The 72,089-nt window shown below is 42.8% G+C and overlaps 2 protein-coding genes across 2 annotated transcripts; both read right to left on the minus strand.

Annotated features, from left to right (window-relative positions):
• Nucleotides 1-13,976: 13,976 nt before the first annotated feature.
• Nucleotides 13,977-59,817, minus strand: CDC5L (cell division cycle 5 like). Its single transcript, XM_019537142.1, has 16 exons — nucleotides 59,713-59,817; nucleotides 57,484-57,587; nucleotides 56,512-56,673; nucleotides 55,524-55,651; nucleotides 54,138-54,237; nucleotides 52,407-52,625; nucleotides 50,633-50,777; nucleotides 49,975-50,163; nucleotides 46,198-46,346; nucleotides 43,199-43,361; nucleotides 41,622-41,786; nucleotides 38,591-38,671; nucleotides 37,999-38,244; nucleotides 34,585-34,782; nucleotides 18,308-18,520; nucleotides 13,977-14,688 (listed from the first exon to the last, which is right to left on the minus strand). Exons 1-16 carry the CDS (start codon nucleotides 59,755-59,757, stop codon nucleotides 14,584-14,586), a joined length of 2,412 nt encoding a protein of 803 aa, XP_019392687.1. The 5' UTR covers nucleotides 59,758-59,817; the 3' UTR covers nucleotides 13,977-14,583.
• Nucleotides 59,818-61,516: 1,699 nt separating this feature from the next.
• Nucleotides 61,517-70,136, minus strand: LOC109312054 (zinc finger protein 420-like; the record flags this gene model as incomplete). Its single annotated transcript, XM_019538103.1, has 2 exons — nucleotides 61,517-66,192; nucleotides 69,305-70,136. Coding segments are annotated over 2 exons (3,456 nt in total), but the record flags the coding sequence as incomplete, so codon positions are not given.
• Between the last annotated feature and the right edge of the window lie 1,953 nt (nucleotides 70,137-72,089).

Genomic DNA, 72,089 nt, shown 5'->3' on the forward strand with positions numbered 1-72,089 from the left:
AGCTAATTTTGGGATCCTATGAACCCAGCTGACTTCCTGCCCTTTGGGCAGGGGGCTGGACTCGATGATCTCCCGAGGTCCCTTCCAGCCCTAATGTCTATGAAAAAAAAAAAATTGTGGGTCATCACCTTTGAATGACTCTCCTCTTCCGGATGGATGGGTGTTTTGCCAATAAGAATCTTGACCCTAAATGGATTTTCTCTACAGAAACTTGTATGGAGGTAGGGGACTGGAACCTCTCTTTGCCCCTCTACAATTTCTGGCCTAGTCACATGGCAGGGTTAGCGGCGGTTTCTCCATCTGACCAAAATGGGGTAGAGAGGGTTTGCCAAGCAAAAGAAGTTATTGTATTGCCCACAATGTAAGACCTGGGCAGCTGAAAGTAGAGACAAGAATGATTTAGTCTTCCTTGAGGACACGGATCAACGCCAAGGACTTTGAAGGAGTTGGCATTTGGGAAGTTATTTTCCATAGAAGTGTAACGCTTGGGGGTGTGTGTGTGTGTGTGTGTGTGCGCGCGTGTGTGTGCGCGTGCGTGTGCATGGTTTTTTGTTAGAATCCTAGAAAATGAGGCTTGGAAGGACCTCAGGAGCTCATCTTGTCCAACCCCTTCTCAAAGCAAGACCAGCCCCAACTAAATCATCTCAGCCAAGGCTTTGTCTACCCGGGTCTTAATAATCTCTGAAGATGGAGACTCTACCACCTCTCTGGGTAGCCTGTTCCGGGCCTTTACCACTTCTGGTGAGAATGTTTTTCCTAATATCTAACCTAAACCTCCCTTGCTGCAACATGAGACCATTGCTCCCTGTTCTGTTATCTGCCACCACTGAGAACAGTCTAGACCCATCCGAGACCAGTCTTGCTTGTATTTCCTTACTTTAGTGCTAGTTGTCCATTCAGGATGCAGGAAGCCAAAGCTTTCACAGCTGGAGGGACTGCGGAGATTAGCTGAGGGTTCAGGAGGGCTGAGACACCAATTTAGGATCTGCAAGACCAAACTGTATGAGACTATCACCAGTCAGAGATGGTGTCAGCATGTGACAGCATGCTTGAGAGGGACCAGGACCAGTCACATAACCAAACTAGGGGACTATGCAGTATGTGATATGTTTGACCACTTCATTCCTGCACTCTGTTTGTGAGTGGTGGGTTGTTTTTCTGGGGGGAGGGTTTTTGGGGTTTTTTGTGTGTAATTGGGCTTAGGTGCCTCATGCCAAGTTCCAAGCTGGGGCACCTTAGTGAACATCGGTATCTCCCTTTGGTCAGGTTAGGTACTCAAGCCCTTCCCCTGGTCTTTGCATTTCATTCATGGTGAGTTAGGATGGCACTGACTCAGCTGCCTTGTGAGGATCTCTTTTTAAGAGCCCAGGTCTTCCCATGCACTGTAGGCAGAGTCTGGGCATTTAACTTGAGGCCAAGGTTTCCACCAAGTGGCCGGATATCAGGTGGTTTGATATTGCAGAGCTCAGAATTGCAGTTCTTAAGTACTTCTGAAGATCTAGACCTTCAGTTTCTTAGTAAAATCAAATGAGACAACCCTCTACCGTCTATAAAGTGCTTTGAGATTTAGTGATGAAAAAGGCTATGAAAGAGTTGGGGAGTAATGATATTATTGTTGTTGTGGTGGTAGTGGTTGTTGCTGTGTGCCACTCTTGGAGGGTGTTGAGAAGGTACATAAGAGAGCATCACACATAACACAGCTATCAGGTAGCTCTTTTTCCTTTTCCTTTTGCTTGCCTTCCCATATGCTACCTACACTGATACAGAAAGATAAGTACCAAGGACGGGCATTCACGCAACTCGACTTCCTACGAGCACATGACAACACTGGGTTCTCAAAACCCCCCAGTATTGCACGGACAAGGGAACCCCCCAGAAGCCAGAGTGAATTAGCTCAGTCAGTTCCAGCTCCTGGAGCATTTTATGAACAAGGATTTGGGGGAGTAATCAATCAAAGTCGTCGTTAGAGAGTGTGCTGAGCAAATATGCTGATAACACTGGCAGCAAAACTAACATTTTAAAATGCAAACTAGAAATGTTTGAAACCATTTCAAACCTTTAAACCATGTTACAAAAATAAACCTCTGTAGTGCTTTGGTTCAACAGTCCTAGCTATCTTGAGGCAGTAAAAGGCCATCTTTTATGAGCGGAGATGAGTTTATCATGAATTAATCATGATATCCCACATCATAGCAGGACATTGTGGGCACACTGCCTTCCTTGGTAATCTGGTTATATCTTGCAAAGCCCAGGTGGGCCAATATTTTGATGGGAGACCTTGAAGGAAAAAATGAGAGGCACCACAATGTGTGATTTCATAGGGGATGCTCTTTTCTCTGTACCAGTGCTCTGAGCTACTACAGCTTTTCAAATAAGACACACCATATAACACACACGTCCCTCCTTTTTCCCCCAGTCAGCCCTTCAAAATAGGGGTGTGTGTCTTAAGTGGGGAAGTTCATTTTTCTCTTCTGGAATAGAAGCAGGCAGACACTGTGCTCTAATGGCTGCAGCTTCTTTAGCTCCCACAAGCAAAAGGGCCACAGTCCTGTGTTAACCCCTGTTCAGCCATTAAGCTGTGTACTAGCTGCTGGCTTAGCACTGTAACTTGAGCCTGAAGCCTGGGTTAGGACAAGAGAGCTGCCGCATTCAGCGAATAGTATCTCGACAAGGCTTGTGGTGTGGAAACAACATAGTTTTATAGGAACTTATATAACGCGCTGTTTGCAGTAAAGAAGTAACAGTATTGCTGCTGCACTTGCAAGGGTCTGGGGCCTAGCCTTGTTGCTGTCTTGCCGGATCAGGAAGTTCCTGCTGCCTGCTAGCGTTACTCAGCTTGTCTCCTGTGATGCCACACTTATTTCCAGGAAGACTTATTCTGTGTCACACAGCTGGCTGTGACTCTGGAAAAGGCCTTTTTTCTTACAGTCTGCTTTCCAAAAACAAAGTGTGTGTCTAATTTGGGGGGAAATAGTATGCAAGACAATATGGTAAACTGTATACAAGGAGGGGGGGAATTTCTTCTGTGATGTAGCCAAATTTTGACTCGGCTGATTATGGTCTACTCCAGATCAAGCTGTAAAGCTCCAGAGCAATCTGAAGTTTTACTCAGCTACAGAGAGCCAGATTCTCTGCTTGTATAAGCTCCCGTGGCTCTGTTGGAGGTAATGTGACTGAAGTGACTATGGCCTGTTGTAGGTCTGGCCTCAAACTATTCTAATGTGAACAAGATGCCTGAACACTGTGGAGGATCCAGTTCTTTAGTGCTTTAATAAACTGAGAGTTGTGCCACCAGTGCTTCAGCTGAAGAAGACTTACTTGCTTTCCTTGTCATTGGAGATTTGATCTCCTGGGCTAGGGAAAGAAGTTGCACGTAAATCAGTATAAGTGACTGGAAACCGGTTCAGATCTGTAACACAACAGAAGTTCAACGTACACAAACCGCTTGCAAAATGGCCGAAACGGGTTTAAGATAAATCTGGATGGATGTAGTATGAGACTTAATTGATATAGGTTAAATCAGTTTATTGAACCTCTAGATCCCCTCCAGATTCAACTTAACTCAGTCCCCCAGCATCCCAGGATGCTTTGCACCTCCTCCACAAACTATACTCCCTCCACAGGGTGGGCAGGCTAGCCTTGGCCCAAGCTGACTGCTCCAGCTGAGCAAGGAGGTGTGCTCTAGCGCCCCCCAGCTTCTGGCCTGAGCCACTGCAGGTCTGTGGCTGCATTTTCAGAATCAAAATGAATGTCTGTTCACCTGCTTGTCAGTTCAATCTACGCAGCTCACACTAACCTGCAACGGTCAAATTGATTCAGTCTCGGGCTTCATGACTGTCTGTACTTAGCCTCAGTGTCTACGAGATTTTTTTGCCATTTTGCACTGCCACAAATTTTGATTGCCTACTTACAATGTCAGACAGAAGATTCTTATTTGAGGCCTCTGGTGCATGCATGAGGTAGAAGAGCATTGCCAGCCCTAAATCACCTCATCCTTCCTTTTGCTGGCTTATGTCCTTCCCGTCAGTTTATTCTTTCACACGTTCATGTGTGTGTTTCATTATGGAGCCCGCTTAGCTCTGCCTCCCTTGAACATCCTCTTCAGACACTTGGGCTCGGAAGCAGCACTCAAGAATATATGAGCAAACTGCTTCCAGCTGTGAGCATTGACAGGCTCTGAGCCTCTGTACAGATGTTGTCAGGCTTTTGCTCCCAAAGCCGTACAAAATCTAAGATACAGGAAGGGATGGGGGTCAGCCATATTGCTGGTTGCCTCAGTAAGCAGTTACTTGAACATTGCTATAGGTTGCCCTAGGAAACTGCAACATGGTATGTAGAGTCATCCTAGCAGAGGATGTCACTGTGCAGTACTGAAAAAGCTGGCAATGTATGCATGACCAACAGTGCCATAATAGTCTGGTGTCCTTCACATCATTGCAGCATAAGGCATAGTGTCCAGGACTGAGCCTGCAGGACAAACGAATCAGTCCATAGCATCTCTTTGCATCTCTTGCCCCAGATCCAACAGAAACATCTCTCTCATTCTCTGCCAAATTCCAGCGCATGCAGGTGTTTATGTCCCATTTAGTTAGTTTTCAGGCCTGCTCCTGACTAGGTTTGACAGGACATCAACTACTTGTGGACTTCTCTGAGGATTCAATTCAAAACTGCCCTGTGGACTTCATGTCTCTGTGCTCTTTTTCCTTTACCACTGGCCACTTCTCTATGATTGCATGCTAGCCGACTATAAAGCTTTCCTACCTGATAACACTTTGCAAATGACTCCAGGACAAATTTTCTAAAGCAGTTGAGTCACTTAGAGATGCAGTTAAAAGACTGCTGAATCACTTGGAGCACACACACTTTTTATTGAGAACTTTGTACTTGCATGGATCTCAGGCATACCAGTCTCTTGAAATACATGGTTAGCAAACACTTCAAAAGCATTGGTTGGAAATTAGAAAGTCAAGTGATTTGGTTATATAGCAGTTTTAAGCATGGCTTCTCTATTGGGTCTTTTCCCAAAGAAAGCCACTCTTCCATACTAAGCATAGATCACCAATACCACTCATACCAGCGAAATCTTTGAAAACACCTAATGCCCTTAATTTCAGTGGGCACTGGGCACCTCATTTGTGATCTCATTACCAAGTACCTACTGCCTTTCACTGCCAAAATACCTTTGAAAACCAGGCCTTTGCAATGGTACAATGGGAAGGGCCTCATGAGCAGAGTGATACATCCCCACCATCTGGATTGACTTTCCTGCATCTCGTCTTGGTTACTGCCCAATCTCTCCCTCCATCTGCTGTTATCATTCATTTAATATTTCAAAGTACATGTGTATCTGTCTGGACCCAAGTGCTGGTCGTGAACCATTGCGTTTCTGGCTGATTCTGCAGTTTCTTCAATTACTGTCACAACTGCCTCCTGCTTGCCCACACGGGCTTGGCTTGGATCCTATGATCGCTCATTAGTGCAATTTGGGAGGGAAGGCAGACAGACTTTTGTGCATTTTCTAGTGATGCACAATCGGCATCCTGTGGTCAGTGGGTAACTGTAAAATTAAAACAGATCCATGTTGTTAACCCCAAAGCATTTCCAATAAAGAGAAGGAAATGAAACTTAGCCGTGGAGGTTTTATTTATTTGTTTCTAATAATACATGATGGGATCTGCCAGGAAGTCCGATTCACACCCCCACTCCTGCACTGAGCATGAACTACAAGTGGTTCAACATTAGATAGTCCAGTCTGTACCTAGAGCAGGTTTCGTGGCTGTCATCTGTGGGATGAAATCTGTGTAGTGAGACTTTCAGCCCCACTAGATGAAAACTTGCACCTAATTACATTTTTTCACCCAGGGAGGTAAGGGATGTGGTTATTCCCATTTTACAGGCCAGAAACTGAAGACTAAGGGCTAGATCCACAAAAAGACTCAGATAGGGGCCTGCAGCTATCCACCAGGGAAGCCAGAGGACAGGTTTGTGATTGCAGTCCCACTGGGGCTTGGATGCCTCACCCAGGGTGGCAGCTCTGCTCATTTGGGGTCTACAGCCTAGAAGCCTCTCTTGAAGGTCTGGACCTACATACCATCTCTTCATGAAGCTGAGCAGAGGTCTCTTTCCTTTTAAAAAAATAGTGAGAGCTGGTGGCAATAGAGAAACCCACCTTGTAACTGCCCAGTACTTGCCCTAGATGTGGAAAAGCCAAGTTCATGTTCCTGTTTGGCCTATGTGGGTACAAATCTACATCTCTCATCAGGCAAGTGTCCTACTGCCATGACTACTCATACCCTCCCTTTCTAGCCCAGGAAGTCTAGAATGCATTTCTCCACAGACATCAATAAGTAGGCTAAGGACTAGACCAACCAAGAATAGCCTAGTGATTAGAGCACTCTTCTGGGAGATGGGACATGAACTGCATTAAGCTGAGTAAAAAATTACCCTTGTCTCCCATGTCCTGAGAAAGTGCCCTAACCCAAAGGCTAACATATGAAAGGGGGAGGTAACCACCACCGCCTTTGCGTATATTTAAAATTAAAGCTAGGGTCAGTTGTGGACTCTGCTGAGGTCAGTGTATGTTAGCTGAGACCCCTACCAGACAGATGCCCACAGGGGATTTAGGTGGAACAACACCTGCTTGTTTGCATTTAGACATGAGTTAGGTGCCAAGTTGCTTGGCCATGGAAAGACCAAGGAAGTTTTGGCTCACAGAGTGGTACAACTCTCCATCCATGAGGAATTTTAGAGAGACAATAAAATGCTTATGGAGTTTGGGCCCTTCCACGGTTAAGCAGCTGCTAAACCAGGATTTTAAGAACATTTTGGACTAAGGCCCAGATCCACACAATTATAGGCCAAGTCCTATTTAGGCAGCTAACCTAGCACGTATTACAGGGGAAGGTTTGGCATCTCACTATCTTTGCAGATCTGTCCTTTAGGCATGTTCAATCTGAGCCCTACTTTAGATATCTAGGTCCTTTGGTGAATACAAGCTTAAAACCTCTGGAAAATCATGAGATGCCTGTTGTAAGGTACTGTCAGTTCAAGGGACTCTCATGCTTATCTCAGCACACACCACAGATGCACTAGATTCACGATGGGATGTAGAGACGCAAGTCCTGTTCAGCTGCCCCTGGAGGTACCCCAGTCCAATATTTAGATGCTAAAAATGCCCACTCAGCTGCCACCTTATCCAAGAGGTGCTAACAGTTCAGAACTAAGTCTTGACAATGCTGAACAACTTAGCACCTCACTTGCACCCAAGCTCCATTAGTGTTCAGGAACAAGCCAGAGAGCATTTTAAGAGCACAAGTACAGGATCAGGCCCAGCAAAAGATGCAGCAGAGAAGTCAGCTGCCATCCCTTTTTATCTTGCAGCACCATGATTAGAGCTCTCCTCCAGGATGCAGGAGAGTTAGGTTCATTCCCCTCACCCAACCAAGGCAGGTAGGGATTTGAACCCGCATCTCTTCCTTCTCCCTGCAAGGCTATAGAGTATTCAAGAATACAGGTGAGTTTTGGTCAGTCCCTCCTGTTGAAGGAGTTCCCATTGTAAAGATAAATATATTCAACCAGCGAGACCAACCTCCCCAACACACTAATGCCAAGGGGATTAAACATTCACAGAAGTGGAAGATCACATCAATAAGTGGAAAGGATGTGATTTGAACCTGCTTGTGTTCACAAACCACAGAGCTCCAGAATGAGAAGGGGTCTCCACTACCTGTCCTGCCCTTTGTTGTTTGAAAAAGGGCTAGGATAGGTCTCTACCTCCAGGGTTGTGCATCCTTTTTTGAATTAGCCATCTCCGGCCAACTCCTGCACAGGTATCCATCCCAAAGAGACAGGGTGCAAGATGCATCCTTTTCCTGAGTGTTTCCTGAGTTTAAGTAGCTCCCTGCACAGTTTAGGGTGGGCTGCCCATTTCTGGCATGTAATACATTGTACAGGAAGCCCGGAGCGGGTGGCTTCCATCAGACAACAAGGCACCTAACAGTTAGATGCTACAATGTTCTGCCTTTTGTGGCGTAAAGCCTATGCTTCCTAGAAGTGCTGGGCAGACATGCGGATATGGCGAAACCACACTTTTTGTGCGGCTGCTTTCCAAGCCAGATGGGCTGACTCTTCCAGTACGGGCAGACAGGCAGCTCCCGTGGGCGGCGCAAATTAAACCAGCTTTCATTTTGGCTTTCACCACAAAGTGGGTCTGGACACTACAGCTGTGCAGTTCCAGGAGCAGACGTACTCTGCTATTAAGCACAGGGGGCTGGAAGGGACCCTGCTTTTCTTTGGCATAGGTTTTTTTTAAACCTGGGATCTCCCGAGGTCAAAAAACCCTCTTGTGCTGCAAAGTAGCAGCACGGGGAGTGCCTGCATGTGCGGTGTCTGGCATGGCAGACGGCCCTGCGGCACCACACGCCGCACGTCTGTGCTTGTCTGGATGCAGCTGTTGGGTTTAAGGGTCAGGGAGAGGGAAAGACAGAGATACCTTTCTAGTTTTCCCTGAAGTTGCTTTGTGTCTTGTACTACAGCATCACTCTTCATGAAAGTAAATGCAATCAACGGCCAAAATAATTTCTCCCTCATTCTTGAGATCCAGTGGGGAGGAAGGGTCTTGCCAAGATCCTGTAACAACTGTAGGAATGCTAATAATGTTATGGGCATAGTCTTTTGAAATTAGCCTCTAAGTGCCAAGTATTACTAAGACCCATGCATCAGCAGAATAGTTAACTAAATATTAATTTAGTGAAACAAACAATTCATTCGGTGCCTTTGTGTCTGATGTGCAAGCAGGAGATTTATTCTCTATAATCAGAGTTAATTCTGGAACAAGATCTTGCAGGAGATATAGTTAAAAGAATGCCTTTTAATCTGCTGAGCTGTTTGGCTTGCTCATTAACCTCTATTAAACTTACGTGACTATCTCTCAGAAAATCAATCTTCTTTTCTTCTCCTCTCAGAGACTCATCAGATAGGCTGGAGGCAGGGGGTGGGAAAAGAGGGTGAAGTCTGGTCTCCACTGACTTTGATGGCAAACCTCCCATTGACTTTAGTGGGGCCAGGATTTCACCGAGGGTATATAAAATGCTTTAAAATGTTACAGGCACAATGATTACACAAAATAGACGCCACATGTTTTGGGGGAAAAAAAAAAGAGAGCATATTTTTGTCATATCCCAAGCAGCATTTACCTGTAGCATATACTTGGCAAAGGATCTGATATATGAACTGAATAAATAAGAAATATAGTCTCCATTTCCACACATCACAATTCATAAAGGCTATCAATGGACAAAAGTGAACTTAAAAAAAAGAAAGACGGTACTAGCATTTCCTTTGAGGAGCCGTTAAGGAACTTGAATACATCAGAATCACTGTTACAACCTGTGAACGTGAAAATGATCTAATGAGGCAGGTCCCGTCTAAGCCGATATATGGAAAACCTTTGACTTTCACTTGAAAGGCAAAATTTTCAAAAAGCCCCAGCCCCGCACAGAGACAGAGCTTAACAAACACTAAGCTAGAAAACAAAGGGGCAGGGGGGAAATCTTAACCCTAAATGCAACTATAAAGTGCTGCTCCAACTCCAGGCAGCTGATTAATTTCCAACACCTGTTATGCATTCGTTAATGTGGATGGGGCCCTGGGAAGTATTATAAACCATTTCAATTCACTCATCCAGAAAATTGTTTAGAGAGAGAGAGAGAAAAGGCTACCCAGGGATTAGCAAGACAAGAATGAGGCCACTCCATGCACTGCTCCTCATCTTTTATTGACTGTTTTCAAGTCACAATTCAGCAAAACAATTAAGCACAAGCTTAATAGCATCCCCTGGGGCAGGCAGAGGAACTTCAGCATCGCTTTGGCAAGTCTCTTAGTCTGGACCTGACTGAATATTGTTTTACTCATATGCTTAAATTTTAAGCATATGCTTCAGTGCTTTCCTAAACTGGGGCCTGAGGCTACTCTCCCATTACCATTCCTTTGAGTTTTGTCACTGGCCAGTGTGAGCAGGATCAGACATGAAGTTGTTCGTTAACCGATCTGCAAGTCACGGTGTTGGAGTGATGGAAGGGACAAATCTGGAATCGGTTATGGGGACCAGAAGGCTCTTTTGCTTTTACACAGGTGAGTATCTGGTTGTTTTTCAGCCAGTGTTTTACAGTGCAGGAACATGGGTGGTGGGGTGCAGGGGACTATGCTATACATACTGCACTTTTTAAAGTCTGGTTGGAATACAGGCATTACTTTGGGTTCACGGCCTGGAGGATATGTCCAAGAAGGGATTTCAGAGAAGCGTGGGAGTCAGATATAGACCAGACCAGACCACCTTCTTTGGCAACTTTGCTATGAGTAAAGCCAGGACAGAGTTCTGACACTAGTGCATGTTACTGCTGGATGGCTAGTGTCTACAAATGTTCAAATCTGGATTTTGATGCCTAGCAGTTGGAAACTAATGTCCAGGCACTTAACTGAAAGCAGCCATGTCTTCCAAGGTGCTGAACCTCCACGGCTATTACAGGTGACGTGAGGTGTCCAAACAAGGATGGCAGTGGCTGACAACAGATATCCACACTTCAGTGTTCTGGCCTGTGAGTCCTAAGGTTTCATGGCCAGCTGCTACATTTGATCATCACTTGAGATATGTCAAAAAGACTGAAACTGTGAGATTGAATTCACCATTCAGTTCGGGGGGGGGCGGATTTTCCAACTTCCCACAACTGGGAGTTTGAGGCGCAGGCATCCAATGGAGCCTGAACACCTTGGGAAAATCTTCCTCTTTACCTTAGTTCTGGAGTATGTGGGATTTTAATATATGCAGGACATGGAGCACAGCCTCAGCTGATACCATTGTTGTCAGTACCAACTTTACCAGGTGCCTGATCCACAGCCCAAAAGGAACAGCTCCCCTGACATTGAAGCAGGCCCCAGTTGAGGGAGGATCCAGTGCATCCGACTCCAGGAAGAGGAAAGAAAACCTTTGGTGAAATTCATTAAAGGGCCTGCAGGTATGTTCTGAAGAACTAAGTGGAAGCTAAAAAAAATTCAGAGAGAGAAACTTAATACTTAAAATAATTATCTCCGCACAACTATTTGACATGGTGTGTGGCTGGTATATTATAGGAAAAAGTTAAGTTGTTCACACTTGTGCATTATTGCAGAGTCTAGCAGAGAGCAACAAAAGTGATCAGAGGCCTGAAAAGCAGGACTTAGGAGGAAAAGTTGAAAGAGCTAAGCTTGTTTAGTCTGGAGAAGAGACGAGTGGGGGTGAGGAGTTGGAGATTTGATCATAATAGTCTTCAAATACCTTAAGGGCGATTACAGAGTGGATTGGAGATGAGCTTTTCTTTGTGGTCTATAGGGGACAGGGCTAGAAGCAATGGTCTCAAACGGCAGCAAAGGAAACTGAGGCTGGAGATTAGGAAGAACTTCCGGACTACAAAGGTGGTCCAGCACTAGAACAGGCTACCTAGAGGAGTTGTGGAAATCACCCTCCCTGGAAATTTTCAGGGGCAGGTTAGACAGACACTTGGGTGAGGTGGATGATCCTGGTTTGCACAGGGGGCTGGACTAGCTGACCTTGTGAGATCCCTTCCAGCCCTACTTACCTATGATGACTGATTTTTTTGTTTCGTTTCGGGGATGAAATTTGAAAACCGGTTTCCGAGTTCAAAGTTAAAAAATATTGACGTTGAGATTTCTTATGAGTTAAACAAACAGTTTTATACTCCCAGCTAGCACGAAACAGTGTCATACAATAAATGTATAACTTCTCTCCTTAAGTGAAGTGAGGAACTCATCGCAACTCTACTTAAGTTTCATTATTGATGCCTTTTTCCACATAGAAACCCATAGAAAGCTTATTGTGATGTTGCTTTCAAAATGCAGTAACTTCTAGTATTCACTGCAACCGGTGCAAGAATTTCAGAGGAAAAAAAATTATTTTTCTGAACAACTCTGTCCCTCTAACTTTCCACTGTAGAGCGTGCTGAGCTGGAAGGTTTGAATACCTGCCTTACACTGAAACTGTTGAGCAGCAATGCAAGAAACCTCAAAGACTGTTGCAGTGCTCAACAAGAAACGGAAGAAACCCAATTGTGGTAGTGGTAAACCTATGAGGGTTTTCTGTTAAAATCTCTAGCTACTATCCAACCACAAGAACTGTCAGATACCTCCCATGATACACATTAGAAGATTTTCTTTCCCTACATACAGCAAAGCTAAAATAGCCAGGATGCAAGAAGATTGATCCTTAAAGACATTTCCTCTGATTTAGTTACAAGCCAAACAGCATAATAAAAAAAAAAAAAGTGTTATAGAAAAACTGGTGTGCATTAATATAAATACCTCACCCCTTGTTTCTGTTGGTGAAAAAGGGAAAGACTCAAATGGCTGCCAGGCAATCAGGTCCTAGCAAAGACAGCAGAGTTCAGGCCTCAGGAATCAATGAAAGTGATGGCCATAGCACATAGGGAAACAGAAAATCTGCACGTTTAATAAACTTCCTGTTTCTTTCCAGGGTCCTCTACATCATGACCCACAGTACAGCCCATGCTTTGGTATAAACTCACATGCATTAGCACACTGACTTTGCAAGGTATTGAACATCAGGACTGTTTGCTTCTTCTCCCCTCTGGTATGTATTCCACAAAACAACTGTCCAGAAATGGAGAAGAACAAGCAGCAGAAGGGGATAGAAGCTGTTTTTCTAGGGTTTTGGAGAAATGTGAAGGTACTGTTGGAAAAACAAAACATGAAAACAGTCTTCTGCAACAGATCTCTGGCAGATATGTACGAATTTAAGGAATTACTTTGGAATAAATGTCTCGCCTATCTCATAATAAAACCTGAGCCGCTAACATTTAATATTAGCCCAAACAAAACCAGAAATTGAGTTAGGGCAGGATTCTTAAAATGGTGGACGGCAGGGTAGATTTGACCTTAAGGACCAACTAAATCAGAGATACATAAGCTGTTGTAAGCAGCAGCTCACTTAATCAGCCCTCTTGAAAGCTTATGCATCTAGTCTATACCAGTGGTTCTCAACCTGTGGCCCGCATACGGCTCAATCGGCACACTGCTGCAGCCCACGTGACATCCTGTTAAATGAATACATAGGAAGTAAGTTGTGTGGGTGCAGCCCACATAACACATTGAGAGCTGCAAGTGTAGCCCATTATGGCAAATAGGTTGAGAACCACTGGTTTATATGGTGCAAATCTACTCTGCCTTCAACCTGACTTTAGACTAACACAGCTGACGCCTTAGTTCTGCAAAATGCTTCAGCGATTTAGGAAATAGGCCCACTTGAAGGTGTTGTACTTCCAATTTAGGGAAGTCTCGAGGTGAGGAGTAGTCCAAACCAGCAAGTCAGTTCTGGGTTAAGCTTCTAAAAGATAGTTACAACTTCCAGCCCGAGGGGACTAAGGTGGCTTTAAGCAAGTTTCACACTTTGTAGTTCCAGGCTGCTCAAGAGACCTAAAAAGCTCCCAGCATAATTTTGCCATGGGAGGTTACCCTGCCCAGGACCACCAGAGCTGTGGCCTGTTCTTGATGCATCTTCCTGCCACCATCACACCTTCTTGTGAGATCCTTGCAGGACAGGCTGTAGCTGCCTTCCTCAGTTCCTGGGCCAGGGGAAATTCTCTCTCAGATGGATCTACCCCTCCCTTAAGCTGCTGCAGCCTTTTTAATCCAGTGCAAAGGAGTCAAGCCCAGGTGAGGTTCTGCAAGTTTAGCGACGGGAATATCTCTGAGCATTTTCGAAATTCCCACTGTGTTGGCCTAACTGCTCCCACTCACTCAGTGGCAAAATCCCCACTGCTACCTGTGTAATAAAAGCAGCTAGGTCAATCCTGAGTGCTTCCAAAAAATCTATTTTCCACCTTAGTGGAAGAGGTGAAGTTAATCTGCAGTAAGATTAACCTCCTTAGTCTATTCACATTCCAAAATGATCACACTGGACAGTCAGCTGCTAAAAGAGGAGTCTGCAGTGATAAAAGAACTGAAATGCTTTAGCTGTATTTATGTCCTGATTATATCTCATTCCCCTTACAGATAATAGCTTCTGAATTTTTTAATAGTCAAAAAAGAGAGACCAAGGGCATAAGAGAGACTTTTTTTTTTAAAAAGATTCCCTTCCCGATAAGCAACACGAGACGTTTCTTTTTATAGACATCTTTACATTCCAGGTTTATTCAAGAAACATTACTTACAGGCACACACACTGCAGGTTTATGTTCCGTAGATCTTAAAAATGGTAAAACACTGGGAGAATGAATCAGTAATAACCCTAGCAAACAATGACAGTGAGGCTAAAAAAAAAAAAAAAAAAAGAGCGATTTCTTCTTGTAATATCAAAGTCCTGGATGTTTAAATCCAAAAATCTTTAATATTGAACTAAACCATTTACACCTAGAGCATTTGGTACAATGAGAGTCCATTAAAAAAGCCCCCACAACACAAGATGCGTAGAGCAGCAATTTACCTATACTTGATTTCTGTGACATGGATGGCAAGACATAGAAGTATCTGTACACCTGAAAAACGTCACATTGATGGACAAAGGAATCTTGTGCTTCAGTATTTTGACTGGAAAGTTTCTTTATCCAGCATGAAGTCTGCAAATCTCTGCTGGAGCTCCTTCTCTCGCTCCTGCTGGCGCTGCACATCTTCCTTTAGACACTAATACGGAAACAGAACGAATGACTGGTCAGTTCTCCCCCAAGTTGCACTAGCATAACCTGGACTAACTTGCACTACATTTGGTGCCCTGGAGAGTCGAGATCAACAGCTGGGATAGAAGAACTATTGGGTTTGTTTGGAGAGACAGGAACTGCTGTGCTGGATCAGAGCCAGGGACCTGTAGATCCAGGATCCTGTTACCAACAATGATCAGCACTAGATGTTTCACAGGAAGGTGCTGGAAATTCCTGCTAGTCAGATGTGGGATGCTCTCCCTGCTTCATTAGGTCACATCCTAATTCCTACCTGGATTCATTTAAGAACTCAATCATGACTGTATTATCCAATCTCTTTCTGAGTCCTGCTAAAGTTTTGCACTATGAATTCTACAGTTCAGTGAATGAATTCTGCAATTCAACAATGAGTTGTATAGAGAAAACTTTCCTTCTATGAGTTTCGCAACTGTTAGTGAAATTAGATCATACGATAGCCTGTTCTCATTCTAGTTCACACGGCTCAAAAACATCTCCCGAATACTGACTCCTACGTACTAAACTACCTCCTCTGCATGTATATGGCATCCATTCATCAGCGAGTGATGATGGATACTGCAGTTATTCTACTGGCTGGTGGTGCATTTTCTCTTGTGGCTGTAAAGACCCATATTAGACTAACAGGTCCTGCCATAATGGTCACAGATGTACATGGCATTAGGGGCTACTGTACCGACCAGCTGTTTCCTTCACTCACAGCATTTTTTGTCACGATGTTGGACTGCATCTATCTATCCTAGATAATGGCGAGAACGTCTAATGGTCACCACGTCCTATAAGGCTGAGTAAACATTAGCCCACAATGACACTGGAGCTGCTCCAAACTGTAGGGATTGTCAGTGACTAAAACTTAATTAGCAGGAGCACCAAGGTCCAGAGCAGAGCCATTCAAGAAGAGGAAGGAGTCTAGCCACTCAAGCATGACAGTAAGTCATGCTAGCAACAGTTTCCTTCAGACATCAAAATCTGGTTATTTAAGCACCACAGTAAAAAAGGGGGTATTTCTGATGATGGGACATGACCTGTTTAAATAAATCAATGATGCATTTGAGACTTCAAGACCACACAGTCTGCAGATTTTGGACAAAACAATTTGGAAAGGCTGCAGAAAGCTTGCAGCTTGTTGAGTAAAGCTTTCTGTTTAGATATGTAAATACATTCAGTGATCGGAAATGGTCTTAAATAGGCCCACTGACAATGCTTAACAAAACTGGGGGCAATTAGAGAATGATCTATAGTTTAGCACCAGCTGTTTAAAGCATGGTACAGAAAAGTAACTCCATACATGAGAGATGTATTGGTGATGATCCACCTTTCTTCCTTCCTAATGACTTCCATATACAGTTGGCTTTGTTGTAAAATCAAAGCAGGGTCTTTCTAATTGTTGACACTGCACACACACAGCTGGGTAGCTGAAAAAAAAAAATCAAGCTGTGTTCTTCCTGCTTCATACATCATCTCCTACTATAAAGCATTTGGAAATAAAATCTTAGCTGATTTTTTTTTCTCTAAATACAAGAGGGAGAAGAGAGTATGGCTGTTTTTCTCTTGCTTAATCAGCTCAGAATGCCACAAATCCCAATCCACCATTTTCTTATCCCTCTTTCCCACTTTTCCACAAAAGAAATCAGATAATAAGTTGAAAACTATCAGTTTGGGTCATTTGGTAGATCAGCTTTTGAAGCTAGCCAATGAACCTAGAAGCCAATTTGAAAACAAATCCCCAAAATGAGGCCCCTGCTACACATTACATTTATTGCACAATTAGCTGGTTAAATGTGCAATAAGTTTAGGCCAGCCACATGTGCAAACTAATTAACACACAATAAAAAATGTCTATCTTGGCTATAAACAGCGAACTAGCTACAAAGTTAGTGCTTGAAAATGCACAACAACTCCGGTTTCTACCCAGCTTTTATCTGACCGTGCAGCAGGCCCCTAAATTAACGCCAGGCTAATTTATTTCGGCTACAATCCAGGGATCAGTAGGACTTTGTCTTTTTAAATGACAATTAAAGCCAAAAGTTCCGGTGCTTTCCAATGGTCCAAGAATATCCTCTTTTCCCAAACTGTCACTGTAACGCTGCTTTTGCCAGACATCCTTTCCTACCGGAAACAGTCCTCACCAAATGGTTTTTTTTTTTTTTTTTTCCAGTTTCTAGCATTAATTGAAGCAGTTACCTAATTTCTAGTAAGATGTACTAACAGTAAAATACCCATTCTGTCATGGGTTATTCTACAACTTTGCTTGGTATTGAAATGTGACTGTAACCTTAATAAGGCTATACGAAGTTTTAACATTCGGAAAAAGAACACTTATTCTCAGCTGTGTAAACTGCCCAAGCTCCACTGATGTCCATGGAGGTACGACAGTTTACGCCAGCGTTATTTGTTCCGATATACTCTGCTAGAAACTACAGATAATGAGGGAACATTTAACCTATGCTAAATCTGTTAGATTACACATACACAAACAAGGACAAGGTGGGCAGGAAAAGCAAAAAAACCAGATTTGCCTGAGCTTTTAACGTTCAGAGGTTCTTGGATGTGACAGTGTGGGGCAACAAAAGGAGAAGCTGTCTTGGGTATTAGGGCTGTGTGAAGCTTTAGTTGCCGATTCGATTTGGTGGAGACTTGGCCTCATTAGGTGGCTAAATCTCCGTACCCGAACAGAATTAGGAGATCCTTTAATCTCTCCAATCAAACCGGAGCCCTCCGAATTGATTCGGAGATATTTGGAAAGATTCAGTGATTTGGATATAGACACAGCTTTAAATGTTTTTTCTACATACCTCAAGGTACCAGGCGTGGCTTGTGAACACTGTGCTGCTGGGGAGGATGGAGCATCCCACAGGAGCGCAGAGCGCACTTTTGGTAGCAGATCCGTAAGTGGATCAGAAGCACTTCTGGGTCTGCTAGGGAGTGCACAGGGGGGCCCCCAGTGCCCCCCTGGCTTAGCAACTGGTGCCCTCCAAGTCTAGGTGGCACCCAGGGTCCCCCCATGGCCAATCACCCAGCCGCCGGGGGGGGGCGGGGGTAGCAGAAACACGGGGAGGGCCCCTAGTGCACTTGGCAGCAGACCCAGAAATGGACCAGAAATACTTCTGGTCTACTTCCAGGTTGGCTACTAAGCATGTGTGCATGTGGAGATGTCTCCCACACTCCTGTGCGACGTTCCATTCTCCCCAGCACTGCCGCATTGACGAGCTGTGCCTGGTACCTCAAGGTACGTAGATAACACATTTAAAGCTGTGTCTATGGCCGAATCGCTGATTCTCCAAACTGGCATCAAATCTTCAGATTCAGATGAATCGAATCGGGGACAGTGATCTGAATCAATGAATCGAATCACTGTCCCTGATTTGGGCCGAATCCGAATCTGCCCCGTTTCGCACACCCCTATTAGGTAAGGCTAAGAACTTGATACTAATTTTTAAAAATACATCATGCAAAAAGTGAACACAGCTGAGTGGGAGCAATTGGATCCTGAGCAGCATCAACACATTTCCCCTTAGCCCCTGCAACTCTTCTCTCTCAGCCCATTAAAATGGCCTTTGGAAACTTACCTCCAATCTCCTGGGAATAGCAGCATCTTCATGCTTCTTTAGTTCTTCAAAGGTGCGAAGCTCTAGGTGAGCCTGTTCAATCTGGTCCCACAAATCATTTAACTGTTTGATGAGACCCATTGCCCGAGACTGGTAACCACCAAGCAAAATCTTCAGCTTTTTTTCCATTTTGGCAGCCCTCTTGGCTTCTGTCGTCATATGACCTCTATTTATCTGGAGAAAGGAAATCAGTGGGTGTATTATTCTTGCTGAATTGTGCTTAATATTTTAAATTTGTATAGTGCTATGCCATAACCTGAAAGATCAGAGGTTACTGGATTAAAACCCCAAAGCAAGTTTCCCCACTTAGAAACACAAGCATCACTGGGCTCCGTTAGTCAGCAATTGTCCAAGCCCCTGTGCTGAATGGGCAACCAAACCACTGCAGGCAAATCATGGCTAGGTACCAATCCCAGCTGCATGACTGGGAGGGAAATCTTCACGCCTATTAAGAGAAAATGGAATATAAGCAGGGACCTACTGACCTTTGATTTTTGCAGAAATCTCGACAAAAAAGCCTGACCCCCGCAAAAAAAAGTGTAGGGGCCATGAAAAGGTGTGAAATTGGCAGTGAAAAAAAAAAGAGCTGCAAAAACAGAAAAGGGCAGAAAGCGGTGACATCCTGAAGCATGGGGGAAGAAGATTTCTGTGGTGGAGCGTGGCAGGTGCCCCCCAACACCTATGACTGGCTAAGGGGCCCTGGTAGTTTCACCCCTTCTTGGAGATTGATCATCTGTTAATCTCTGGGAAGGGATGGGACTTCCAGGGCCCCTCAGCCAATCAGAGGCATGAGGGCCCTGCCATATTCTGATGCAATAATAGCGCCCAGCACGATGCTCGAATTGTACAATCAGGGTGTAGCCACCCCAAATTTGGTAGGTCCCTAAATATAAGAGACCAGTAATCTCCTTACTGTTTCATATTTCATCTGCACAGCCAAAGCGTTCAGCTTGCCCTCTGCATTACTAAAAACAAAACAACAAAAGAACCCCCCCCACCCCATAACAAAACCCCCAATGAGGAGCCTTAGAGCAGCTTCCTTAGAAGCATGTGGAAGTGTCAGCAACATTACCCCCACTTTACAGGGAAGTATATTGAAAAATATTATGCTGAAATGCTGTCCAAGGGTCACATAAGAGGTGGGACCAGAAGCCAAACCCAAAGCTCCCAATTAATCAAATATAGTAAATGGGGAAGGAAGCAAGATAAAAGGATGCCAAGACTTCAGAGCAACTTGATCATCTTTTGTGGCATCATCTCGATGAGTACCAACAGTGGTGCGCTAGGCTTAAACTCCTGATGGACTTCTAGCCAGGCCTGTTGCCACAACCCACAAGGGCAGGTTTCAATAAGTCCTAATACAGGCTACAAAATCCTGCCTTTGGGGAACAATGCAGGCAGAGAACCAGCCACAGTATGCTAACGTTTTCTAGGGGGAACAAAAGGCATCAGAACCTATCATGTATCCGTATCATGCCAGAGATAGCAGTGAGAGTGAGCCACCTGCTTTTTGGAGCAAATTTAACTAGACAGTCAAAGCTCTGAAGGCTCGTTAATAGCTATTCCAATCTAACAATATCAAAGAAATCCTTTAATGTTGAATCAAGTCAACTAGTAGCACTGGGAAATCTCTCTGAACAAAATCTGGGAGAGGTGTAGCATTTCACGTCTCTTCTTATGGACATATGGATTTACTTGTTGTTTTAGGCTTCTTTCATGGAAAACATCTTTTTTGCAAAGAGCATTGTACAAAAGATGCCAACTTCAATAAAGGGAGAAAGCCAAGGGCCTCAGAGGTTAGCTTCCCAGTATAAGGTGCATTAGACAGTGCAAGAGATGGGAGTAAAAGCTGCTTTAAATCAAGTAAATCACAAATATACACCTCAAAACAATAGCAGCGATGAGTCATTAAGGGGCTGATTTTTTTTAAAATCATAAGCTATGTTGGTAAATGTTATATTTACCAAGCATAAGAGCATTAAAACTGATTATCCAAAATAAAGATAATATTCACTGCTTTGTGCCAAGTTAATCCTGTGATCAGCCAATGCATTTTATTATCTAGGAAGATTATGCATAAGAAGATGGGTAAGGGACAGGGAGGAAATGATTTTTCTCAAGTATTCTATACAGTGTCAAATATAACCAGACACCAATATCTACACAAACTAATCATCACCACTGTGGTCACATGAGCCAGGTTTGCACAAAGCTGCAATTTTCCTCAACTCCTGCACTGCCCCAGTTTATTTATATGCTTTATTCTGGAACTAAGTTTGTGACTGAGATGGAGCAAGTCACATTACCAGCTTATGAGCTTATTTAAAACACAGTGTTAATAAGATGCATGTTACAAAGCAGGGATTCCTGAAGCATGGCCCACGAGCAACTTGTGGCCCATGAAGCATTTCTATGCAGCCTACAAAGGGACTTTTTATGGGCGGCTATTCTCGGCAGAGCTAGCCGATTGGTGAGGCTGTAGCCCTCAACTGCTTGGCAGTACCTGACCTTTGCAGCAGACCTACGATTCTTCTTACTGGAACTGGTATACATGAGACATGTAAGAGCTGCTGAACACTGCTAATTCGTTTTGTGATGTGGCCACCTGAAGCCTGTCCCACCCATCAGCAGGCCCCACCACAAATGAAACTTTGGGGACCCTTGCTACAGAGTCACAAGAGGACTCTAAGGGTGGGAAACTGCTAAAGGTAGGGGGAGACACGAGTGTTTTTGCTATCTGGCTTGCTGATCAATGATTAAACTGAACTGGATGGCTACAGTTTTCAAGGAGTGTTTGTGATGCACCTTTAAGTGATTCCAGGGTCCCTACAATGTAGTTTTCCTTTTCAACATCTGTATAAATCTGAATAAAATAGAAAGGTTCAGGGTACATGAGGTTACTTGCTGATGCAAAGCTAGGAAGGCTTTGAACATCCATGTGGTTAATATTGTTACTCCATCAACCAATGCAGCAATGTGGTAAAATGGGTCATTTTTCTGATTGCCATTATTATTTATACATTTCTAAAGACGCTTTTCATTTTAGCTCAAATACAATGTGATGGCAGCGTAGGCAAGTAGACTGACGGGCTCTGACATACATTTGATCTCAGCCAAAAGGCCAAATTCTACTTATACCGAAGAAGAACAGTATTATTAGGGGTTATATCTCCATTTTATGGATACAGTAAATGGGACAAAGAGACCATGAGAGTGCACAGTGTAAATCAGAAGTCCCTGGCATGGTCCCATAGTACTGGGTACAGGCTGGCTCCAAACAAACATTTACCCAAAGGGCCCTGACACTTGAGAGGTGCTGAAGGTGCCAGAGGTCCAAATTCAGGGCACAAAATAAAACTGGATTCTGATGAGATTCATATTAAAATATAATTCACCGAGTGAGTCATCATCCAATGGTCTAAGACCTCCAAAAGGTCAGAGGGGAATTTAAAGGCTCTCTATCGATCTGGATGTAGATTCTTATTCATATGTATATATACATACTTAAGCTGATTTTGTTTGTGTAGCCCTAGCTCTTCTACTCTGTTCCTTCCCTAGTTAAAAGATGCTCCACTACCATAATATAACAATGTCTCCTATGGCTAAACCACCCTCCCAAACCTGAGACAGAAGTAATATCCTTTTTCCTCTTCCTTTCCTGGAGAGAGAAACATGCCTCCTCCACAAACTAGAAGGCTCTGGGACCCCGTAGGAAGGTCAAAGGGAGGTCTCAACATTCGTAACAAATACTGCTTATTAAAAATTGCTGACTGCTGCATTAATGCCAACAACTGCATATAACTTTAGTTCAAGCTTTGTAAAATTTTAAGGCTCAAATGCCAGGCTAAAATTCCAGACAGTTATGGAGAGGTATGTTTAAACACTAGTATGCATTCTTTACCTAAAATTGAGAAATAGATTTCAGTAAAGTCTGACAACTGATTCTCCCCTGAACTATCAGGAAAATTACAGATGTTTGGAGGACTTCTTTGCAAAGTGAGTTGTTTCCAGGTACATCTGCAAATTGGGCAGGAACTGTTCTCTCTCAATTCTCATGTTTTTTCCTACATATGGGCAGTGCTTTTTTCATTGTAAGCTAAAGCAAGGATGCTCTCAGGGATATCATCACTTGCAATCCTGAAAACAACAGCACACATCTTTTTCCACTACTGCAAGATCTACTAGTAAGATACAGGTGAAGAACTAAGCAGGAGGGCATGGGGGGGAGAGGCAACTGCTATATAGCCTGAAAAGGCCGCAGTCGAGGGGAGACAACTTTCTTAATATTCTGGGGACTCAGGCTATCACCACAAAGCTCTACCAACATGAAGCAGCTTACGTTCAACACTTCCAGATGGTGGAACATGAGTCAGAAGCGAGTCAAACTGTCCCACGTAGCTGGGGTCTGCCTGTTGCTGCAAGCTCAGGAGTTTTGTCTGAACATACTTTGAAGGGACCCATTTCCATGCCAAGGAGCACAGGGCTGAAAACAGCCTCCTGGGCCACTGAATTTCGTCCCCCACATTTGCAGGCGATCGTTTACACAAAGATTCCTAAAAAACCTCGCTTCAAATGCCCACATGCTACAGCTATAGCACACAAAATCAGAAGCACTGAAAACTCCCAAATCCATGCCATAGGCAAGGGGCAGGGGAAACAAAGACAAGGGGAGAGAAATAATTAGATAATATGTGCAGGTCTCAGACAGAGGACTCTGACCAGTGTTTCAAAGGAAAGCCCCTTCCCCACAAACTCCTTTGCTATTGTGATCTGGGGAGATCTGGCTGAACACAGTCCAACTCGGTGAAGAAGAGTCTTGGGGTTAAGGTACTGGACCTGAACTGGATTTGTTTCCCAGCTCCTCCCTACGCTCCCCAGATGGCTGCCAGCAGATCAACCACTCCATGCCTCAGGTTTTTTATCATCTTTCCTGCCACTCTTCTGTCCATCCTGCAGACTGGAAAGTCTTTGGTGTAGGGCCTATCTGCTACTTCATTGCTGGCAAAATGGTCTCTGAGCTACTGTAATACAAACAATCATGGGATTAAATAGTCTTCCAGGTCAAAACAATGCAGACTTCAATCTTTAAAAGTAGACTGTCTATATTAACACCTGCTTAGCTATTCACCACCACGCCTCAATATGGCTTAATGCATAATTTTGGCACTTTCCTATCACGCTATAGATGACGGTTTCCTAACAGAGCTCAGATGCAAAGGCCGTTAGGAAAACAGGGTGCTGCTCAAGAGTGTCAAAGAAGACCATTAAAAATCACATAACTCTCAAGTGATGTCAAAATTAAGTCTGATTTACTTGGGCATCCTGATTTTTACAGAAAGAAGGAAAAAAAAACAAACACCACTCATAAATGTCCCCTGAAGTGAGCTATGGCTGTATATAACTGCAACCCAGAACTAAAATCAGATCAAATGTGCACATGAGAAAAGGCCAGTCTATGTTTTTTGCTCCTATTTAAACCAATAATTAGGAGGGCCGGAGGGTGAACTACTATTTTGCGCTTTAATAAGTGGATTACATCCCACCATTGTCTATTAACACTTGTGACAGGCTACGCCTCCTTGATAGTTTCTCCAAGACTACAACTAATAACTCAAGAACAGTCCCAGTGGAACATGCTGCTCAGTAGAGGGATTATTATGAACAGCCTCCAAGTTTCACAGCACTTTTTGGTAGGACTGAGATTTTAAATCAACTGATACAAGACTTGCAGAAAAGCAAAACAAAACAACAACAATACTTGGAAGTAAACGGTGCCTTACCTGGTATCAGTGAACAAACTTGGGATTCAATTCTTTGAAAATGGTGATCCGATTAATTAAACATTTTATACATTTTATCAGAGGAAAAAGCTGACAGGAGTTAGATCTGACCAAGTAGATTAGTAGTGGTTGTGACTCTAGATCCATATAGATCACAGCTCTTTCTAATGTCCTCTGGTGGAAATTATTTGCTAGAATGGCAGCATATCAATTATCCCTCTCCGCCTTAACAAGAGTTGGAGGCATACCTTAGAAAAGTGCCATTTTGGTGATGGCAATGCTTTAGGTTCTTTTCCTATATTTAACTTTTTTGAAGCTTTTCCCCCTGTTATATTTGAAGTTTCTCAATCTCCTCCCAGTTCAGGCATATCCTACAGGCATCTCTCTCTATGGGCCTTTTCAACTCGTGGGGTTCTAGACTTTGCAATTAAAAACCCACAGTAAAGCATCTCTCGAGAGTGGCACAACTCTGACCCCTGGGAGAAATTTCATGGCTCCACTAGCACAAAGTGTACACGCTGTAGCAGATCAGTCTGCCGTACAAACCTAGGAATCAAAGTGTTCTTTCTGACCATGGGCTCATAACTAGCATTTGGAAGAGTTTACTGGTCCCAAATGCAGCGAGTCTTGTATGCCTAAGAAGTATTTCAGTTCCTGGTAAATCAAGGGATGTGCCTCTTTAAACACACAGACTGCTCTAACTTTCATGTGGTGTTGTCATCCCAGAAAATCCTAACCTGACTGTAATGGCCATTAGCCGAAAACAGTAACTGGGGAGTAATACATGCATATTTATGACCTTTGCATTGGATAATCAGGTACTAATGAGGATGAGCTCTACAGAAGGACCCTTAGATAAAGCAGCTTTGGGAAACTAGAGGTCTAATTCTTTCAAATGGTCAAAAATGCTCTGTCCTTGTGATAAAAGGTGTCAAGATCATATGGAAATCCCTGTGTATATGTATGTGGGGAGAGGGGGGTTACCAAAGAAATACATTTATTTGTCTGTACTTGTATGTTATTAGTACAAGACAGAAGCCACAAGAAAAGGTTGAACCTAGGAGCTTTTGAAAAGAGTCAATCCTCAGCATAAAAAAAAAAAAAAAAAAAGGCAGAATGGCAGCAAATCCCTACATCAGTAGCAATCTGGGCCTATGCAATGTGTATTCTAGGATACCTGGGAGAGGGCAGGACAGCTGCAATATCCTGCACTAATTAACATTTAGTTCTACTGGTACTAAATGTTAGAGGCGACCTCAGGCCACTGATCATTTTGATTCTTGACAGAGTATAAGTTGATGCTTAGGGGTCAGAGTTTGAACATCCTTTGATGATAAAGAGCTCTGTCAGGGCTAAGTATGATTATCTTGACTTCTAAAGACATGGGTACCCAGTATGAATTGTCCTTTTAAATTTGTAAGCAAAGTTTACAAAAACAATACTCAAGGCAACAGCAATGGTTGAAAACTGAACAAAGTTGACTCAACACAGCACCTCTCAAACATTAAAGCCTATAAGAATGTCAGCCCTTAATCAGGCAGCAGCATGACCCAACAGGCTAAATATGTAAATTGAGAACATCTACATTCCTGGGATGGCCAGTGGTAGGCGACATGACTTCCTCTCCGACCTCTCTGTGCCCCCAGCTGTTTTACGGCACCTAAGTAATACTTCCCACACAAGGATCTCAATAAGTGAAATGTTCATATACTGTGTGGCATGTTCAAAAGCACTCTGAAATTAGTGGGCATTTGTACTGTTTGCGCCACAGTACTGGGAGCTTTTAAAAGTGCCCAACGCTGTGGCGCATGCAGTTGTATAAGTGGCGAGACATGCATCAGCGCTGAGAATGTGGCAGCGGCGCACTTTTGAACGAAACACATCCAAGGTGATTTAGTTCAAAAGCGCATGGCCGCCATTTTCTGCAAGCTGATGTGCATTTCGCCACTTATACAACTGCATGTGACACTGTGCAGTGCGCGCCAGCTCATATGCGGAGCAGACTCAATTAACCAAGTCTGCTCTGCCATGCCGGATCTCTGGCACACTGGAGCACAAAAATGTATGTGTATAAATGAAACATATTTCTAGCCAGTTTCCAAAACTTGCTTGACTAGCAGTTTGTGAAAAAATACCGGTAAAGTCTTAAGAGAGCTGCTTCTTTTGAAACAGAACCGGATTTGCCTCTCCCTGGGTACACTCCTTGCCCCCAAACTGATCTGGGCTCTCATGGATCTGCACAGACCAGGGCAGGATGGTGGCACAAAGAGCTGATGACTGCAAGGCTTTGGCTTTGAGGGAATGACAAGAATACATCTCAAATCTTCAACTTCAGCTGGAGTCTGGTGGGCAACTGAGAAACTTTCCAGGCTTGTAATATGCGAAGAGACAGAGCTCCAGAAGCATCCAGCATTCAAGACTTCAGCCATTCAAATGCTGAACAGGAAGGACTGTTGCCTTTGTTGTGTTATAGAGAGAAGCAATAAGAGTACCGGTTCTGTAGCCACTTCCTGGCCATGCTTTAGGAACATAAACCTGAACAGCAGGCCTGGGAGGTAGGCACAATGCCCATTTTAATAGCTGAGGAACTGACATAAAAAGAGGTTAAACCTTCTCAAAGCTGGGTATTGAACCCTTGGGGATCTCAGGACTCTGGACCCAAGACTCTGCCCTGCCAAGACATTTCCCCGTTGTGGGTAAAAACGATTCTTGGCAGCAGAATCTCTTCTTTTGACCTTTTCAGCACTCCCCAGTCCACACGTGGTGATGGTGGCAGCTTCATTCCTAGCAAATGCTTCCAGTTTCTAAACATAAGAGAATGCTGCCCATTCAGCGCTGGTTCTGTTTTTCTGACAGGAGTTTCCATTACAGGTACAGATGGTTCCTTTGGGATTTGCCTGACACTTGTGTAGCCCACAAGAGCCTAGGAAGGAATGTGTCTATCATGCTAAGTGTCCATGGGATGATGGATTACATATAAATGGAAATTCTGCCAATTCAGCTTTACTGGGTCCTACAGGTAACTGAGTGTTTAGATTATAAACATTTGGCAGCGGAGACCTTTGATGAATTTGTGTCTTGATGTGAGATTTTTCTGCTCCTAACTATGCCTGTTCTCAGTGAAACGAACAGGCGAAACACCTTCCCCCCCTCTTTTTTTAAAGCCAAGCACAGTCAGCCCGAAGGAAACTGTGGATGCAGATAGCATAACCAGGTTTGAAAGGGATTAGAAATTCATGGAGACAGGTCCACTGGGAAATCTTAAACAGAAATGTCAGGGTGTATTGTTTGGCATCAGTTAACCCAGGGGTGACCAACCTGTGCCACAGGTGTCAAAAATAGATCGGACAACTGATGGGCTAACATTCGCACTCATCCTCCTGTCTGCAGACCCTGCAGCTGGCTCCTAGTTCCCCACTCCTGTGAGGTTGGGCGGGGTTGGTAAAGATTGGGGAGGGGTCCACCAGCACAGTGGCAGATAGATAGGGCAAGAAGCAGAAAGCAAAGCAGCAAAATGAGCAGGGTGCACAGAGCTGGGAGCAGAAAAAGGAGCAGCAGATCAGGAAGGGGAAGGAGATCAGAGTGGCACCTAAGGACGGTGCAGGGCTAATTTGTGGTATACTTAACAAAAAGGTTTGCTTCTACTGGGTTAACCAATGATGGCTGATGCCAGGAAAGGTATGACAAGGAATGGATGACTCCAGATATACCTTATTCATAAACTCTTCCTTTAAGCATGGAGCTGTGTTGTTTGGCCCACAAAGTTCCCCAAAGGGGCCAGAAATTTGGAGGTGGCGGGAGTGGGGAAGGGACCCACAGCTGAAATCTTGGGTATGGGATCCTGTTGGGAGAGGGTGGAGAGGAGGAGATGAGTGATGGCTGTATTAAGACCTGCGACTGATGCCACTCACCCTGCCACCACCTTGTCCAGATCTAGCCTGCCAGGCAGGGTGGAGATGGACACCCCTGCTCTAAACCATCTAATACTTGCCACACTTGGAGACAATACGCTGGGCTAGATACGCTGGGCTAGATGGACGATGCGTCTGATTTAGTACGCACTTTTTATGTTCTTAATCTTTTCCTCTCTAGGCAACTCTATATTTATCACAGTGGAAGTTAAGTTACAAAGAAATTTAACCTCACCATGTTGCTAGTTGTCACCGCGCTGATTTCTCAGTTATTCCATCTGAAAACTTTCTTGAAGTTTTAAACTTTAGAGAAGGTAAAAACTGTCTCCAGGAAAACCTGGGGCAGCACTGAACGTACAGTGCAACCCACAGACAGACTCTGGCTTCCCACAAAGTTAATTCAGGTGAACTCAGCTGTGTAGAGGAACAAAAACCACTCTTCTGGTCTGGAAAGCTTGTTTGCCTTGTTCATTACTATAAAGCAGCAACCAATACAGCCTGAGTGCCCTGCGCTTACACAGCATGGGTTATTTGCAAATCTGACTACGCGGAATGGGTAACTCATTTACTGGGCTTTGTGTATACAATGTAACTAGAGTTTCCTCCCCCACAGACTCTGAATAATGTTTATAATTTAGCAATCAACTGAAATGACAACATATCTGCCACAATGGAAATACAACATTTGTGTTCCAAGCCTACGCTGCTTTGTCTTTGAAGAGAGGGTTCATACTGCCTGCAGAAAGTTATGGAGATCCAAATACAGCTGACTTGCTCAAAAGATGATGCTACCATCTCACATTTTAGCTAACGTGACACTTTCCTGCTCCAGAATCCTACAAACCCGAGATGTAAGGGGTTAGAAATATTATCTTCTGGGGGAAGGAATATGATATTTTGTTCGGAGTACATCAGCCAAGGTGCTAGGAACCTCTTTTGATATTACACTGAGACCAGATGCCTTTCAGCTTAGTCTTAATCATCTCTAGAGGAAGGGTAACCTCATGAGGAAGAGACATAAGGCTGAGAGTTGGAAAACTCAGTGCTTTGCTTTGCTCTTCCCACATGGCCCAGGTCTATTAATCTGTGTGTTACATATGGGGAAAACTGAGGTACACAAAGATGGGGGCTATTCATCTCAACAAGGTGTTGAGAAGATAATTCAGGAATGCTTTTCAAATGCTCTTAAGGTCCACAAACTAAAGTTGCAGACACAGAAGTGCAAAGTGATAACTGAAAGAAAAAACAGGTTTACACATTAGAACCGTTGTCATCATGCATTTTTTTCTGCATTTTTCATCATTGCTAATTATGCCTCGATAAAGATATCTTGCTCAACAGCAGCTCTTTATGCTCAGTAATGGCATAAACTGTTTGTGATATCACACTCTCTCTTACAGAAGTAAACATTATATTAAAAAACCCCAACACTGCTGTCACTAAATCAGTCTATACAAAAAACCCCTTTGTCCATGCCATAAATCTACCTGGTAATCTCTGAGCAGTGAAAACAGTGCTAGGAATCACTGGGCTTTATCACATTAAACCTGCGGTGTATTAACAGTACCATACAGAAAAATTACAGTGATGATCTAGCGTACAGCTGCCTCTAGGCAGTGTTGTTAAGCCTAAATTATTCTTTGCACTCGATTTTAGTGCAGTTTGAGGGTTTAATGACATCCCAGAACGCCGACCAATTTTGGATCTTGCTGCTAGCAAACTCAAACCACCTGCAATTCCTACTCATCTCAGAGAAAGTGCAAGCCAGTATCTTAGTTTGTTATTGGCGGGGCTAATACTACCTGCCTATCCCATTGTAAGACCATGATTTCACTTGCTCATAAAACTATGCTAAACTTTAACCATTTGGGGTACAATTCTCTGCGCTGTATGTTGGTCTTAAGAAGACCAACGCAGCCAGCTATTTCTGAGACAAAGATTGTGAAAAGACATCCTTTTAACTCTAGTTAAAAAAAAAAAAAAAATTCTGATGACCTTTCTTTGAAAAGCTCTAGCACTCCATGTGAAACACCACAAGCTTGAAATTTATCTGGAGATGGTTTATGGGTCTAGGATGGGCTGCCTGCTGTCCTTTGACCTAAATATAAATGATTTTAAAAAACCCGAAGAACAAAAACCTAACAGTTCACACACCTGCTTAGTTGAAACCTCAATCCTAACAGCTAAATTCCCCCCATATTCCATCTGCATTGAACGTTGTTCAGCCCTACACTGAGCCAGGGCTCCCTCTGCAACTGCAGCTCTTGGATCAGACCATTAGGGCAGCACAAACTGCAACTACATGATCAGAGCTGGTCAGGGACCACTGCAATCAGCAGCCATAGAACTGACTTGCAATTATCAATTTCCCAGCTGCTATTTTTATAGTGATGTGGAAAGAGTATGAGCCAAGGTAAACCTTGCCTCTCTGGGATGCTGCAACCCCTGTTAGGTGTCTCTTGGTTAGCTGAACTAAGAGTAGAGAAACTCTCTCTCCTTGTGCTATTACTGTCTCTCCTGCTGGGCCAAGCCAGCACAAAGGAGGAAACTCCTGGATTCAAATACTTACCAGAGACCAGAGTCAGACCTTGGCAGTGATAGTAGGGGGGCAGGGGGTTAAAAATGGATTAGGATAACAAATCAGAGAACCAAGAAGTAGGGAACTGAGCTGTGCAGAGAGATTCTTAATTAAGAAAACTTCAGCCGGAAGCCAGTAGATAGGAGATGCTAAGGAGGACAGATACTGGTTTGACAAAGAGACTAGCACAAGAAACTGGAGGTGCACATGGAAAGATTTTAAATGAGGACCCTGGGGACTAGAAGCCAGTGAGGATGGGGAACCATGAGGCAGGTAAACTGAAAACAGCTGGGTCAAAGGACTGGGGATAAGAGGATTCAGAAAGAAACTTGAGCTTTCTAGGCGAGGAGGTTGGGACTACAATGAGCAGCCTCAAACATACAGGTTAGGGCTGTCTAAGGAACGACAATGGGACTCCAATGAAGAACCAGGAATGGGGGGAAAACAGAATAAGGAAAGACTGGAGAAGACAAGACATCTGGAGAAGTGGACATACCAAATGCACAGCCACAAGAGGACGCTATTCTCCAGAGCCAGAAATTACATCCACGGTTATGGGGTCTCACCATTCCTCTGCTCCTTATATAGATGTAAAAACCCATGGGCACCATGCATGTCTCTCAGCTGGTCCACAGAGGATAACAGCTTACTACTGCCAGCAGTTACGTTGTTAACTCAAGAGGCAAAGATCAGCATTGTGGACCAAGAAGTTTCATTGCTGCTGATAACCCACGCGAGTGCTAACATTTTTGGTTGGGTTTTTATTAAAATCTACAAATCCACACACATAAGGATGTGAAGCCAAGTACTCAAAAATAAAAATGCCAAAATGAATTAATGCTGTCCCTTTGCGCACATTCATTTATGATAGTCTTTAATGACATGACAACATCCTATTTTTCCAGCAGATGCTACATGGGTCAGACCCTGCTAAGAGGATGATACGGGGCTGTACAAGGAAGAAGGCAGCTGTCCGTAGGACTCCCTCCTTCTTCTGTTGTATAAGCTGGAAGGCATGAGGCAAAGGCCATAGATAAAGGAAGGGCTGGGGTTAAGACAGCTGAAGAATCAGCTTTTATCCCTATTTCTGTTGTAGAACTCCTACATGATGCCACTTGCTCTGTAAGTTGTCATTACTAGTATGTGTCTTATTTCCTGAGTGTTTGAGATCCTGGAGCATGATTTGCAGAAGCGGCATGCACTCACAGGTGCAACGGATATCAATGGGAGCTGGCTTTGAACACATATAATGCTGTATACAATTGTGTACTCTGAAAGAAGGTCGGATGCTGGTCAGCTCAAACTATGAACCCAAAATTAGTGGACAACTTTGACTGTAGCCTGTGCTTTAGCTCCTTACCTGTCAAACAGTGTATTGGGGGGGTGGGAGGGACCTCTTTATTACAGTGGTGTTGTAAATACAAGATCCATCAATGTCTATGAAACCTTTAGAGACTACAGTGGTGAGCACCACAAAAATGCCTAAGGAAATGACTAATTCTATCTTTAGAACAGGTTTTGTTCAGCATGCAGTAAATAAAGCATCAGGTCACAGACTGAAAAGTGAAAACTACGGGAGCCCAATCCATAATGCGTACTGAATGGGCCTGTGGAAAAAGCAGAATGTGATCATGAATTAAAGACTGGTTTTGGAATAACTATGTATAAGAAGTCAAATTAGAATGGCATAGGCAGCCTTAATTCTGACATTTTAAAAATCTTTTAGTAGTTAATTTGTCCATTTTAATAGTGTTTGTTTCATATAGCTGTGTGCATGCCATATTTAATTTCAAAGATTATACACATTTGTATACAAATTAGATGCAGCCGACCAGTCTCTGGCATGATGCAACCCTTGTCACCAAGAAGGCTGGGTGCCTCTGAACTAAGATATACCTTTTATAAGAAAAATATTGTACAACAGAGGGTATAAATTGGAGCATTAACAAGTCATCCGTTACTGTCACAGGCAAGCAGTGCAAAGCATTACACAGAGCAACACTGCACTCTGCTGGGAGACAATGAATATAACAACTGCAATGCTCCCCAATAAGGGCTTGCGATGTTGAATTCCCTGGAACTCAGCAACTTACAGCCCAATCCTATAGCTCTTACTCGAGCAGAATGCCCATTTAGATAATCTTCTCAATTAGCAAACAGTTCACACAACAGATATGCTCATTATCATCTTCTCTGGTGCTGCCAATCTAAGGGTATTCAATACCAGAAAACAAATTCAATACCAGAAAAACAGGTTGTGCTGTTGCTAAACCCTGAAGAACTTAAAACTTTTAACTACAGAAAAACTGCAGAATTTAGAGAGATACTTTTAGAAGAAAAAAATATATTGGGTGGGGGAGGGAGGAAGATCAGGTGTAAGTGCTACTAACATGTATTTATGAAAATAATCAATCCAATTTTACTTTGGACTATTGATGCTCCTAGAGTTAATGTGTAAGGGCAACTTTACATGTGCTCTAGGGTGGGGTGCTTTAATTAAAGCAGCTCCCACAGTGTCTTGTGTATTCAGCACCGGACACTTGGAAACAGCCACAGGGGGGTGCTTTAACTAAAGCTTGATAACTGAGCTTTAACTAAGTGCCCCTGCTGTTATTTTGAAGCACAAGGAAGTAGAATACATGGACACCGAGGCTAACTAGTATACTCCAACAGACTTGATTAATCAATTCAGCTCCGATGTGTTGACAATTAGCACCCTTCAGAGCAAGTGTTGGGCATGTGTATAGGTGCCCTAAGGTGCCACCCTGCCCTGCCTTCTGCCTGATTTCAGACTAGCACAGCTAACTACCTCTTGCTATTAATGCTGTGTATATTCTACACTTGCCTGCATATGTCAGTGTCTTCTGCAAAGCTTCACTGATAGATGCTACTGAATAGTTTGTATTACTTTTTCTATTTAGAATAACATAGCCCCAGCCTCTCTGTCCATCAGGATACCTCAGAGTACTGGGAATTTGCTCTCTTTCGTAAGAGTGAAAGATTTTGTTGCGAGGTGGATTAACATTTGGTTTATTTCACAGGAGAAGAGAGCTGGAAAGAAAGACTAAAATGAAAGGAAAGTTATTGCTTTGCATATTAAGTGAAGGAGGAAGAGCTTTCAGGGAAACTTTGTAGCAAGAAAGAGAGCACGAGAACAAGAGAGAGAGAAGGATCTGCCAAGACAGAATGTGAAAAACTGAGCGCAGAGAAGAGATGTAGGCAGGGGAAGAAGCAGGTGTGCACAGCCTTCAAGCAGATTTTATTGCCAAGTTAAGAGGAAGGCAATGAAGGACTTCATAGGAGCAGCATAAACCAGCAGGTGGGTTGGCCCCCACCCCATGGAGCATTTAACTATTGTAGAATGGCAAATTCCCACACTCTGATCGACCATATGTTGCTGCATGTTCTTGTAGTAAAGCTTCTTTTCTTCTCTATAAGGAGCTCTTTCTCCTTTTTGACTGGGGTAATCTCTTGCTATTTGAAAAAAATAACCTTTCTAAATTTTCTTAATATACTTATAGGGCTAGACTCTCTGGCTATGACTAGAAGTAACTTTGAACCATCTCAAAAAGGGAAAGAAGAGCTGCCCCTCTACACTGCACATCAGATTAACTGTTACCTCCGTATGCTCTCACAGCAATGCAAAGGAGCTAAAATTGCTGCCAACTGAACCCTGAAAAGAAACAGGACTAAGGTCACAACAGTTTTGCTACACCTGTATGGTTAAAGGACCACAGGGACATTATAGTTACCTCATACAGGACGCAAGAATTAAAATTAGAGAAGGTAATTTAAACGCTAAAGAATCTTTTCAAGTCCCTAGGAGAGCTCCTTGATGGTCTTTTTTACTGCAATCCCAACTGTGAGGCATGAATAATTTATCCAGTAGTCTGCCACTAATTACCAAAACGAACAAAGAAAGCCAAGGTAAAAAAAATGTAAGTGCAAAAGTGGAAAAGTTATACTAACCTCAAGCCTCTTTTCAAGAGACTCTATTCTGTCTTTTTTGCTGGCCAGGTTTGCTCGTGTGTATCGGTTCTGTCCAGGCAGGTATAACACCTGGCTGTAACATTCTTCCCACACCTGGTTATAAGCTTCACTAGAGAGCTCTCCATGCCCCATTCCTTGCTTTACCACCTCCATCTCTTGGGCCAACAGGTCTTGAGCCTGTTAGGAACAATGAGATAAATTACAACAATAAGATACAGCATGAGGCAATTTCTCATTACCTCCATCATGCAATTAAGAGAGGTCATTGCTCTCGTTACAAAAATCTTCTTGTTAGCATAACCTAACTATGAAGTTTAACACAGATGTTATGCATTTTAAATGAATCCCAGGAAAAGGGCTACTCCTACTGAAGTTAGCTCCTCATTTCAAGCAGCTTGACCAGTCCTGATATTGCACTCTGCTGTCCTTTGCAAAAGCAGTGAAACATCTCAATCTGACTGCAAGAGATAAAAGCAATTTGTTCAAGAGGGAGAAGGGCAGGTATTCTAGCAGCTGCTCTATCGGACAGAAATAACCTATTTCCTTTTGCTTCTCAATTTCAGAAGAGCTTGGGAAAATCCATGCAGGGAAGACTATGCTGTTCATAGCTAAAAAATACATTTTGACAGAGGAGGACACAACCAAATGGGGACACAACTAATACCAATCATGCAGGACAGTGTGTGCCTGCGTCTCCAAAGAGATCTTTGATATTGCAGAAGCCTGCTCTGTTATACTGGCATAACTCTATGGATCAAACTGGTATAATGGAGAGGTCAGTCCCGGTCTCAGGACCACACCTGGTATACACGCTAGTAATACACCCAATAAAAAGCAAAGACAATCCGCAACATACAACGCCATAGCTCCCATTTCTGCTGTGTGTGTTACTGTAAAAAGCAAATGCTGAGTTTCCATATTCAATGGATTCTCAACCAGGGCACCCAGAAATTTCAAACAGAAATGTACAGTTATGTTTTTTCTGAGTTCTTTGCAATAGAAAACCTGTTCGATTATTTTTCTGTAGTCAAAAAAGTGAAAGCTAAGAGCTGTTATTTCCCAAGGGGTGCTTTGAGTCTTTCCAATGGCGCCTTGAGTCTAAAAAGGCTGAGAACCACTGTAGTAGATACACCACTGAATGTCAGCTAATCTTTACAGTAGCAAGAAGCCTGGAATCATCCACTCAGAAAAATACAAGAACCGAGTAATTAATCAGGCATGCATCTAGATGAGACAGAATAATAAGAGTCAAAACATTTTTATTATAGTTAAACCCTAAAAATCAATCATTCTCCCCACCCCCCACAGGAGCCTGAATTTTTACCTCTGGATGGCCTGGTTAGATTATTTTGTTACGAAATCCATCTAGTTTTCAGAGCTTTATAAGCTCCATTATTTTAGATGGCCCTTTGTATAAAGGGAGAAAATGTGGCATCTTCTAAAGAGGGTTGAGGAAAAAAAAAAAAAAAATCAGAAGAGCTATCAGGGTTTTAATGAAGACTAGCTTATATGGTGATGTTCAGTCTGTCAAAAATCCACATGAAAGTACAGATGGCTGTATGGGGGTACTGCTCAATGGACAGGAGAGCAAGAAGGAAAGAGTGAAAAACAAGTTTTGTCTGACAATTAATGAAAAAAAAAAAATTTCCAGCGACTACTCAGCAAGTTTCCAGACAGGGAGAACTACTGGAATGTGGAATAGTCTCCAAGGGAAGTGACAGAAGCCCCGATTCTTGGTACGCTTAAAAATAGACTGGACAAAGCACTAAAACATGTACCTTAGGGAACAATCTGACATTGGCAAGCTGGTGAACTACATGATCTAACTGCATTTTCCATCTCTAGCTTCTACTGCTATGAAATTTTCAAACATAATTTTTCATTCACTAACACATTGGAAGTACATTCTGTTCAGCATTGCTAGTCTTAGATTCTTGAAATCACAACTGAGATACGATCACAAATCTGTTTTTTGTTTTTTACATCTTTAATGTTCCCGAGGAACCAGATATCTGGGCTGGGCAGTCTAAGAACCTGTACAGAAATCTATCTAGAACCTAACCATGCATGACCCTTTTATATAAAACACACTCAGTAGAACACGATTTTGTCCTTTTCATCCATTCTGATGACAAAGTAACATTAGTAAAAGATTACTGGCAAACTCACAGGGGAAAATCTCTCAAAGAACAAACTCCACTGATTTACTTCTGAACTTTGTTATCTGTTATTTGGCTATAAAGTGAAACATCTGTAATTACTTAATGCATCAATATCCTGAACAAAAGGCCTTGGTACATGACCCAGAGACAGTTGCTTGATTTGGAGGATAGAAGCAAGTCAAGATGGAGCTCCCAGCCAGAGTGCTGTGCTGTTCCAGTAGCAACCAAGTCTGTTTATATAGCAACCCTTATGTCCAGCCAGCTTTGCTTCAAGCTCAGTTGTTGTAAATGAAGATCCCGTTAAATGCAGAGCAGCAGAATTGGCAGTGGCATAAATCAAATACCATGGCCTTAGAGCTGAGCATTGCTAAAAGTGGTTTATGAAGCTGACAGTGACTAGGTGGAGAAGGGTGTTGGAAATGTGTACTCATTATTTTCCATATAATACTGCAGCATTTTTCAGCTGACTGTCTCAAGGTCCTTTCCAACATTTACCAAACAAACCAACCACCCTGGGGATACAGACAGTGGCTACAGGAAAGCTGTGTGGGCTGAAGGAATCAGGTTGTAACTTCTAAACTTAGCTGTATTCTGGCTCTGCCACTGACTCAATGGCTCTACATGACTTGGAAAACTCACTTAATCTTTTTGGTCTCTCTTTGCCAGTGTGGAAAAACTAGAGAATACACATGGACCTCCCATACTGGAATCCTGTAAGGTTAGTCAGTGCCTGGGCAGCTTTGAATGAAAAAAATCAAGTGCTAACTATCACACTTCTTGGATTGTTTCCACCTCAGCAGCGAGCACAAGAAAAGTATGGTAGTTCTCTAGTAATGAACAGTAACAATACTTAGCAGGCAGAGGATAGGAAGTAAAAAGAGATCACACCCTATATAAGGCTACAGGGTCATTTAGTTTAACATAACAAGTAGTTTTACTGTGGCAACAGTAGTAAGAAGTTTTGTGCCAAGCAATTCGGACGTTTTAAATTTTATCCAAAGACACCCAAACCTTCCAGAACACAACGCCTCCCTTCAGCAGGCAGAGGCACTGGCTTAGGAATAATTCAGGGGGAGGCTGGGCCTCTGAATTACAAACGACACTTCTCGCAGCACCTCCAGTCTTTGAAAGTCTCCCAATACAGGTTCACCTCAGCCAGTGCCTGCTTTTCCTGGAACAAGACAGGATCTAGTGTCCATATGTTGGTAGCAGTATGCCACACAGTTCTTACCTTCTTGAGGTCATCTTTGGAAAACTTATCATAAGGACTTTGTTCCAGATAAGTCATATGCTCTGTGCTGCTGGCTCCAAATCCTGGGCCTTTCCCCTTCTTAACCCCAGGCTGCTCTCCATATGGGTGATGCAGAAGATCAAAATGAAGCATGGTAATCATCTCTTTCTTTATCAGTTCTTCACTCTTCTGCAGGTCTGTCAGAGGAGGTTCTACATTTAAGGGTCTCAGGATCGTTTCATTAACCTACCCAGAAATAAAACAAGTTTAGAAACAAACACTCCCATTCGCCAAACTGTACCTATACCATTCAAACATTCCCGATGGAACTACGAACTAAGCTGTACGCAACAGATGCTCAAAACGCTTCGAATCAGATTTTACCTAGTCCAGATTTTGTATTCTAGATGGCCACACGGTAACGAAATGAGCATACTAACAGAACATCATTATTCTATTCTGACTTTGTTTAGTTCTGTTATACCTCCCAATGAAGTGGAAAGGACTATTTTGGTATCTCCTTTAAAGCAAAGGGGAGCAATAAAAGGGAATTTGGATTTACACAAACTGTGAAGAAACTTCTTGTACTTACTTCCGAAGGCCTCGGCAAATTCTTCTGAACAGCTTTGTGCATACGCTTCAGCTCCTTTACACGTTCTGCATCTCTAATAGCCTAGACAGATATTTCACATTAGTCTAGTCACTGCAATAAAGTCAGTTATTCCCCAGTAATGCATGAGATGAACAGCAGCAGGCTCCACTGCAGGAGAATTTATGGGAATAAAGAACACAGCAAAAAATGACAAGAATGGGAGAGTGCAAAGGCCGAATGACCAGTCATTTCTACCCACTGGGTAAGATGGTCCTAATTTAATACATGATCCAAAGCCCAGTAAAATTCATGGAAAAAGTCTCTCATTCACTTTGCTGGGCTATGGATCCCATGGGCTTGGTCTCTCCAGTATGCTGCTCTTTCAGCATTTTCCCACCTTAGTTTCACCTGCATGAGAAATCTACTCTATGACCCCACCTGGTCTTGCTCTTTCAGCTTTCTATGGTCTCTGGTTAATCTGTTGCCAGGCCAACACTTATCCCATGATGGCAGTTTAGTAAGCAACCCAGGGGTTGTGCTTCCCCACATCCTGGCTACGAATAAAGTGTTGAGGCAGCTGTGTCTAACAGAAGGATGATAGCCAGCATCTGTGCAAGAGGAAAAAATGGAGCTATGAACCAGCCTCCAGCACACTTATAGAGACCGCCACAGGTTGGCAGCAGGATACTGGAACGTCAACGTAGATATGTCTCTATTAAGGCTCAAAAAATAAAGCAAAAACCTAGAACTCTTGGCTCAGAGATGATACCTTTTATTAGACCAAATGAGAAATTGCAAAAAAATTATCTTTTTTTGCAAGCTTTCGGGCTCACATGCCCTTCCATCAGGCTCAGGGAAAGTTAAAGATGGTAAAAAGGTCCCATATGTAGGAAATAAACTTCATTTTTGCACAGAGGAAGCAGGAGCTGGAAATCTATTAAGGTTCATGCACTCAAAGACCTTTTATATTCTCCTATGTGGTGACACTTTTTGTTTTTAAATTACACTCTGGGGGCACATGTCAGGGAACAGTTTGTCCTGCCTGTTGGCTTAGGAGCTTACGGCTGTTATAAAGTTACCTGACTTGATGCTATACAAGTTATTTGGTCCTGAACAAAGCAAATAGCCTTTTATGCCTACACAGCAGCAGGGCAGGCAGAGTACTAACTACACCCTTCCAGAGCTCCACACTGCACCTTTCTTGCAGCACCACTGGAAGCGCAGCCTCTTTAAAAGCCACCACCTCTTGGACAAGGTACCTGTTCTCTCTCTCTCTCTCTCCAAAGCATTATTGCTTCAAAATTTTGCCCTGGATCTCAGTTTCCTCCAACTATAGAAGGGAGGTAGATAAATGCTATTACGTATTTACTCCATATTTGTCTCATAGTCTACTGACACCAACTCCTCACTCAGAGAACTTTGTGGATTGGTTTGTATAGCTCCAAGTTGCCAAGCAGTTAGTATGACAAATTTTGGAATAACACTGAATGGGCATGCCTACACATGACATTAACACACAGCAATCAACCCTGGTGTTTATTGTGCCGGAGTTTATTACTCCTGGGCGTGCCACTTGAACTTGCCCGCAACTACAGCACATTGAGCCAGGTTGCAGCAGTTCCAGCTGGCAGGGGATCTGGGGGAAGAGGAGTCAGCTTGCCAACCTGAGGCTGCTCCAACCTGATGCACCATACTGCAGAGGGACTGGCTGGGCCGCGAGGGTGCTCCAGTGCAGGGCTAGCTAGCAGGCAGCCCCTACACTGAAGCACCCCTGTGCCCCAGCCAGCCCTATCACCATTTACACATCCGTTGCACTGCACAAAAAAAAAAATTTCATCCACAAAATAAACTCAGCCACAGGATAGTACTTGATTTACAAGTACTAAGCTGTGGTGGAGTTTATTAGTTTACTGTGGCCTAACAAGACTGCTCACATAGACACTGAGATGTTTACAGTGGAGCTAGTTAGGCAGCTTCACAGTAAACGTTTTGTGTAGATGCACCCATTTTCATACTAACCAAGGGTATATATCATGTAATGTAAATATATCCCATCCTTTGGTTACAAGACCATGCAGATTTGTATTGTATTTGTATTCTACTCTGTGTACAATTGTTTCCAAAAGAGGAGATGGCATTAACAAAGATCCTAACCATTAATACGTATTCATAAGATTCAAATTTAATAAAGTTCCGTCTTTTATTCACTTTCCAAGGTAGATAACTAAAATACTGCTTTAAAAGGATAATGCACTAAAAACAACTTTCCAGTTAAATTTCTAAAATGAATATCCCTACCGTAGAACTTTAAAAAAGCAATATATACAAATACATAAAAATCAGAGCACCCAGTTGGATAAAATCCAACTTGCCACACCTTCATATTAAAGTTCACATGTGGCAAGCAGCTGCCGTATTAAGTATGAATCCGAACGCATTTTTTTTTAATGATAATGTTATCTGCATAATGATAAGCAAATCTATGAATCTTTGCAGAATCGGAACTTAGAAATAGAAAATGAAAATATTTTTTCTTTTTCAGGAGAATCTTATTAAACCTTTCAATCTGTTAAGATTAGGTGGGATTGATATTTTTAACTTACTAACTTTATAATATAAACTGAATTTTTTTTAAAGTTAAGTATGTTCCTTTAAATATCCTGACTAGAAGTGATTCTCAACCAGGGTGTTATGACAGTTTTAGGTGCGCAGTCATGATCCACAAGATAAACCCAATGATTTCAAATGGAACGTATAGTGCTAAAAACATTCTGATGTGTTGTGGTCTGAGTTCTTTGCAACAGAAGAATTGCTCTATTATTTTTCTAGAGTCAAAAAAACTAAGCTGGCATTTTCTACGGGGTCCATTGAGTCTAAAAAATGTTGAGAACCACAGTCCTAAAGTCAGTCCATTTAACAGTTTTGCTCATTTTCCTCTACATGCCATTGCTTTTACTAAGCATTCTTCTCAAACTACATGAAATAACCTACTGCATGGAGTCTTTCTGGCAATTTATTAACTTATTCTCACCTGTTTGCGAGCATCAATATCAGCAGCATCTTCTACAAATGTCTCATCTACTTCATGTTCCTCAAGCTCTTTTTCTGCATTTTCTGGTAATACAATCTCAAAGTCATTCTTTGGGGCAGGAAGAGACAGAAGGCCTACACGAAGATGCTCACGAGATTCCCTCTCCTGTTGAAAATTAATCAAGTGTTAATCATTCTGTATTTATGAACAGAGATTTACAGAACACAGTAGGTTTCCATGTTCCTAACCTAATACATACACAGGAAAAAGGAACAAAAGTCCCTTATGGTGATTTTTAAGCTTCCTGGGAAACCAATTATTAATAGAACATATAAGTGAACATTAATTTTAAAGATGTTTAATGAAGGAGGAATGTTATTAAACCCTGTCATACAAAAGGCAGAGTGAACACACTCCGGAGTGAAGGAATCTCTTGGTGTTTGCAGAGGATGTAGAGCTTCCCTAAAGACACCTAGTGCAAGAAAAACCACTCACAAAAAACAGACAGTGGGCTACTTTAAGAGTGGCTCTTTTTAGTGGAACTTCCAGTGCAACATTAGGATTTCACAAAGCCATGCATTTCATGAAGGCATCTGATAAAAGTACTGGGTATAGGGCTATTTATGAGCTGGCTAACTTGAGACTTTTCTTTTAGATAGTACTGCAGCTTTCAAACCTGAAAAAACTATGATACAGTGGTTTAATAGCAAGAGCAATAGCACACTGGGGAGATCTGTAGGATGCTGAAAAACCTTGCTGACCCTTCCATAGGCAAAAGCCAGGCTTACTTTAAACACACTGACATCACACCGAAACACTCTTTAAGTACCTACAAATAGGCCTTGTCCTTTAAACTGAAAGAAACTTCATATTCTGGATTCTAAGAGCTATATCCTTAAAAAAATAAAATGGGCTTTGGATTGCATGTGTTTTGCAAGTCCTAAGAGAAACACCAATGCCCTTGGTGGGAGCCATCCAAAGCCACAGTAGAGGCTGCAGTTAGCCACATAAAAGGGAGTTCCAACGTAAGGCCTATTAGCTCTGTACCCTCTTACCCTACATCTAATTGGCAAGATTTATCTGGCCGAATAACCAGGACTGGAAAACTCAAAAAGGTAATGAAAAAATCTGAATGTGACCACAAGATTCCTGGACATCCCAAGGCCAAAAACTCCTAATGGGTAAAACTTAAAAATCTTTTAGTTCCATTTTGTCAACACTGAAGGCTGATGAGAAGGTCCTGTACCTGGAACTGGCAGCCAAGATTATGAGGGATTTGAGGGTTTAGTTGGATTGCACAAAAAATTAATCTTTCCTTGAGACGGAGTATTTCCTGTTCAGCTTCAAAGAGCCAAGCGGGACTAAGACCTTGTTATTTCCAAACATCTTTCCTTAATGGATAGTTTGGGCTCTTTCACTCAAAGCCATTTTTAGTTTTCTTACGTGGCAACGTCTTTGTTTTTAAAGTATACTCTTGATGTTACAAAAATGCTAAAATGGTAAAGTATGTTAAGGGGATAATCTTAACGTTGAAGACGTTTAATGGAAGATTCAGGTGCCTCTTATGTTCTACTTACCAGTTGCTTTGTATACGATGGGTCACTGTAATCTGCCATTCCTTCCTCTGGATTGATGTTTAACTTGTCTCGCAGGGGAGTTCTACCTGGTGTTGCTCCAACTGCTGGTTTAGGGGTTGTTCCCCCACGAGGGGTTAAACTTTCTGGTCCATGAGAAGGAGTCCTAGGAAAAAAAACCCATATTTGATCTATGAAGCGGTACCAGAAAATGTACCCAGATATTAATAAGACACTAAAACCAGTGGTAAGATGATTACAAGGAGCAAACTAAAACCAAATCGGGTAAAGGATATTTCGACCTGAAGCCTACCAGATTTCAGTGCCAGTGAAGAGAAAATTCAGGTGTAAAACATCTGGTCCAGCAGTTAGGACATTAGCTTGGGATTCAAGAAAGAAAACCTTCCTGAAACAGGTCACTTTTGTTTCTCTGGCCCTCGTATGGCCGTTAATGAAATTGTACTTCTCAACCACCAAGGCTTTCAGGAAGTACATACATTAAAAGAAATTTGATTCAGTGATTGGAGCCCATGCAAATCACTTTAATAGACAGAACACTTTAATAACTCTGTTATTTGTGAAGATATTTCACATTGCAATAGGGAAAACTGGTAACACTTTCTGTACAAATAATAGAATCAACCACACTAAAGGAGAAAATACTCACTCTTTATAGTATAGTATAACAAATATAGTGATACTGAGTAAGAACTAGTAAAAATCTTCACAGAACAGGATAGATAGAACATGTGCTGTACAGAACAAGCCTGGCCAAGAGCGAGCTGGATTGCATGATTTAATAGATCATTGTGTTTCTAATTAATATGACTCTGCTATAACACTATAATAAAAAACGTATCAGTAATTTCTCTCCATGAAGAAAAAGTAACAGTACATACACACTCACTGACTCTCTCAAAGCACCACATTCAAAGTACAAGTACAAAAGTTATATCATTTTAACAATGGCATTTAGAAAAATACTGCCATTCATTTTTAGACTTAAAAAAGGGTTTATTCAGCAAATCGTACATCAAAATGTCAAAACCAATTTAACCAAACTTCATTTTATTTGGCCCAGAACAAGCAACATTCTAGTTTCACAGAGACGAAACGCAGCTTTTCCTACACCAAAAAAATTCAAGATTTGAATGCATTAAAGTAACATTTTAAACTTATTTTTTCAGAAGTATTGTCACAACCAAGGCCTCAGTATTCTGTAGTGAAAGATGACAGTTTCCATGGTTTAGTAGCAGCAAAACATTACAAATTTCAGACTACCGTAGAGTAACAGTGAAGCATAGGAAACAAGATAAATGTATTCTTACTTACATGTTGAGAAATGTTCTGCTGAACAAATAAATAGTAAAAAAATCTAACCCGATTTAAAACCACTGATAGCACAAAGGTTCTATTTCATTATATTATTGCTTCTTTAAATAAAAGGAGATACATTTTAATACCACCACTTCTAATATTATATGCACAGATTTCTTTGCTCAAAATTCTAGATTGATACAAGCGAAGTACATTTACGCATGTGCGAACCTAAGCTTTCGGGGAATGGAAGTGCTTAAATGTAACATCATATCCAGCAAGCAAAACGGCACAGGCCAAACCCTATGCTCCTGCTCAGCCCCACTGAATTCAACAGGTCTCTACAGAAAAAAACATCTGGTTTTAGAGATTCCTTTGCAGAAGAGGGGTACAATTTTTTTCCCAGAGGTTGGGCTGAGAGCGTTTTTGAAAAGCTGCCACAAAGGCCCCTTTTATTTCATTCTGTACTTCCATGAACATGATATATAGAAATAAAATTAGAACTTGGGTTGAAAAACTTCACACACAAAATGCACCAAGGGTAATATTTTTCAGTCCTATGGAACTTGGCATTTGAGGAACGTGTGTTTATTCAGGACCTACTGTAAGAGTCAAACTAACAATTCCATAATATTTAGATTGGCAACAGAAGAAATTTTATATATACACTCACATATGTATGGCCTATAAAATATTTACCTCAGCTTTTCAAAGGTTCACAGTGGTTTTTAATCAAGTGACTCCCCACAGAGACCTCAGAGGCAATACTTGGAAAAGGTTATGATCTGTCACCAAACAGAATGCTAGTGTCCATTTTAAAATGTACCAGCACAGTATTACTTATATTACTGTAGCCACTGGAGTAATAGGCATGGACCAGAACCCCAGATGATTCGATTTTTATAAACAGAGTTAAGACAATGTGGGCTGGACTTGACAAGGATATATAAGGGGGGGGGAGCTACAAAGATTGAGGTGGGGAGGGGACATCAAGCTAGAGTCTACCCTTAGACACTAATCAATTAATCCTGTTGCTTTACTTTATTGAAAAAAAAGTCAACCCCACATATACATGCATTACTCTATAAGCTTGTGGACAGAGGTGATCTCTTTTATTAGATCAACCTGACTTTTGCAAAAAAAAAAAAAATTCTTAATCGCAAACTTGCAGGCACAAACACCCTCTTATCAGGCATCAGAGAAAAGACGGTAAAAGTTCTCCTGGGTAGAAATGAAAGTTCATATTTGAAATGAAATCTTCATATTTTCCCAAGCTGGAAACAACTGTGACCACCTGAAACCTGAGATCCTGCCCCTGCCTTTGTCTAAAGTAATTTGCATCATCACAGCCTCACAGGACAGCTGAGACACCTTGCCAGATAACAACTGCTGCCCAGAGGGTTTTCCATCTATTGACTCCTCTGTGAAATCCTATGAAATATGAACTTCCACTTCTACCCAGGAGAATTTTTACAAGCTTTTCTCCGATGCCTGGTGAAGGGTGCCTGTGGCCAAAAGCTTGTAATTAAAGACTATTTTTTTGCAAAAATCTTGTTGGTCTAATAAAAGATATCATCTCTACTATGAGTCCTGATTGCCTTTTCCTTTAGACCAATGCAACTACAACCTGGATACCCGATTCATACACTCTACCTACCCAGCTGTCTCTGGAGAGCATGCTTTACCTGAAGGGTGTTGAAAGCACTGTATTTGGAGTCTGAACAACTTGTCTTTGAGGTGTCACCCCAGAGAAGTCACTCTCATGGAGGGGAGTATTCAGACCACCTTTCAGGGGGGTGTCTACGTTGGTTAGGGCCATCAAGTTCTGGGCTTCCTGTGTGATAAAGAAGAGCACATTACTAGGTTCTCCAAAGCCATAGTTTGATCTGCAAATTTAACAGGCCTATTGTTAAAAGCGACTATGAATAAGATCAGTCAGGCAAAGGTCAAAACATGTTGTTGAAAAATGTTTAAAATTTCCTAATTTTAAGGACACTATGGTTATGGATCTTACACTTCAATTATAACAGAAATATTTAAAAATGCCCTTTCCAATAAAATATCACACACAAAGCAGGCACAAATATAAAGGGCTTGCTTAATATCTCAGTTTCCTTCAATCAGTCAGATGCTATAGCCAAGATTTTTTGAATTACAAGTATTTCTAGAAATACTGTTCACAATAGTTTAAAAGCACTGCTACTCAAAACGTACTGTTGTGCCTATACTTCAAAAATCAGAGGCCAACAAAAATGTCTCAAATTCTTCCAAAAGCATTCATGTGTGCAAGCATCAAAATCATTAGGTTGTATCTGAAAAATCAGTCCACGATCGAAAGGGGACTTTGCCCTACACATTTAACTGTGCAGAATTTATACCACCTTCTCTTAAAAATCAGCCGTACTATAATTTCTAGAAGGAAGCAATAATCCAGACATTCATCCATACTTTCATCACTGCCCAAATAAAGAATTTCAGGTATATTTTTCAAGAATAAGGGAGTGTGATGCCTAAATCCCATGAAGTTTCCATTTGGTTCTTATAAAAATATTAGCCTCAACTTCTAACACCAGACTGACTTAGTAATGTTTGAACAATATTCCAGCAATTCTTATACTGCATTAGTTCAGCGAGCTACAATTTATTATAGTTTTTAAAATGACATGATAAAGCTCAGATAGACAAGGTCTCTGGGTACATCTGGTATCTTTTATTAGACAAACTCAAATAGTTGGAAAAATTCCTCTTAACAAGCTTTTGGGCACAAACACCCAAGAGGAATTTTTCCAACTATTTGAGTTGGTCTAATAAAGGATATCAGATTTACCCAAAGAACCTTGTCTGCCTGTGTCCTTAGACCAACATGGCTACCTACATCCATGATAAAACTCAAGTAGATAAAAGAGATATTAACTAATAGAGTATAAAGGAAATGATTTTTGGAATGAAATTACTGTTTTCAGAATGCAAGATCAGTTCAGAAAAATAACAAAGTAGCAAAGCCTACCAAAACAACACTGGGGAATGTTTCTGTTCGAAACTCTTACCCCTATCACACCACTGACAACAAGTCAAGAACAACGCATTTCCCATTATCATAAATACTAGGGCTGTGCAAAATTTCGAAAGCTGTTTTGTTTTGGAGGTGTTTTGGCTCGTTTCAGTGCCCGAAACAGTGAATCTGAAACAAAATGGAAGGCTCTGAAACAAAATGTTTCGGAGGTGCCCTCCAGGAATAGTCTGGCACAGTCCCACAGTCCTCCTTTTAAAGTGCTGGGAGGCTGGGGCTGAGCAGGGCAGCCATGGGGGCTTCTCACATGCTTCCCCCACTCGGGCAGAGGCGGCATAGCTAGAGGAGCTGGGGGAGAACCTGCAGCCGCCTGGCTGTACCTGCCTCTCCCCGGCCCACCTGAATCTCCGAACAGGCACCAAAACAGCATCGAAACTCCAAAACAGATTTGGTCGAATTGAAACGGAACAGTGATCCAAAACGCTGTTCTCCGAAGCGGCTGAATCTGGAACCAAAATGAAACACAGCCATTTCGCATATCCCTACTAAATACTACACCTCCAAGCGTCAGCAGTTATTGATAAGAACAGACTATGCCTGCTAAAAGCAGATCACAGAATCATAGAAAACGATGGCTGGAAGGGACCTCAGGAGGTCACATCTAGTCCAGCCCCTGCTCACAGCAGGACCATCCCCAACTACATCACTTCATTCAAAGCTCTGTTGAACTGAGTCTTAAAAACCTCCAAGGATGGAGCTTCCACGACCTCTCTGGGTAACCTGTTCCCGTATTTTACTACCCTCCTAGTGAGAAAATTCTTCCTAATATCTAACCTAAACTTCCCTTGTTGCAACTTGAGACCATTGCTCTTTGTCATCTGCCACCACTGAGAACAGTCCAGCTCCATCCTCTTTGGAATCACCCGTCAGGTAGTTGAAGGCTGTTATTAAATATTCCTTCAGTCTCGTCTCCTCTAGACTAAGTAAGCCCAGTTCCCTCAGCCTCTCCTCAGAAGTCATGTCCCACAGCCCCTGCACCATTTTTGTTGCCCTCTGCTGGACTCTCTCCAATTTGTCCACATCCTTTCTGTAGTGGGGGGCCCAAAACTGAACACAATACTCCAGATATGGCCTCACCAGTGCAGAATAGAGAGGAAGAATCACTTCCCTTGATCTGCTGGCAACACGCCTACCAGTGCAGCCCAGTATGAAATTAGTCTTCTACGCAGCACACCGCTGGCTCATATTCAGCTTATTGTCTGCTGTAACCCCCAGATCCCTTTTTCAGAGCTGCTGTCCAGCCAGTCAGCTCCCAGCCTGTACCGGTATATGGGACTGTCCCATCCTAAGTGTAGGACTTTGCATTTGTCCTTGTTGAACCTCATGAGATTCTTTTTGGCCCGATACTTCAATTTTTCTAGGTCACACTGAATCCTAGCCCTACCCTCCAGCATATCTACTACTCTCCCCAGCTTAGTGTCATCTGCAAACTTGCTGAGGGTGCACTCTATGCCACCTTAAGGTCATGATGAAGACATTGAACAAAACCGGCCCCAGGACCAACCCCTGGGGCACTCCACTTGATGTCAGCTGCCCACTAGACATTGAGCCATTAATTACAACTCTCTGAGCCTGCTGCTCCAGCCAGTTTTTTATCCACATTACAGTCCATTCATTTAGTCCATACTTCCTTAGCTTGCCTGAGAGAATGTTGTTGGATACCATATCATAAGCCTTACTAAAATCAAGGTACATCACATCCACTGGTCTCCCCACATCCACAGAACCAGTCACCTCATCATAGAAGGCAATCAAGTTGGTCAGGCATGACTTGCTTCTGGTGAATCCACGCTGACTGCTCCTAATCACTTTCTTCTTCTCCAAGTGCTTAGAAGTAGATTCCTTGAGGATCTGCTCCATGATTTTTCCAGCGACTGAGGTGAGGCTGCCAGGTCTGTAGTTCCCTGGATCCTCCTTTTTCCCTTTTTTAAATATGGGTACTATGTTTGCCCTTTTCCAATCATCCGGGACCTCTCCTGATCACCATGAGTTTTCAAAGATTATGGCCAGTGGCTCTGCAATCACATCAGCCAACTCCCTCGGCACCCTTCGGTGCATCCCATCCGGCCCCACAGACTTGTACACATCCAACTTTTCTAAATAGTCCCTAACCTGTTCTTTCACCACCAGGGGCTGCTCACCTTCTCCCCAGCCTGTGCTACCAGGTGCAGTAGTCTGGGAGCTGACCTTGTCTGTGAAGCCCCAGGCAAAAAAAGGCATTGAGCACTTCAGCCTTTGACAGTACGATTATAAATCAGATCCCAAATTCAAACCCAGCTGGATTAAGGATAAATCTCTCAGCTTTCTTTTTTTGTGGTACCTCAATCTTTCTGGTTCAACCCTCCAGTCCAGTTAAAAACCCGAAGTTTTGCTCTGTCCATTTCCACTTTACCTGTAGAATCCTGTCCTGTGCAGCTGGGGTTTTGGGTGTTCGAAGGGCGATGCTGTTATTGGTGACATTATATTCAGATAAAAGGGTACTGGAAGCAGAGTTTGTAATTCCAGACTCCTCGGCTGTCTGACGGGCGATCTCGCTTGCCTGGCCAACTTTTACTACTTCTTCCAGCTCTGTATCTGAAATCTGTAACAGGAAACTCCTATCAAACATTAGCATACATTTGGGAGAATAACATTCTTAACTGCAGCCGTCTAAAACAGCATGGCTTTCACTCCAGTAACAATGGAGAACAGTCTTCTCCAAGCCAATGTCTTTAATCTGCTGCATGCTGGTGGAAACACTATTATTTTAAAAATGTATTTGCTAAACAACCAAACATTCATAAAAAACCCATATTCTCAAAGAGGCCAAAGACAGAGCTTTGGTAGGTATAGCAAGTGTGATGACAGCATAAGCTTCCCCACACTGTGCTGCCAATATGTCACTGAGGTTGAGACAACAGCTCTGTCCTTACGCATTTGTACACTGGTCCTTCTGCCACCAGAAAATGGTGGTAATTCTAGTGAGGCTGGAACTACACTATGGCCAGTCTCATTTCACACACGCCACCAAGCAGCAGAAGACAACAACTCATGACTGACAGATAGCTTACCTGAGGAGCTGGAAGAACCAGTTTGCTTCTTTTTTTAGTGAACTCTGACACTCCACTGGTTTGAAGGATAGCTGATGGCAAGTCAGATTCTTTTTTCCGTTTCAGATGTTGTTTGTCTTTTTTGCGTTCTCGTCCTTCCTTCTCACTAATCACAGGGGACAACAGTATCAATTACAATGTTCAGAACTGTTCAGAAAAAAAAGATCCTGAACTCCAGCATATAAAAGGGGAGAGAAAGCACCAGTCTAGACCAACGGTTCTTAACGAGGGTGCTGGGGCACTCCAAGGGTGCCATAGTGTTAGCACCATTAGGTATGCAAAGCCAGATATTAAATAGGAATTCACGGTGTTGAAACCATTTTGCTTTGTTGTGGCCTTTCTGACTTCTTTGCTTTATTTGTTTCACTACAGAAAAATAATAAAAAGTAAGACTTGGAATTTTCCACGGGGTGCCTTAAGTCTAAAAAGGGCAAGAACTACTGGTCTGGAGGGTCAGAAGGCCAACAAATGAGAGAGAGACTGCAAGCCAGAGAATACCACATTTGAAAATAGTAGGATTTAGGCAAGTGTTTGCTATTTCAGCTGCAGTTACCGGAGAACCATTGGTGCAAGAGACCATAATTGTCTGCAGGGAGAGGTAAGAGCACTGAATTAAATTCTCACCCCCTCCTTTCCCCAAGAATTTTAATAGAGGCAACTCTTACATATGTTGAAAGCAAGTAAGAATTTCCTCATTCTCTCACAGCTAGTAGAAGGCAGCAAAGGGGGGCAGGAACTTGGGAAATCAGACTTCTAGGAACAGCAAGAGAAACAACAGCTAAAGTTTTCTGTGGGAGGTTGGGGTAGTGTTAGCAGGGCACAGATCCAAGTTCGAATTCATATGCTACATATATCACTTTTTATAAACAGCAGTTGAATTAGGGGCTATAATTCCGTCAAGAATTGCTGGTGGAGCCACTTGTGTTTCCTTCTCATGGTTCACAGCCATGAAAACCTCTTGCAAGAGTTACAGCTCTGGTAATTCACAGCCTTTCTGTAATTTACACAGTACCTAGCAGGTTGCCTACACTGTCAATAGTTAAAACAGAAATTAATTAGTTCAAAGTCTGTAAATCACATGGATGTTCTGTTCTCAATAAACAGCACTTGGCAGATATAACAGGGGACCAAATCATACAAGCAAAAATATCAGCTTGCCAGTTAACTCTGCATTTGACAACGTCTATGTAATTTCTCAACTGAAGGTTGTCAGAAAAAGAAAACTGTAAAAAACTTAAGCAGATTCTAACTAACTATGTTATAATCACATCAAGTGACCAAAATATATTAAAACAGCTTGCTCAAAGTGTTGCCAACACCGAAGTCAGAGCAATTAAAAGAAAGCTGTACCTTGTAGGAAGAAAGATGATGAAATGTAACGGACCAAGACTGTTTATTGATGTAAAAAAAAAAAAAGAGATAAAACTGCCTGATGCAAGTGATTAACACATGATCCTTTCACTGGTTATCGTGCAATTCTTTAACATTTGAAAAATTTGGTTCGGAAGAGTAAAAAAAGTTTGAGGGGCCTCATCTGAATGCCCAGTTAACATTCTCCAACAATGTAAAACGGACACAAAAATTAGCATGCTCATTAGTATTAAGAGCCTGGGAAGTGACAAGGACTAACACTAAGTACAGTTAACTGGCACAAACCCCAGCATGGAATGCTATGTTTTGCCTCATGGACCCAAACGCTAAAAAGTATGACTTTCAACATTCAAAGCAAACTTACGATCTTAGTTCCCCATCAAGGTCTTGCTGACGTAGCTTCCTGAAGTCTGCATCCAGCGACTGGTAATTTTCCTCTGACGTATCATAAAAACCGGGGGCAGGCTTCTTTTCAAATGGGATTTCTGCATTATAATCCACACCTCTTTTCTTTTTTCTTTTCTTCTGGATCTCAATCCCTGCAGCTCGCAATTCCCGTCTCTTCTGGAGAGCTGCAAGGCGTCTAAGGAAATACAGAGGACATTACAGGATTTCAATGGAAATGCCATCATTTTAACAACAGCTATGACTTAAGTACAAATGTTGTTATTTATTAAACTTGACAGATCAGGGCTTGGTAACCTACAGCGTATGGGCTGGATCTGGCCTGCAAAGCTGCGACTCTGGTGGCATTTGATGGAGGGGAGCTCTGCCTTTGCCACACCACAGCTGGACAGTGGGGAGAAGCTGCAGAGGTGCTAGTGCCAGCCCACCTCAGACCTGAGCTGAATAATTTTGGCCCCACATTGCCAATCTCTATGACAGAGCATAACTAAATTACATTCTTACTACATCAACAGCATCAGCAGATGCATGACAAACAGAACCAAGGAGGTGATACTTCCCCTCTATTTGGCACTGGTCAGACCACAGTTGGAATACTGCGTCCAGTTTTGGGTGCCACACTTCAAGAGGGATGTGGATAACCTGGAAAGGGTCCCAGAGAAGGGCCACTCATATGGTTAAGAGCTTGCAGGCAAAGCCCTACAAGGAGAGATTAGGGCACCTGAAACTCTTCAGCCTCCGCAAGAGAAGGTTGAGAGGCGACCTTGTGGCTGCCTATAAATTCATCATGGGGGGGGCGCAGAAGAGAACTGGCGAGGCTCTACTCACCAAGGCGTCCCTGGGGGTTACAAGAAATAATGGCCATAAACTAGCAGAGAGCAGATTTAGACCGGACGTTAGGAAGAACTTCTTCACAGTTAGAGTAGCCAAAATCTGGAATGGGCTCCCAACGGAGGTGGTGCTCTCCCCTACCCTGGGGGTCTTCAAGAGGAGGTTAGATAGGCATCTGGCTGGGGTCATCTGAACCCAGCACACTTCCCTGCCTATGCAGGGAGTCGGACTTGACGATCTATTGAGGTCCCTTCCAACCCTAACATCTATGAATCTATGAACACCTAGATGATCCATTCAGGCCTACAGACCCACTGCCCCAGGTACTGAGCAAATACATACAAAGTCCCTCCCAGGGAGAGATTATGGTTCAAGGCCCTGATCCTGCAAAGACTTAAGCCTATGCTTAAACTGTGTGCTTTGTCACACTGAAGTCAACACATACAATCCTGCAATATAAAACATGTATGTATTTAGTTTCTGCAGGATGATGGTTTAAGACAAGTGCAGGTAGAAGGTGAGAGAGGAATATGCCAAATCTATACTGGCCCCCACCCTTTCACACACACACACAGATTGTTTGGGGGAGTTGTGGGTTTTTTGTTTGTTTTTTTAATAATTCTAAAAAATATGACAGGGCACCTGATCTAAGTTTTCCTTCAAAGATGGCCAGTTTGAGTCTTTCTTTTATGTTATCTCAGTAGAAGTGGGCTGAAGTGATGCTGAAGTTAGAAAGAACAGTGGATTCACAAATCCATTATGGGAGAGAGATCTGTGTTTTCAGGTCATGAGAAGAAACTGAAATCCCAGCAAGTCACAGAAACAGACAAGGGAGCATGGTGGATAGTGTTGTGCTTACCTAGCTTCTTCCAGTTGCTTCTCTCTTGCTTTCCGCTTGGCTTTCTTTCCTTGAGTATTAGCCAGACGAGCTCTAGCTTCTGACAGCATTTCAAGCTCATCTGCAAGAATACAGAGAAAAAGGTTACCAACCTTCCACTTCATGTTGAATAAGAGAACAGAAAGAAACTCTTTAGAAGCTGAAATATCAGTGTGTTGGTCTGAGCGCCATGGGCCTTCTACAGTCTTTTTCTCAACACAGTTTGCAAACCAACTGTCAACTGGGGCCAAGATTTTCAAGGGAAAAATCATAATGTTGGATGTATTTAATGAACTGGGGGATGGGACAGGATGGGATTGATTATACGAAATGCAGCACATGCATTCTAGAAGGAGAGATTGAGCAGTCCAGGATAATAAAGAACACTCTTATTTATATTTAAACATATACAGTAAGAGATAACTTCCCAAATAGATTCATAGAATCCTATTCCCACGCTTACTAGTCATCTCTAATATCATAGGTGAGGCACTGGGGGCAATATGGGAGGGGACACTTGCCCTCCCAGATTTCTGTGCTGACAGCGGGCCATGGAGCAGCAGCCTGGCTGGAGCCATGGCTCGGCAGCAGTGGTGGCAGCAGTGGCAGTGCGATTTCTGTGCCAACGGCAGGGTGTGGGGCTGCAGCCCAGCTGGACCCACTGCCCAGCAGCGGCAAAAATGGTAGCGCAGAGTTGTGCCCTCCCACTCCAGTGGCAGCACAGAGTTGTGACCCCACACTGCCAGCACTGAAATGTCACCTATGTCTAATAACAGGCACCAATATGAATCCCTCTGAAGTCAAGTAACAATTAATTTATAACACATACAAAAAAAACTAGAACTCTTGGTTCCAAAATGATACCTTTTATTAGACCAACTGGGAAATAGCAAGAAAACTGTCCTTTTCTGCAATTTCCTTGCAATTTCCCAGTTGGTCTAATAAAAGATGTCATTTTGGAACCAAGAGTTCTACTTTTTTTATATGCCTTCTTGTCTCAAACCAACCCGGCTACCAAGTACATTCCTGAATTTATTTATAAGGAATTGGACATGAAAGCATGACAGAGATAAGAATGATTCTGGGAGGGAAGGTAGAAGTCCAAACAAAGGAAAAACAGCCAAGGAAACAGAAAACGATGGAAGAGAGGGAAGGGGGTAGGCCATCTACCCACTAGAGGAAGAGACAGCATGAGAATGAATGACAGAAAACAGACAGCTAAAAGACCAAGAGGTCAGATACAAAGCATAAGATAGAAACTAGGAGGAGAACGGATAGATGTCCATGAAGAAGCGAAGTGCAGAAAAGTCAAACAGAAGTTAAGGAAATTGAATTGTTCAAAAACACCAATACATGTTAACAACTTACCTTCATCCATATCAATGGGATCTGGCCGGGCTGGTTTGGTCTCTGGATTTGGATCAATTTCTCCAGGTTTAAGTTTTCGAGGATCATCTGCAGTTTCTTCCTCATTATCTCTCTGAGCAGCTTTGTCCCTGAAAAATAGATTAGCAAAATCAGATGAGACAATTCACTTTATACGTTGGAAGAACACACAAAACTCTCTCCAAAGCCCCTAACAGCAGCCCCAGAAGAGTTAAACCAGTAGCTCATGACCTGTTGTATAGCTGTTAACTGCAGTGAAGTACTGCAAGTGCTGACAACACTGGTATTTCAGCTACTGGAACACAGGTGTTTGACATTAATAAAGATAACCAAAAGAAGAATGAAGAAAGTAATTTGAACAATTCAGCACCAGCAAAAGAAAACAAGAGTGAACTCATTTGTTAATGGCTATGCATGGAAAGGAACTGATCGTGAAAAACTGCTGTGCAATGCACAATCGAGTATCTCACTTATTTTAACCACTGATGCCTATGGCAGCACCAGTAGCAGCTTACAGAATAAGAAAACTAGAGCTATCTGGCTCCATCTTCCCTGTCAGCTCATTGGAAACCACTCCAGTGCACCACAATGAAGCACCATCCACCCACTTCTACACACATGCAAGCAGGCCCAAAAGCCAGATAGGAACAGGTTTAAGCAACAGCTGAAAAATGGCTGCAACATCAGGAAACCCATTTGTAGCAAGATGCAAAGGAAATGGGCCTGTTAATGCTTCTCCTGCTCTCTCCAAGTACCAAGAGCCATCCCCATCAAGCTAGGTGGCTCATCCACCTAGCACAAAACCACCCTTATAGGTAAAGCTCACTGGAAACCCCTCCAGCTGTAATAGCAGGGAAGAGGGAAAAAAAAAAAAAAAAAAGGCCTTCACACAGCCAGACGCCTACTGTCATCAGAATAGTAAGCTACAAAGAGTTTCATGCTATGCCTTTTTAGCACAAGAGTTACTTACAGCAGAAATTCATAGTGTTCCAAGCACTGTGCAGCTGTTCTTCCAATGATTGGAGCGATGGTCCTCCACTGGGTTGGCATTAGCTTGGCTAAATGCAACAGTTTCTCCTCCTCTTCCCGGGACCACTCAGTCTTTTTGATGCTTGGGTCCAGCCACTCGTACCTGTTACACAGTGGATAAATTAAGAAGGACACTTCCAAGATACTTACTTATGAACTGCCACTGCTAGGATGGAGTTTCATAATCACATCACAGTTATTTCCAATCTTTGCTTTGAATAAAAGTGTCCATATAAACACACAACACTTTCACACACAGAAAAAGCTCTAGAAATGTTGTCCTCTTTTCTCACACAGTTACTCCCATCTTCTCTGGTCCGTGCATTCTTACTTTGTCAGAAACCAAGACTCACTAACCTAGTCCATAACTAGTAACTGGACCTTTATATATGACATCCAAATGATTACAAGAGGTCCACTGGAGTCTTGATTCTGTAATGTCTGAACCGTTCAGATTTCACGAGCACTATAACTAAGCAGAACTAAGTACACATGTTTAAGTACAAATACAGTAATGCAAAATAAAAGAAGCAAAGGCTATGGTCCCACAGCCAAAATCTATTGCAAAAAATGCACTTAAAATTACCTTTTTAATGAATATTTGACAAATGTTATCACACTCACAAAAAATTTGATGTAGTCCAATAATTTGCATTTTTAAATAAGTTACTTGCATACTGTGCAGTTATTGCTATCATCTCCTATTTGAATAGTTTTCTACTTTTGTTCATAGTCCTTTTAAAGAGTAAGTCCTTGCAATACTTTCAGGAAATGTAACCAATTAAAAATTTTGAAACTATTTCTTCTTCCGCTAGACCTGAACCAATAGGAAACTCAACACTGACGCTTAACTTAGCAAATGAACGATGTTTGCCTTTGAATGCTAGTAATGGCTTTTGTCTTCTCCACTTACCATCTGGCTTTGCACTGTTTTGCTGACTTTCTATGCAACAAAGAAGCAATCCGAGACCACTGGTTTTTGCCATATTTCATTACAGCTGCTTTAAGAATTTCATCCTTAAAAAGAGAAATAGCTATTACTATGGGTTCTTAGTAAACTTTATCACAGCCAAATGCTCACTTGCAACTCAATAGGGAAATGCAGATGAGACTTCAGCAAGGGTTAACACCTGAAGGTAGATGTGATTAATGAAGCGAAAATAGTGACAGTCATTTATTCTGAGTATATGACAGCATTTGGGGAACAGTCAGTCTCACCGTTTCTCCTGTATAGTTAACTTCCACTGTCTGTGTGGGTCTTTCAAGGAGCAAGAACATCCTATTTTTTAAAAATTCTCACCCATGTAAATATCATAAAAATCAGAGCAGGTATACAGCAAAAAAAATCACTGCTTTTTTTTTAAGTAGTCTTTATTTCAAGATGATGATGTCTTTATTTTTCAGGACTGTAGTACCTGACAGTTCAAGTCATGGGTTTGAACTCCATCGTGCTAGATGCTGTACAAATGCAGAGCAAAACTAGAAGCTTCAGGGATGCGACAGAAATTACATAAATTTATCCCAGCTTGCCAGCACCAGGTTTGTACTAGTAGAGCTAGTGGTTTACATGCTTACGTTTGCCCCTTAGGCCTAGAGTAAACTTTTGTTCTCCTATAAGTGATTTGGTAAGCTATGGGAGAGGCAAAGATTTTTTGGGAGCGATTCCTTTTACTGGACACCTGAATAGTTGGGATAAAGTTAGATAAGCTTTCAAATGCTCAAAAGCTGAAAAGCTTGTTACCCCTTCTGAGACTTTCCTGGGGGCAGAACACAATGCTTTCCTAAATAACTGAGTGGAAACCAGAAGTCTTGTTTTGTGTAGCCACAAGCACACAAAGGGGCCATAAAAAAAGTGCAATCTATGAAGTGCTCCATAGCTGCTTGCTACAGCTTTGCATGGTGGGGCAAAATGGAAGGGCATCCATTGTTGACAACAGACAGCTGGGGTCAACATATATTCAGCACCAGTTTAGCAGCTAATGGTGCAGATGACAGGTAAATTTTCCTAACACTGAAAAGCCCTTCCAAAGTACATTCTGGCTTTAATGGGAAGCTGATGAGTTTTGGTGCAGGGTATTTCAGGAGAATATTAAGTATTTAACATGAAACATGCTCTACATATTTACTTTCATAATCCTCAGATTCCCTTTTCTTGGTAGTTTTTATTTCTTTGCTGGTGGTTAGTAGCACAGGGCCCCTCTAAATATTGACATAAAGGTGTGATGGGCTCTGATGCATGATCCATACTATCATGCCTCCTGCCACACCAGACATACATGGCAGGAAGCATTACTGTGGGATTCAGCCTTGGCACAACTCAGAGGTGCAACATGCAGGGCTTTGGGAAAGGCCAGACCAGGAGAAATTGGCAGCGAGTTGCCTGTGTTGTGAGGACAAGCACAGCCCCAGCAGCTCCCACCTGCGGCCCCTGGGAGGGGGGGAAAGTGAGGCAGAGCTATCCGCAGGAGGAACAGGGCAGGGCCCCATGGCTACATCTCTCGCCCAGTGACAGAGCTCAGTCTCCTGCAGCTCCCTTAACTCTGGCTTTAAGCAGGGATCCTGATTCTCTCTGCTACAAAAATATCCCAACTTTTGGCTTAAGAATCTGTATCTCCATACATCTGTATATATAAAATAGCATTTCATTATAATCACCGAAAAATGTGGATTTTAGATTACTCTTTTTAAGTGTTAAAGTTGGGTTGTCTTTTTTTTAAATCAGAAAAACAGGATCCCTGAAGACAAGAGATTATTTGTGCTTAGCCCCTGCTGCTGTCCAAGGTTTCTTAGGCAGAAGCTGAACAAGGGGATTTCTCTTGGCACAGGGTTGCTCTGGGGCTTCTTACTCCATATACCATCACCCCAAAGGATGGAGACTGAGAAGTTAAAAGCAAAAACTCAAAGCTGGACTAAGAATCCCCTAATCTTCCTCTTGAGCCCAGGGACATGTGCTGCATCTCGGCACAGGGAGGGAAAACAGCCCACTAGAAACACACTCAGCACATGCGCATGTCTCCCAGCCCCCTCCTCGTTTAAGCGCATGCGCAGGACTCCCGGGCCCTTTTCAGCGCATGCGCTCTAGTGTAGAAGCGCCGCCCGTTGACTAGCCCCGTGGGAATCGGCGGGGAGGCAAAGGGCCTACCTCGGTGTTCCTCCACACCCCGCCTTTGATCATAATCCGCGGCATCTTGGCGGCGAAGAGGAGCAGGCTCCGCGGCGGAAAGAATAGGCTCTAGCGCAGAGAAGACGCCTCCGCCGCCTGTGCGCAGGCCGCGACAGGATCCCGCGCAGGCGCAGCGAGAGCTGGCGAGTGTCAGAGCTCTGCACATGCGCAGCGGAGAATGTCGACGGCCGTTCGCGCATGCGCGGGCGCAGGAGGGGGTGATGCGGGAGACGAGTCTAGCGTCCCCGCAGGTGCTTGTGTTGTTACGCGAGGATCCCCTGAAATCCCCGCACAAGTGCAAGGTGCGGGGCCCGCGCCATCCAGCTGCCCTTGCACTGGCACCAGTGCAGTGTGTGGGTTTGGAGGCCTGGCAGCTGTGGGGCTACCGCAGACCAGGGTCAGCATTTCTGGCTCCTTGCCGGGGTCGTCCCAGCGGTCAAGGGGCTTGCCCGAGAGGAAGATCCCGCCTCTGAAACCCACCTCCACTGAATGCCCCGTCTGCCGGCTACAGAAACCCATCGATTTAAAAACCGTGTTTGCAAGACAAGGGTCTTGGGGAAATCTGGTATCAGATTTACCCCCACAAAAAACCTCACCTGCTTACGTCCTAAGACCACCATGGCTACAACCTACACCGTTGCAAGACAATGGGTCTGTCCTGATCCACAAGAAACGTGCGGGTGCTGGTCGGGAATGCGTGCCTGCGTTGACATCCTTGTTTGCAACATACCTTCTCTATGCAAGATCATTTTGTGGGAGTCCTGGAGAAGTGGGGCTGGAGGGGACCTCCAGACTTCACCTAGTCCAATCCCCTGCCTGAGGCAGGATCATCCCTATCCAGAGCTTCCTGTGCAAAGCCATCATCTAAATAAACTTAGTAAAATTACTGTCAACCCTGGTGTGGCACAAGACATAACACCCCAACCTGCCACAGCTGCAAGAATGCAATTTGGGACATTGGGCCAATGTTCTATAAAAGGTCATTAACATTTGCTCAAGACATCCCAAGGAGAGCTATGCCCCTGCTAGAGGAAGGCAATCCCCCTGCCCCTTCAGTCCAAACCAATCTGACCATGGGGTAAAATTCCTTCCTGACCCCAGATATGACCACTGATCTGACCCTGAGCAGAGGGTCAAGATAAGGAACTTCTGGCTTTGGTCGCAGCAGAAACATTAGCAAATCACAGCCAAAATCCTCAGTCTTGGCTGTAGCCAAAACCTAATGCCTCAGAGAGGCTTAAAAACACCCTGACACGTAGCAAAAAGGAGGGGAGCAGATTAGGGAATTCTTAGTATTACTTTCTTCTAATTTCTACCTCCTTTGGGATAATCATATCAAGTAAGCCACCCTAAACAACCCCTGCCATTAGAAATCCCCTGGTTCAGCCACTGCACATCTTGGACATGCAAATAAGGTCTACTATTGTATCCAGAGTGAAGGGCCCAGTGTTTGGTCCCTCATGCTGTATTTCTATTAGGAAATGAAATAGCCACTGCTTTGCTGAGCAGCCTTTTGTACATTCAGTTTTAGAGGGACAGTTAAAAAACACCCTGATAAAACGAAGTAGCTTGAAAGCAGTTTGTGATCACTGCAGCACAGAAGCACTCTGAAAATTTTCAGCGTATTCTAAGATACTGCTTTACAGTGGTTATTAAAATCTTTACAATTATTGCAGTATTCATTGCATTTTGAAGAAGCCATATTAACAGCCTCTGTTTATAAAGGCAAAGCTGTAAATACTTCAATGGCTAACACTGCATTTTACCAACTTTTGAGCTAAGGTTATTTTATCACATTTAAGACTTAATACTGGAAATGTACATCAAAACCATGAAGATTATCTGAACACAGTTTTATACAAACTGATGAACAGAGATACAACATATTTCCATTATTTATCTTTTCCATATGGGTAGCAGAGAATTTTTCAAAAGATAATGGGCAGCAATGTAGACCATGAACTTAAGTGTATTTTTCAGAAATAGCAGTCCACATTTATAACAGATGCAGGAATCAACTTAGTCACTTCTTCTAAAATAATTTATTTGATCTACAATCCTACATAAACAAAACTCTTCATGGGTTATGAACTTTATTAAAAAAAACAAGGTACATGGGAAACAAGCAGTTCTAAGAAAAATCTTCTTTAAATAACTATTACCTAAAATAATAAGAAAACATTAAAAGACCCATACTTTTTCTATGAAATGTTTATGACTCTGGAGACGATTTTCTGGACTGGGCTGCACAATAACTAGGATACAAATGGTGGGCTCAGCTGGAGCCAACCACTCTTTGTATCTTGTGCTTCCAACTTTTTTTGTTGCAAACAAGTTTGGTCTTTATCCAGAAACAAGTTTTGAGGATGCTCAGCATCTCACAAAATTAGGCCACTAAAATGGTGGCATGCAAAATATAGACAATTATTTCTGTCAGACTGCCAGAAAAGTAAATAAGCATCAAAAGGTGCATTCACATCAATGATTCTCAACCAGAGTGCTACGAGACACCCGCAGGAGTGCTGCGATACCACACTTACTTTTGCATTAGGGTTCTCCGATAACCCTAAAGCAGGCAGCAGCTGGCTTAGGCTGTAGGTCTTCCCAGTCTGTCCCCTTTCCCACTCAACCTGGAATCAGAGGCATGAGAGGTGCAACTGTTCCTGGGAGTGCTGAACTGGGAAGGGCTACAGTAGGAGGTAGCTCCTGCCTGCTTTACGTTAATCAGAAAGCCCTACACAGGAGGATCACACACAAGTGCCATAGCCATTCTCAGTCTCGCTATGCAGCAGGCAAGTATAGCAATTTTACCTGGAGGTAGGAACACCCGGTTGAGAAGCACTGAGGTAAGCTGAGCCAGCAATAAAGTGGTTCACAACTGAGGATGTCGCCACATTCAAAAAAGCGGTGAAGGGTGACTCTGGAAAGTCTTGCATTTCTCCTCTCCAGGACTGAAAAGCCAAGGTATCCACAAGGATCAGTGGCTAGTAATCTATTGACTGGAATGTGTTTACACGTACCCATTTAACCCATATCATACATCTCTAATCTGGTGATTGCCACGACCTGGTTCCATAAGTTATTTTCTTAAGTCCGTCCTCTGGACACTGGTATAGAAAAACTCCAGAACAGGGATTGCAAGATACAGCAAATGGGAAGAGGAATCCATTTTCAACTACTTTTTCAAACAACTCTGCAATTTTTAGTTTGCAAGTTGCTGATGTGCTAGAAAGAATTAGATTAAAAATTCTTTCACTTAAATACGTTTTGTCTGCATACCTTAATTGTGGTACAGAGAGGATCAGCCTAATATAAAGGTGGGGCCTGTACTGAAAATACGTACAGGAACTCAAATAGTACCTCATATCCTTGCTCACAAGGCAATGGTAGGTGGTGCAAAAGTGTAGTTATCAATTAGGTGGGTACTTACAGAACAACTCTTTCCTGTACCAACCCTGGCCTAGATTTTCACTCTTTTCTTAAATTACATTGGGCTTTTAACAGCTTTGAGTCTTTTTAACACAGCACATGATGGAACTTAAATTGAGAAATGTACATGTGGTTTATGTCAGCTTTATGCATCATCCCTTAATTTCCATTCAGTGTACTATAGCCCAGATCCCATGGGTGCTTCCACAATTTTTACCACGGCAACTATAAAATCGAGGACAGTTCACATAGCGGATGCAGGGCAAAGAACATGTTTGAAATACTGTGAACTTCCTGGAGCTTATAACCCCAAATTTTAATGAATCCTATTTTACTGTCCAGTCTTCAAATACTGCTGATTGATGGTTCTATACAAAACTGAGGATGGAAAGCATTACATTGAACTTCAGGTATCTGCAGGTTTATCCTTGTGCACTTTTATGTGCTTCTTCAAAGCATATTTATCCCTAGTGGAAAACTCACAAGTATTGCAGTGTAACCTCAAATGAGTCAGCAAGTGGCGCTTGAGGTGGCTTGATGTGCGGAAAGCAAGAGCACACTGGTCGCACGCGTATGGCCTTTCACCTGTATGAATTCGCAAGTGTTGCTTCAGGTTTCCACTGTGAACAGTGGCATAGCCACACTCTTGACACCTGTAGGTTTTGACAGATAGTGGTGACTGCTCTCGGAGCTTGGTACCATCCATATGCGAAACCAGATGCTGCTTGAGGGTTTGCCATTTGTCTGTTGAATAGTCACAGGTTTTACATTTGAAGAGCTCCATGCTGAAATGCAGGAGCTTGTGTCGATTTAGGTGACTTGAGGTACGAAACTTCTTCTCACAAATATCACAGGTGTGGGGTTTCTCACCTGTGTGGATCATAACGTGGAGCTTAAGGTTACTTAAAACGTATGTTGTGTAATTGCACTCTGCACACTTGTAGTATTGGGCTTCACTTCGTGATGGCAGAGCATTTTTGCTTTCTTTGCCCCTGTAAAGATCCATCTGTTTCTCAAAGCTTTCTGGACTGAACACGGAATGGACACGCTCCAAGTCTTCCAAAGAACTAAGATCATCTCTTCTCAGAGTTGTGCCCTTCTGAGTTTTACAATGCTTTTTAATATGGTTTGAACTGTTCCCTAAATACAGGTAAGAATCATCATATTTATGACATTCCTGTAAGTGCATGTAGCTATGTCTCCGCAAATGGCTAGAGGTCCGAAACATCTTGCTGCATTCATTACACTCAAATGGTTTTTCACCAGTGTGTGTCCTCAAATGCATTTTAAGGTTGCTATACATGTAAGTGGCATAATCACAGTGTTGACACCTGAACAGTTTGAAAGAAGTCCTACTGGGTGACCATGTGGCATTAGGCATAACACTTTCCAGAGGCTCATAATTTGTAACAATGTCATTACATCCTGGAACTTGTGAATGAGCAACCTCTTGAGACAACTGCGGCAACACAAAGTCATGCTGGTAAGTATTAGGAAGATTTTCTGATCCATTGCTTACAATAGACAGCTTGTTACTTTGCTGCTGGCTACTTTTGCAAAATTGTGTGTCGAACCTTGTATTCATATCCCTCTGGAGATCACTCCCCTGTTTAAACTCTGATCCTGAAGCTAAGTCCAGGTGTGTTTCATTAACCAAGTGATCATCATCACTATTGTTAGAAGCAGGAGGAATCTGATCCTTTGGGAAATCTCCATCATCTCCATATGCTTCACTTCTATGACAGTTGTCACCCTCATTCATGTAAGCATAACCTTCAACTTGTTCGTGAAATGTCTTATGAAAGTGCAGGTGTCCTTTAGTGTAAAATACAATGTTACACTGATCACATGTGTAGCTCCTTGAAGGTCTTTCATTTCTCCTCTCCAGGACTGAAAAGCTGAGGTGTTGACGGACTCTGCACAATTCTTTGCCAGGATGTATACTTTTGTGGCGCTTTAAGCCGCTTGTACTTGTGAATGCTGACTGGCAAAATTCACAGGAATATGGTTTGGCCCCTGTATGCATGTAGCTGTGTCTTATCATGCTTGCAAAATACAGCGAGAAAAAATTACAGAACCTGCACTTATACAGCTCATAGCCAGCATGCCAGTACATGTGATTCAGCATGTAAGACAAGCTAATGCAGGAATAGTCACACTCAGGACACTGATAAGGTGGTGTGTCTCTATGTCCCTTCATATGATAAATAAAAACTTTAGGATTTGGTGAAGCAAAGAGACACACTTTGCAAGAAAAAAAAGTGGGAGTACCTATTGTTTTAAAATCCCTTCCGATTTTGATGAAAAATTTCTCATATTTACTTTCCTTTTTCTTATCTAAAGATTGTGCTTGTTCTATGTTTTTTCCATCTTTTGCAATGTTCACTTTGTTATATTTTCTTATATATTTTAACCCTGCCTTATGAAATGCAAGGTGGAATTTCAGATTGACAAAAAAGAAAAAGGTTCTTTGGCAAAAGCAGCATTTGTGTATTTTTTTATCTTGATGTACTGAGTACACGTGTTTCTTTAGAAGAGTGGTACATTTATATGCAGAGCTACAAAACCTGCATTTGAAATTCAGCCTCTTCTTATGCTTATATGCAGACAATCTCAGAGAAAGTGCTTTGCTGTTGTACTCATTGTCTAGTAGCAACATCTCTTCTTGCTGTTTTACATCCAGTTGTTTTAAATGTTTTGTAATCACATGAGACATATCAAGAGTTTCTGAGTTATCCATTTCCCTAGAAGATGAAGGTAATGATAGATGAACACGGTCTTCAGAAATAATGGATTCAATACCGTTCATTGCCGATTCACCTGCATTTTCTGGCAAATCCTCCAATATAGAAGAGTCTTCATTATCAACTGGGGCAGAAGTACTTTGAACACTCTCTCTTTCTTCTACAACATTTAGATCTTCTTGAATGTTGTTAAGTTTTCCAGAATTTAGAGTTTCATCTTCAGAACCATGTTCCTTTCTTGTTTTATCTTCAGCTTCATTATTTTTGTTCTCTGAAGGGGAAAGATCTAAAAAGAAAACACGTGTGACATTTTACCTGAGTCTCTCATGACCTATCAGGATATCAGTTACACCCAAAGTTATCAACAGCATCAGTGGAAGATGAGGCAAACAGAGGGAGACCGAAGGCAAAAGCAGAGACTATGTGAATACTAGCACAATTGTTGTTCAGAATAGAATAGGAAAGCAGTCAGAAACTTCCTTTTGGGTGGGGATTGTTTTAATGGAGCTAGCTTGAAAGGCAGGCTGCTTCCAATCTGGCCTGTGTCACCGTTCGACTTATCTTCACTACCCAGCTGTTATATGGGTGAAGCCCCCTACTGCTTAAACACTGCAGAAGTCCCCCAGCTCTGGAGGCCCAATAAAATAGCTCTGTGGGGACAGATCCACCTTGTGAGCCAGTGTGCTAACCCCTGCAAAGGGAATGCTACTAGCTGATGCCATAAAGGGGTAAAATAGTTTCACCATATTTCTATAGCCAGCTGTAATAGCAATGAAACACCACAACACTGAGGAGTGATTTAGTTACCTTTCTTCACAACCTGTATTTCACCCTTCCTGGTGGGCAATGTTTGGTGCTAAAATTATGCCCTGAGAAGTATACACAGGGTGTGTGTACATAAAATGCTTTAAAGTGCAGCAGACTAATCTACTGCACAGTAAAGCATCACCATCTACATGTGCACGCCATTTACTGCACAGTAGCTTAGTCTACTGTGGTGGTCAATTTAGTGTGCAGTAGCACATGTGTAGACTGCTGACTGGGAGCAAATTGCTCCCAATCAGCCCAGACAGCAGCAGGTGAGGAAGCTGTCCCTTCCACCAGGCAGCTGTTTCCCAGCCCCATGCTCCAATCCATAGACTGGGGCTGGGAAAATGTCCTCTTGCCCAGGTGTTGTTTCCCAGCCCCATGCTCTTATTAGCAGATTAGGACATGCGGTGTGAAAAATGTACCCTCCCTCAGCTGCTGCTTCCCAGCCCCATGCCTGAGCTGAGGATGTAGGGGCTTTACAAAACAGGATGTAGATGTGCCCGTAGTATACGAAAGGTGCTTGGTATGGTTCCTCAAATAATATGGATAACATGTTTGGCCTGCACTATACCTGCTAATTTAGTCCTGGCTGTCTGGGCAGTATGGTGGTTCTCCCTCAATCCTTCCTATACTATAATCTTACTTTCTTCTGTTTCTCCATTTTTCTCAACTCTTTCTGTGTAACTTAAAAGAGAATTAAGCTTAGGGTTGTCACTATATATTTGAGTATGTTCATATGGGGCTTAGAATTTCACCCACCACCTAGTAATCAGACAACTAATCCTACTGGCTGCCAAGTGTGACAGTGAGGAATAACACGATACCTTTCCTAGAAGCTGCAGAAGAAGGTAACAAAAGTATTACCAAGGAACCACCCTAAATTCTTCCTAGTCTCCCTTTTATATCAGTGTCTAGCCTGGGGGTGAGCAATTATATTGGGCAGAGGGCCGCATGACAGGCAGCCACGGGCAGATATATATTAATTTTCTACATTTTTTGGGGCCCCACAAGCCACACAGAATGGCCTAGTGGGCTGCATCCAGCCCACGGGCCACATTTTGCCCAGCCCTGGTCTAGCCAGCGGGTGTCTGATGTGATCGTTCTGATCTTTGCTAGAATTGCTTGGCGCCAGGAGCTGGGAATAAGGGGGAGAAACTACTTATAACTGTGGCACCCTCTCAGCTGCAGTGAGGGAGGCAATATTTTGCTACTCACTACACTTTCACTCCGATTTCTGGCTGAGCAAAAGGGGGAGAAATGTTTCAGCTTCCTTTCCCAGACCCTAGCCTTCAGATTTGAATCTCTCAATTATGAACAAATACTAAACCAATATCATTTCAGCCTGCTGATGCAGCCTTCTGGAAAACAAAAATGACTAGATTGTGGTCAGTGTTTGCTCTGCTGAAATGTGTGTGATCTTTCAGCAATGACACATTGATGCCATGCAGGTATTCAAGAAAGTAGCAGTGCATTGGTTTGATATCGGTTCATATGTAATAGGCAATCTATACAAACACAAGGGTTAGAAACTGAATTGCAAAAAACCCCCAAAAGCTTAGATTCTGCAAAAAGTACTGATATTCTTCCTGGAAAGTTTACAACTTGTTGCAAAGAGGAAGCTTGCAACTCTTCATAGAAATCTTAGAAAGTTAGGGTTGGAGGGGACCTGATGAGGTTAAGTCCAACCCCCTGCTCAAAGCAAGACCATCTCTAGCTACATCGTCCCAGCCAAAGGTTCGTGTAGCTGGTCTTAAAAACCTCCAAGGATAGAGATTCAACCACCTCTCTAGGTAACCTGTTCCAGTGTTTTACTATTCTCCTAGTGAGAAAATTCTTCCTAATATCCAACCTAAACTGCCCTTGCTGCAACTTGAGACCATTGCTCTTCGCTCTGTCATCTGCCACTACTGAGAACAGTCCAGCTCCATCCTCTTGTGAATCCCCCTTAGGGTAGTTGAAGGCTGCTATAAAATCCCCTGAGTCTCCTCTTTCCTAGACTAAATAAGCCCAGTTCCCTCAGCCTCTCCTCCTAAGTCATGTCACTCAGCCCACTCACCATTCCTGTTGCCCTCTACCAGACCCTCTCCAACCTCTCCACATTCTTACTGTAGTGGGGGGCCCAAAACTGAACACAGTACTCCAGATATAGCCTCACCAGTACTGACTAGAGGAAAATAATCATTTCCCTTGACCTACTGGCAACACTCCTACTGATGCAACCTAGTACGCCATTAGCCTTCTTGGCGACTTGGGCACACTGCTGGCTCATATTCAGCTGATTGTCGACAGTAACCCCCAGGTCCTTTTCCTCAGAGCTGCTGCCCAGCCAGTCAGCCCCCAGCCTGTTCTGGTGCATGGGATTGTTCTGTCCCAAGTGCAGGACTTTGCACTTGTCCTTGCTGAACCTCTTGAGATTCCCTTTGGCCCAATCCTCCAATTTGTTTAGGTCTCTCTGAATCCTAGCCCTACCCTCCAGCATATCTATTACTCCCCCCAGCTTAGTGTTATCTGCAAAGTTGCTGAGGGTGCACTCTATGCCATCTTATAGATCATCTCCTACCTCACCTCTGGTAAGTAAAATGAGTTACCTTCAGTGTGAACACATGTCTCCATATCCATGTAATGGGTTTTTGGTGGGTTTTCTTGACTGCTGTTGTTTTCATTAGTCCTTAGTTCCTTTTCATTTGTAAATGCTGTTCCCAAAATCACCTCTCCATTTGTCAGACTGTCCCCACCCTCATTCTCAGCATGTGACAGAAAAAAAAGAACCTTTCGAGAATTGTCATCATTCTCGTGTCCTTTGCCTTCAGCACACTTGCTTATATCCACAGGGACTATTCTGGAAGTTGATGAAGAAGGTGATGTAGAAGCCTCATCATTTGGACTGGATTTACTAGAGCTCAGAGCATCCGGATCAGTTACCAAAACTTGGGTGGAATGTTTCTCACACACACTCAAAGAAACCTGCTCTTCCTCTGGATATTTCACAGTGTTTTCCATATTCAAAGTGGTCTCCTCTTCCTCTTGACTCTCTAAAATTTCCTCTGGATATTTTACAATGTTGTCCTCATTCAGAGTAATCTCCTCTTCCTCCTCATTTCTTAAAATTTCCTTTGGATATTTTACAACACAGTAGGCCTCATTCAAAGTGCTGAAATGTGTGACACTGTCCTCATTCAAATTGGTCTCCTCTTCCTGACTCCTTATAATGTTGTCATCATCTGAAGGCCTCTGCTCTTCCTCTGTGTTTTTGATGGTGCTGCCATTATTCAAAGCAGTTTCCTCTTCCTTCTCCTGACTGTTCAAATCATTACCTGTTGAGACTTCCTGTTCTTCGTCTTCTAGAAAATCATCGTCACTCAGCACTAAGATAGTTATTGGGAGGTCAGTTTCAAAGACATCAGACTCTGAGGGCAGAAAAAGACAGTATTAGCAACCGTTCCAAAACTCAGACAACCCCAGTTCCCTTCGCTTTGAGTCAGACTAACAGAAATTGAACTGTCATTTGGCAGTCGTTAGGTTTAGTGTCCCCATCTCTCAAACAACCTTGTTTCCTCATCCATGTATCATAGCCAGTTAACCACACACCACTTCTTTGCCACTTGCTGGTTTGTCAGCTACACCTCCCAAGTCCACCCTACAATGTCACTCCCAATGGGCAGCATGAAAACTGTTAATATTATTATAATACTGCTTAGGGGCTACTTAAGTCCCCTGCGGTTCAGTGGCAGAATCCTTCCCTGCCACGCAGGGCACCTGGGTTTGATTCACAGGCACATATACAACTATAGCCATTGAGGGAGTGAATGTCTGGACTTAATCAGGCCATTGAATTTTGTCTAAAGTGGGGTTTGACAGTCTGGGCAGCCTCCACTCCTGCCTATGTTTATGCACTGAAGGTCTGGGTGACTTCTCATGCACACACTGTGACCCAGAATGACTGATGGTTGCTTGCTACTAGCGCCCACTACTGACTGATATTACAAGCCTGCTGTGTTTATTAAGTGCACCTGCCCCAAGGCAGCTTATAATTTAAATTTGTAAAACAGCAGAAGAGTGGGAGGAGATGTGCAGAGAGGGAAAGTCATCTGCTTCTGGCTATGCAAGGAGTCAGCAGCAGGGCCAGAACAGAACTTGCAAATCAAAATTACACACGTTGAGTTTCTTCACACTTGTTCTGCCCTCCTCTTACCAAATAAAAAGCAGAGATCGGGGTCAACTTGTTATCTAAGGTGACTAATTAAAGCAAAGATTTCTTAGGTGTCCGCAGAGCATCAGGCATTCATAAAATACTGCATAGATAAGCCAGTATTTTTTCCCCCTATTTTAGGGCTACTTGCTTGCGAATGGGACTGGGCACAGTTCTTGGTATGATGTTACCCGGGGGAGCTTCATATGTGCTTATGAAGAGACAAATGGCTCATGGCTTTACTCAGGTAAAGTGAAGCAGATATACTTTTTAGATAGCTAGCACATATCTATACAGGCTTCTGTTGCTTTATGTGGGTTCTTTATGTGCAAATTCTCTTATGCGACAACCCTTTTAATACCCAAAATTTGATGTATGTGAAGTAAATTCACTCCTATGCAATCGGTGTCGTGGAAGCCCATCACTCAGGACAGCTGGCGCTCATACTTCTGCAGCTGCCCCTGGAGCAGCGCAATGCCACGTGTCCCGACATAGGGTGAGCAGAGGTCACAACACAGCCTAGCAGTGCTGCTCCTGGGGCAGTTGCAGCTGGGGTGCAAAGCACAGCATGCAGTGGTAGCCACCTGTCTGCTGTTGGCGAGTACCAAAATTGGCTTCTAGAAGTGGTAGAAATGGGTCTGGGGGTCAGTACAATCAAGGTCTTGTAACACAGCCCTATTTGTTACACTGTAAAGTGGATTGCCTTTATGCGAACTGGACTTATGCGCTATCTTCCAGGAATCCATGGACAGCATAAAGCGAGGGAAATCTGCATCTATACAGATAGGTAGATAAAATGTGGCTTGTATCTCTGAAAAACAAGTTTTTATGATATTGCATTATCTGCTTTACTTAATTTGACCAAAGCCATAAGCAGTCTGACCCTCCATAACCTGTGTCAAGAGTGACAAAGCCCTTGCCAAGTGATCCCAGCTAGATCTAAACTGGGAGACAACAACCCACTGACTTGATGCTGCCAGGTCTTGGTTCTTGTGACAGCCACTGAAGGTTTCATCACAGCAAGCACCAGGCCCAGGCCCACCTGCAAGCAAATGGCCCTAAAACAGGGAAAAATACTATTGGGCTAAAGGGAAATTAGTTTTATTCATATATATATATATATATATATATATATATGTATGTGTGTGCGTGTGCATATACACACACACATGTGTGTATATATA

This window comes from Crocodylus porosus, unplaced genomic scaffold (assembly GCF_001723895.1).
Source record: "Crocodylus porosus isolate Cpor-Errol unplaced genomic scaffold, CroPor_comp1, whole genome shotgun sequence".
NCBI classification, from domain to species: domain Eukaryota; kingdom Metazoa; phylum Chordata; order Crocodylia; family Crocodylidae; genus Crocodylus; species Crocodylus porosus.

Excerpts from the sequence above, each read along its gene's own strand:
- CDC5L (XM_019537142.1), bottom strand. The coding sequence starts at position 59,757 with ATGCCGCGGATTATGATCAAAGGCGGGGTGTGGAGGAACACCGAG. Across the intron at positions 46,347-49,974 it reads CACAGGACAGGATTCTACAG|GAAGCCCAGAACTTGATGGC; the intron begins GTAAAGTGGAAA and ends TTTATCACACAG. Across the intron at positions 38,672-41,621 it reads ATATTGATGCTCGCAAACAG|GCTATTAGAGATGCAGAACG; the intron begins GTGAGAATAAGT and ends ATATCTGTCTAG.